Source organism: Lathyrus oleraceus, chromosome 6 (genome assembly GCF_024323335.1).
Source record: "Lathyrus oleraceus cultivar Zhongwan6 chromosome 6, CAAS_Psat_ZW6_1.0, whole genome shotgun sequence".
Taxonomy (NCBI): domain Eukaryota; kingdom Viridiplantae; phylum Streptophyta; class Magnoliopsida; order Fabales; family Fabaceae; genus Lathyrus; species Lathyrus oleraceus.
Genome location: NC_066584.1, coordinates 85,928,799 through 86,000,887, shown reverse-complemented (window position 1 = coordinate 86,000,887; position 72,089 = coordinate 85,928,799). Strand labels below are relative to the sequence as shown.

Sequence of the window (72,089 nt, the reverse complement as noted above, 5' to 3'; positions counted from 1 at the left end):
GAAGTGGTAGCACCGAAACCAGTAATAAAGAAACATTCATTGAGCCTAAGCCAGTTTTTAAGCTTCCTTTTCCCACCAGAAACAAGAAAAAGGGACAACATGAGAAAAACTTTGAAAAGTTCCTAGAGTTGTTGAAGAAGCTTGAGATTAACATTCCGCTGTTGGAGGCACTTGAATAAATGCCTACGTATGCCAAGTTTATGAAATACATCATTTCGAAGAGGCGTACCACCGACACCAACCCAATTATTCTAACTGAAACTTGTAGTGCTATTTTGCAGGGTATAAAGATTCCAATAAAGAAGAAAGATCGAGGAGTTGTCACCATCCCTTGTACTATTGGAGATAGGTCATTCAACAAAGTTCTTATTGATCTAGGAGCTAGTGTGAGTCTCATGCCGTTATCCATTTACAAGAAGCTTGGTATAGGGGTTGTGCAAGATACCAGAATGATACTCCAATTCGTCGATCATTCGGTCAAGAAACCGTATGGTATTATTGAAGATGTTATGGTGTGTCATACGGTGAACTGACTTGGGGTGTTTTGCTTTTTATCGCAATGTCGCGGATAGCAAGAGTCGCCACCGACTTTTCTTTTATCCAATAAGGAAAGGTGGAAAAGAACAGGAAAGACCTCAATAGATTTTGGGTTCGGGAGGTACATTATACAAAGGGAAGGTGTTAGCACCCTTTGTATCCATGGTTATCCATGGGCTCTTAATTGCTGGATCACTTATCTTTTTGTCTGAAAAAGTGTCGGTGAATTGCTTGAAAAATGTTTGAAAAGAGAATTTAACTTTGTAATGATTCTTGTATGAATATATACAAAGTGGTTATCTCGTTTAGTTTTGAAAATTGTTTAAAAAAATAGTTTAGAAATGTGTGAGGTGTAAAAAGTATTTTAGGTTATGATCCAGTAATTGAGAGTTATACCTTCCTAAGGTCGTTATGGGCATTTCCTATCCTTATGAGGGTAAAACTGTCCTTACTATTGAGGAGTAAGTAATTTTACCCTTTGGATGTTTAAGGGTCATCGTAGGGTCATCGATAGGTCATTGAAGGCAACAGTTGTAAGGATACCTTAGCATTCGAAGGGACGATCATCATTTAACCGTAGGCTACACCGAAGGGTCATCGAGGGACAAAATCGTATTTTCGAAGGCAACATCCGAGGGACCAGGATTTATTTTATGATGATTTAATCGAAGGGTCTTTGCTAAGTGTATCCCTACATTCGCGGGACATGACCGTTATACCGTAATATCGTAAGGCAAAAGAGAGGTCCAAGATCACATATTTAAAGGCCACATTTTAAAGTTAATTAGGTGATTATGATGAATCTCCACATTAAAATCAATACATTAAAAATGATACATTAAAAATAATACATTAAAATTAATACATTAAAATTAATTATTAAAATTAACACATTAAAATTAATTAAGCGATTTAGGGTGAGTCTCCACAAGGGTATCCCACAAATAAAGTGGAAGACCTAACGGCGGTCTTTTTTCTTGGAAACATGTAAACCTTTACACAATTCAACACACGGATTAGAGCATCGAGATAAAATATAATTGAAAGTTGCACCATAAAATAAACACAACAATCATGAACTCAAATCAAATGATGCAGAATTATAATAACATAATATAGAACCGCCAAAAAAATTGAAACAGCCACTGTCCCATTCGCCCCTGCTTCGCCTAGCGAAGGCCTAGCGAGTATTCGCTACTGGCTCGCTTAGCGATGTGCTAGCGAGCGCTGCTGGTTTTTGAATATGATATCAGTACAATCTCAACCAATTTTATGCCTTATGGATCTCATTACTGCAATTATACAATTAATCATTTAAAGTATGCATGGTATATACTAAAGTTCACATGCCAAGCTTAAGGTATTTCATAAATCTAATCATAAAGTCATATGCAAATTAAGAATATAAAAACAATGATAGCAATGTAAACCTGTTAACAGCTGAGTTGTGACTTCGAATCGGAAAATCGGATTGAATTGGGCGGCGGTAGAACTTGGTGCCGTCGGCTTTTCCTTCAGGGTTTCCTTCTGTGAGCACTAGGGTTTGCTTGCTAGGGTTCTCCTCTCTCCTTTTTTCGTCCTCTTTTCATTACTGAAGTGCTGGTATTTATAATGCCCTTTTTCATGACCTAATGGGCTCAGAACGAAGCCCGAAATTTTTTTGTTGTCTGTCAGCCTCGCTAGGCGAGATGGTAGCGAACGCGTAGCGAACGTTCGCTAGGCGAGCTGGTAGCGAACGTAACGTTCGCTAGGCGAGCTGGTAGCGAACAGGCCAGTTTGGGCCATTTTCTGGATTGGGCCATTCGTGAGCTGGGCCTTTGTTCCTTTAAGATCAGTGTCATAAAAATGAGTCAGAATGCCTTGAAAAATGTCTTGAAATATTAATGGGCAAATTTTGGGGTATGACAGCTGCCCCTGTTCAATATTCTTGAACCGAGAGAGTTAGAATGGTGTGTACGCCATTCGTGGTCTGGAGGTGGAAGATTATTGAACACTAGAATGCCCCAAAAATTTGCTCTTGCTAATCACAGGTTAGTCTTGATGAAGATGGGCTTAAAGGTACCATCCAGGAAGTTTGATGACGAGAGCTTCAGATTGTGTCGTACGTTAGACGATATCTGAAGACATGGGTGTCATACCGGGTCGTACGTTAGACCATATAATGAGTCATCCATCATGCTGTTGACTTCACTGGGGAGTCTGAGTATGCTATATGCTGCTGGGGATAAGGGATCAGAATGGATCATACACTGGACCATATCTGAGTATCAGAGTGAGCTGTTCGTTAGGCAGATGACTTTGCTGAGGATGAAAAATCAGAATGGATCGTACGCCAGATCGTCTCTGAGTTGAAGATCCAAATGGGTCTTATGATAGACTGTATTGGAGTTGCCGGATGAGCCGTCCATTAGGCTGAATCTGATGATAAAAGGGGGTAGTCGTACACTAGACTACACTTCAGAAATGTACCGTACACTAGGTAGCATCTGAGGAGACGAAGGTCAAATTGGGTCGTACATTAGACCGTATCTGAGCAGACTGAGCCGTCCATTAGGCTGAATCTGGTGATAAAAGGGGGTAGTCGTACACTAGACTACACTTCAGAAATGTACCGTACACTAGGTAGCATCTGAGGAGACGAAGGTCAAATTGGGTCGTACATTAGACCGTATTTGAGCAGACTGAGCCGTCCATTAGGCTGAATCTGGTGATAAAAGGGGGTAGTCGTACACTAGACTACACTTCAGAAATGTACCGTACACTAGGTAGCATCTGAGGAGACGAAGGTCAAATTGGGTCGTACATTAGACCGCATTGGAGTTGCTGGAGTTCAGAATGGATCGTACATTAGATCGAATCTGAGTTGCAGAATGAGCCATCCATCAGGCTGAATCTGATGATAAAAAGGGGGTAGTCGTACACTAGACTACACTTCAGAAATGTACCGTACACTAGGTAGCATCTGAGGGATATAGTTGCATCTTGAATGTAATTGATAAAGATGTCTGTTTGAATAGACCTTTGTTTTGACTATGTCAGGAGGATAATTGACCTGAAAAATAAAATTAGCTTCATGCCATGTCATGATGCATGAGATGTTTCGTGTTATGCCAAGAAATAAATGCGAATGTTGTATGCATGCGTATGCTGTGAAATGATGTAATGAATGAGTTATGCGTATGAGAAGTTCTGCTTGGAGACTCTACTGGGGAAAATAAATCCCCATCTACTGATTGGAGATACTTGTAATGATGACCCTTTCTCGGCAGGGGTTGTTGATTTCGGTCTGATGGTGGAAATATTCAACAGAGCCTGGCTAGGGATGAAAGAGAGGATCAATCTGTCTGATGATATCGACTTCTTCTGGGAAATAGCTGGCTTTGCCCGGGGAATAATGCCAATTTCTCCTGAGAAAAAACAAGCTTGCTGGGGAGAATAAGATTGGTAGCGGATTCATTGGAAGCATGGTTAGACCTTCTCCTTGATCCTGAATTCGGGTAGTAATTGCTATTGCCATTCCATGCATGTATTTTGATAAACATTGATCATATTCAAATGCATATATTAATTCAAATCAAATCAATGGACATTTATGCAAACAAAACAGAAGAGTAAAAGTGAAATAAAATTGCATTGATTTTTTGAAAGAGGGCCTATGAACAGGCAATCTGTGTACAAGGAGACAAAAATCCTAGTAAGAGGAAATTGTCAAGAACACAAAGAGAAAGCTATGCAGAGAAAGTCCTATTGATTTTAATTCCACTACTGTCATCATGTCTTCGAGCATCTCATCTCCTGCTGGCGGATAGAAGTGATTGGCTTGTTCGGTTCCTTGAACTTGGTTGAAGCTGACAGAGAACGGGACATAGTCATACGCGTTAATCCCTAATTTTTGCCTGGACCGCCTTTTCAGGTTTTCAGTCCACCGGGATACCCTTTTTTGCCCAAGCCGCCTTTTCAGGTTTTCGACTTGCCGGGTGTACATTTTTATATGTTTATCCCTAATTTTTGCCCGAACCCTTTTGGTTCGCCGGGATGCCCTTACTTTTGCCTAGGTACATCGACCTAGCGGGTCTCTGCTATGCGTAGTATTTTTTAACTATGTCCGCGTTCACGGGATGCGGGAAGTCTTCGCCATCCATTGTAGCAAGTATCATGGCTCCACCAGAGAATACCTTCTTAACTACAAATGGCCCTTCGTATGTGGGAGTCCATTTGCCTCTGGGATCACCTTGGGGTAGAATGATACGCTTGATCACCAAGTCACCAATTTGATACACCTGTCTCTTGACTCTTTTGTTAAATGCCTGGGTCATGCGCTTCTGATATATCTGCCCATGACAAACAACCGCAAGTCTCTTTTCATCAATCAAATTTATCTGATCGAGTCGTGTCTGAATCCATTCCTCTTCGCTTAAACCCGCCTCTTTCATGATCCTTAGAGAGGGAATCTGAACTTCCATTGGCAAAACAGCTTCCGTTCCATAGACTAAAGAGAAAGGAGTTGCCCCTGTCGAAGTGCGTACTGAAGTGCGATAACCGTGGAGAGCAAACGGTAGCATCTCATGCCAGTCTTTGTACGTTACTGTCATCTTTTGTATGATCTTCTTGATGTTCTTATTAGCAGCCTCTACGGCGCCATTCATCTTTGGCCGGTACGGAGAGGAGTTATGGTGTTTAATTTTGAACTGCGTGCAGAGTTCAGTAATCATCTTGTTGTTCAAATTAGTACCATTGTCAGTGATAATTCTTTCAGGGATGCCATATCGACAAATAAGGCTATTCTTGATGAACCGTGCCACCACATTCCTGGTGACAGAAGCAAATGAGGCTGCCTCTACCCACTTTGTGAAGTAATCAATAGCGACGAGAATGAAGCGATGTCCATTAGAAGCCGTAGGTTTAATCTCTCCGATCATATCGATGCCCCACATTGCAAAGGGCCAAGGAGCTGTTAACACGTTCAATGGAGCAGGAGGCACATGTACTTTATCCGCATAGATCTGACACTTGTGACAGGTTCTGGAGTGATGGTGGCAATCAGCTTCCATGGTAGACCAATAATACCCTGATCTCAGAATCTTCTTGGCCATTGTATGTCCATTAGAATGAGTCCCAAAAATACCGTCATGCATGTCTTCCATAATCCTTTCTGCTTCCTTTTTATCCACACAGCGAAGCAAAGTTGAATCATGATTACGTTTGTATAATACTCCATTACTCAGAAAGAATTTAGCGGAGAACTTCCTCAGGAATTTTCTGTCATTGACGGATGCCCCTTCAGGGTATTCCTGATCTTCTAAGTATCTTTTTATGTCGTGGAACCAAGGTTTCTCCTGTACCCTCTCAGTGCTAAGTTCATAACAGTATGCCGGTTCATCTAACCGTCCAATGGTAATCATGGGAGCTTCGCTGCCCCATCTGACTCTGAACATAGATGACATGGTAGCTAATGCGTCCGCCAACTGATTCTCCTCTCGTGGAATATGTTCAAATGTAATCTCTTCAAAGTATGGGATTAATGTCATCACCCGCTCCCGATAAGGGATGAGATTTGGATGTTTAGTATCCCATTCTCCTTTGATCTGACTGATTACCAAGGCTGAATCTCCGTACACGCTCAAAAACTTGATTCGCCGATCTATAGCAGCTTTGAGTCCCAAAATACATGCTTCATACTCAGCCATATTATTGGTACAGTGAAAACATAGTCTAGCAGTGAGAGGTGTATGGTAACCTCCGGGAGAAATAAGTACAACCCCAACACCATGGCCCAACGCATTAGAAGATCCATCAAAAACCATAGTCCATCGGGATCCCAGCTCGGGTCCTTCATCCGGTTCAGGTTTTTCATTATCAGTAACAAACGTGACGTCCTCATCTGGAAACTCAAAATTCATAGATTGATAATCGTCCACCGCTTGATGAGCCAAATGATCAGCTAGCACGCTTCCTTTGATTGCTTTCTGGGTAGTATACTGGATGTCGTACTCTGTTAAGATCATCTGCCATCTCGCTATTCTTCCGGAGAGGGCAGGCTTCTCGAACATGTATTTGATGGGATCCATCCTAGAAATCAACAAAGTGGTATGATGCAACATATACTGTCTTAGTCGGCGAGCAGCCCAGGCCAAAGCACAGCAAGTTCTCTCGAGCAGTGAGTATCTTGTTTCACAGTCGGTAAACTTTTTGCTCAGGTAGTATATGGCATGCTCTTTTCGACCAGACTCGTCATGTTGCCCCAATACGCACCCCATTGAATTTTCTAACACGGTCAAATACATGATTAAAGGTCTTCCTTCAACTGGTGGCATCAGAGTCGGAGGTTCCTGGAGGTAGTTCTTGATTTTATCAAAAGCTTCTTGGCATTCGTCATTCCATATCATTTCTTGATTTTTCCTCAGTAATTTGAAGATGGGTTTGCAGGTAGCGGTCAAATGGGAGATAAATCGAGCAATGTAGTTCAAGCGTCCCAAGAAACCTCTGACTTCTTTCTCCGTACGGGGAACTGGCATTTCTTGAATAGCTCTCACTTTAGCCGGGTCAACCTCAATTCCTTTACCACTGACAATAAAGCCCAAGAGCTTACCGGATCTTACTCCAAAAGTGCATTTGTTCGGGTTCAACCTCAACTTGTATTTCTTCAACCTCTCGAACAGTTTGTATAAATGATCGAGATGTTCCTCCTCAGTATGAGATCTGGCTATCATGTCATCCACATATACTTCTATTTCATGATGGATCATATCATGGAACAAAACCACCATAGCACGCTGGTACGTTGCCCCGGCGTTTTTTAGACCGAATGGCATTACTTTGTAACAGAAAGTGCCCCATTGCGTCACAAACGTAGTTTTCTCCATGTCCTCAGGTGCCATCTTAATCTGATTATAACCCGAGAATCCATCCATGAATGAGAATACTTTGTGTTAAGCGGTGTTATCTACCAGAACATCAATGTGCGGGAGTGGAAAGTCATCCTTGGGACTTGCTTTATTCAAATCTCTGTAATCTACGCACATTCGTACCTTACCATCCTTCTTTGGCACTGGCACCACATTAGCAACCCATTGAGGATAAGAAGTAACGGCTAGGAAACCGGCATTGAACTGTTTCATAACCTCGGCTTTGATTTTCTCGGACATTTCAGGACGCATGGGGCGAACCTTTTGCTTGACAGGACGGCAGTCTTCCTTCGTAGGCAGCCGATGCACCACTATATCAGTATCCAACCCGGGCATGTCTTCATAAGACCAAGCGAAAACCTCTACATAGTCATGTAACATCCGAATCAATCTTTCCTTGACACTGCTTTCCAATCCTGCTCCTATTTTGACTTCTTTTCTGTCTACCTCAGTACCCAGATTTACAATTTCGAGGGACTCTTCATGTGGCTGTATAGTCCTTTCCTCTTGCAGTAATAGTCTGGCAAGCTCTCCAGGGACTTCACAATCTTCCTCACTTCCATCTTCGGCTTGGTAGATCGGATTTTCAAAGTCATAATGAACAGTAGCGGAATTATTATCAATAGGATCCAGAGTGGATACGGATCTGCAATTTGTTATGTGAGTGTGTGTAAGAAAGCATAGCTTGTTTGAAAGACGACAGAAAAAATAAAGAGCGCAATATTTGAATGCGAAAAAAGTCCATTGATTTATTGAATATGAATATGCTTATGAAATGACAAAACCCTTAACAAATTAGCTATTGTGCCCCGGGCGTAGACACAATGCTTTAAAAATTAAAGATTTGCAATACTAAATGGACAATAACAATTACTCCTGACTAAAGGAGATCGGGATAGTGTCTTCAGCCTTCCAATTATTGAGTCCGTCGCCAATTGTTGGGTAGATCCAGCTATCCAGGTCACAATCACTGTCAGCATCTTCTACAGCATTAATTTGACTCTTGTCAGGGCTGAACCCCAGGCCAAATTTGTCAAACTTGTATGGTACTTCGATCAATTGACCCCAGCCAGTACGACCACCATCCTCAACCACGGCTTGAGCGTCCTTCAGAGAAATCATAGCAGGAGGAGCACGAATAACCTTGGGTACACAGGTAGTTGGCTTAAGGACAGGAACGGTCGGGGGAACTACTTCAAATGACTGACAAGGAGTCTCAATGAATTCACCATCCATCTCGACGTATCTGAAGGTATGCACACTACTGACAATGTACTCTTCTTCTCCACACACGGTGACAATCTTACCCTCTATCGGATATCTCAACTTTTGATGGAGAGACGAAGCTACAGCACCTGCCCCATGAATCCAAGGGCGCCCCAGTAAGCAGGAGTAGGCAGGACGAATGTTCATTACATGGAAGGTAGTATTGAAGACTTGAGGTCCTATCTTGATAGGGAGGACTACTTCGCCATGGACAACACTCTTCGCACCATCGTAAGCACGTACCACAATGTCACTAGGTTTCAGCTCAATGCTTTTACAATCCAGCTTATCCAGCACAGCTGTCGGCAGCACATTCAAGGAAGAGCCATTATCGATCAACACATGGGACAAAGTGATTCCCCTACACTCAATGGAGATATGCAGGGCTTTATTGTGATTCTTTCCTGCTGGTGTCAGATCAGCGTCGGAAAAGCCTAGGCCATTGTCAACAGCCAAGTGAGCAACATAATTTTCGAACTGATCAACAGATGTTCCCTGAGGCACGTGAGCAGTCTTCAAGAATTTTACCAATGCATTGGCATGAGATTCAGAAGATAACAACAAGGATAACATTGAGATCTTAGACGGGGTATGCCCCAACTGTTCTACAACATCAAAATCACTCTTGCGAATGATTTTCAGCACTTCTTCCATTTCTTGTTTGGCAACATCTTCGGGAGTAACTTCAACCGGTGTCTCTGACTGGGAAGGGTTGACTGGTTCCTTTCCCCGAGTTTCAAGGACAGGAGGTGAGATTTCTGGAGAGAAGATCCTTCCGCTTCGAGTAATTTTACTGGTCCCCACAATGCCACTAGTATTAGCAGCATCATCCACTTGCTTCACGCCATGGACGTAAACATCACCGCCATAATTCCACGGAATAGCTTTGCTTGAGGAATACGGGATCGGGCCAGGTGCAGTGATGATTAGGGGAGCAACCCTGGGCTCAGCAGTAATCCTCACAGGCGCCCTGGTAGCGGTAATCTTCACTGGAACTTTGGACCTAGAAACCACAGATATTTCTTCAATAGAGTTTTCCGCCTTAGGAATCCCTTCGAAGAGAACTGTACGATCGTCCATCAGCCGTTGAATACCATTCTTCAATTTCAAACAGTCCTCGGGCCGGAGTATGCAGAGATTGCAATCTTCAGCACAACCTGGAAATAAACCAGCTTGCAATAAATTCCTCTTTATGATCGGGAGGGGAGATATTAAGTCCGCCACATTGGAAATGAGAGAACCGTCATCTACAGCATTAACAGTCTTGTCATGGTTAGGCATAGGAGCAGTGATGACATTAGGAGTCTCCGGAGGCTCAAACTCAATTTCTCCAGCTTCGATCATATCCTGAATCTTGTTCTTCAATGGCCAGCAATCGTTTGTATCGTGCCCGGGGCTATCGGAGTGATATGCACACCTGGCATTGGGATTATAACGAGAAGAGGAAGTGTTGGGATTTGTAGGAGGATCTCTGAGGGTGATCAAATTTGCCTTTAGCATTCCCTGCAGTGCCTGTGCCAAGGTCATATTGATCCTGGTGAACTGCCTTCTTGGCCTGTCTTGTTTGGGCTGGAAGTTTTGAGATGGTGGTGCTGCAATCGTAACTGCTCCAATGTCGTGGTCACGGTTTTTCTTGTTACGACCCTTTTGACCGTACACAGCATTTGATTCGTTCTTCCCCTGGTAGGACTTTTTGCTGCTTGTAGAGGCAGCTGCCTGTATCTTTCCACTTCGAAGGCCGCTCTCCACCCGTTCACCTGTCAGTATAAGTTCAGTGAAACCTGATGAAGAACTCCCCAGTAGATGGCTGTAGAATGGGCCAGTCAGGGTACCCATGAACAGGTCTACTAATTCTCGGTCAGTCATAGGGGGTTTGACTCTGCCAGCCAAATCTCTCCATTTCTGAGCATACTCTTTGAAGCTTTCTTTAGATCCCATAGCCATGTTCTGCAACTGTAGCCGAGTAGGCGCTAATTCAGAATTGTACTGGTACTGCTTGTAGAAAGTCGTTGCTAAATCAGTCCAGGTGCGGATGTCAGAGCTCTCGAGCTGATAATACCATTCCAACTGAGTGCCAGACAGACTTTCTTGGAAGAAGTGGATCCACAGTTTCTTATCAGTGGTATGCGGCTGAATCTTTCTCACATAAGCCCTTAAATGCATCTGAGGACAGGATGCACCATCGTACTTAGTAAAAGTGGGGATTTTGAATTTGCGAGGAATGGTCACATCGGAGACCAGACCCAAACTTTCGAAATCCAGACCGGGCGTCTTCTGACCCTCCATGGCTAGCATGCGCTCTTCCAGCAATTTGTACTTATCATCTCTCGGAGAGTACTGTTCATTTTCATACTTCTCATCATCATCATCAGGGTTGGAGAAATCAGCATCCTCTTCCTCTGAATCATTCTCCGCCTCATCTTCTGGACCATTCGGGATTCCAAATTTGATTCCCGTAGCCTGTCCTTTACGCCTTTTCCTGGGTTAATGAAACTCACAGCCTTCTTGTCTTTCTTCTTTTCGACCAAAAGAGCCTTCAGTTCCTCCTGCCCCTTGGATAAGCTTAGCATCATCTCCTTGAACTGAGCATTTTGAGTCTGGAGATCTTTGACAGTTTGTTCGAGATCCATTTTTCTGTTTAAGAGGCAGACCGTAAGAATATGGTCCTTTAGAATACCTGTTATGCAATGTTATGTTATGCGATGCAATGCATGAAATGTTTTCAAGGACTTTTGGAATTTAACTTTGCATAAATCACCAACAAGAGAGAAATGTTTATTGCTACTTTTTTGATCAATGTTCATTACAAAAGGAATAATAGTAAAATACAATGAAAGCTCAAGTCTCCCAGGGGCGACTTCTTTTTGGGCGAAGATATGCATTGAGTCTTCGTTCCTCATTAAGCTGACTGGTGAGCTCTAATACTTTCTTCCTTTCTGCATTGAACTGAGTTTCGAAAGTATCCCTCTCCTCTCTCAACTGGGTCCAGGATCTCTTTAGTTCCTCAACCTCAGTAGGTATATCTGGATAAGAAATGATCTGGGTAGTACCTCCTTCGACACTTGATTCAACAATCAATGGTCCGACTGCAAGATATGGCATGACAAACTCACGAGCTCTGGCTCGTACCCATCGGAGATAAGGCTCCATAGGAATGGAGTTTTTCTTTCCTGAATTGCTTCTTTTCACCATGCCCCAAGCTCGTACAAACGTTTGGCGGAGACCTTGAGAGTCATTGTCATAGTCAAACACTATACCTTGAATGATCATTTCATGTGGACCATCTCTTCGAGCATGCCCAAACTGACGTAGGGCTAAGGCGGGATTATAAGTAATACCTCCTCTTATCCCCATGAGTGGTACATTAGGGAATTCTCCACATCGGTCGATGATGATAACATTTTCTCTGAAGTTAGAACACCATCGGATGTCTGAATGGGAGAGTGCCATTATCCTTTGAGACCATTTCAGATTCTGATCATTCTTCAAGACTGATTGAGGGAGGTGCGAAATAAACCACCTAGACAACAAAGGTACGCAGCACATGAGAGTCCCTTGCCTTTTCATAGTACGGGTGTGAAGGGAATGCAAAATATCTCCGAGCAAGGTAGGCACAGGGTTACGAGTGAGGAATATCTTAATAGCATTCACATCTATGAATTGGTCCGGATTAGGGAATAGCACCAAACCATAGATTAGCAATGCTAGAACATCTTCAAAAGCATGGACCTTCATAACTTTCAGGAATTCTCGGGCCTTACCTACCAGAAATTTGGCGAGTAAACCCTTAACTCCACTTCTTGTTACCCAATTAGTCTCAATGTCAGACTTTGTCATATGTAAAGCTGCGGCAACTTCTTCAGACTTCGGAATCTTTTCCAGACCACTGAAAGGTATTTGATCAAGGATAGGTATCTCAAGCAGCTTGGAGAATTCTTCTAGTGTGGGTACCAACTGATAATCTGGGAAAGTGAAGCAATGATGCTTAGGATCGAAGAACTGGAATAGGACTCTCATCATATCTTCTTTGAAACCAGTGGTAACCAAATTGAGGAGAGAACCGTGTTTCTTGATGAACTGAGCCTGATCAGGAAGTTCTGACACTAAATCCTTGAGTTGAGGAGAGATTGCTACAAAATTGATCCGGATGGTCTTCCTGGGAGCCATAGCCTTACAAAACAGAGCAAAGTTAAATCCCTAAGTCCTTGAAATGGTTAGTACAATGTTATGATGTCATGATGTTATGATGTTATGATGTTATGAGGTTAAATAAATAACAAGCACAAGCAAGTCACACAACCATCATTCCTAGGTTTTAAGGCTTGCATGAGTTCCATAGGTAAGTACCCTCCCCACTGAAGTTTAGTTGGTTCAACCTGTCCTAGAATAGTAACCGGGTTCTAGAAGGATCTCAGATCATCGACCTTCCTTTAAGTCCACTTCAGTGCAACACCAAGCGGTTGACCGAAGCTTCCCTAAAGTCCAATCTCAAAGAGTGTAGTATCGAGTATCAACCAACCCCAGTCGGAACCGAAGTCAGTTATCTCACTACTTTCTAATGGCCAGGATGAGTCAATTAGGGTTCTAAAGGTCTGGTTAATGCTTTGGTGACACCACGCGGAAGCCAAATTTTTCCTCAAGTAACATGAGGAACATCAGGACAACCAAAGTGTCACATTAACCGTAGCCATCATTTTAACCATTCCAGTATACGCCGGATAGTCGCGATGATCTATTGCTACTTACCTAAGGTACACTAGATCCGGGTGTAGGATCTTTCACTCAAGAATACCCAAGCAATCCCTTAAAAGTAAATCAGACAATTTTAAATAAGTGATCTTGTTTTTAAGGTAACCTCTCTTTTTAAAGAATTCCCCAGCAGAGTCGCCAGTTCTGTCATACGGTGAACTGACTTGGGGTGTTTTGCTTTTTATCGCAATGTCGCGGATAGCAAGAGTCGCCACCGACTTTTCTTTTATCCAATAAGGAAAGGTGGAAAAGAACAGGAAAGACCTCAATAGATTTTGGGTTCGGGAGGTACATTATACAAAGGGAAGGTGTTAGCACCCTTTGTATCCATGGTTATCCATGGGCTCTTAATTGCTGGATCACTTATCTTTTTGTCTGAAAAATTGTCGGTGAATTGCTTGAAAAATGTTTGAAAAGAGAATTTAACTTTGTAATGATTCTTGTATGAATATATACAAAGTGGTTATCTCGTTTAGTTTTGAAAATTGTTTAAAAAAATAGTTTAGAAATGTGTGAGGTGTAAAAAGTATTTTAGGTTATGATCTAGTAATTGAGAGTTATACCTTCCTAAGGTCGTTATGGGCATTTCCTATCCTTATGAGGGTAAAACTGTCCTTACTATTGAGGAGTAAGTAATTTTACCCTTTGGATGTTTAAGGGTCATCGTAGGGTCATCGATAGGTCATTGAAGGCAACAGTTGTAAGGATACCTTAGCATTCGAAGGGACGATCATCATTTAACCGTAGGCTACACCGAAGGGTCATCGAGGGACAAAATCGTATTTTCGAAGGCAACATCCGAGGGACCAGGATTTATTTTATGATGATTTAATCGAAGGGTCTTTGCTAAGTGTATCCCTACATTCGCGGGACATGACCGTTATACCGTAATATCGTAAGGCAAAAGAGAGGTCCAAGATCACATATTTAAAGGCCACATTTTAAAGTTAATTAGGTGATTATGATGAATCTCCACATTAAAATCAATACATTAAAAATGATACATTAAAAATAATACATTAAAATTAATACATTAAAATTAATTATTAAAATTAACACATTAAAATTAATTAAGCGATTTAGGGTGAGTCTCCACAAGGGTATCCCACAAATAAAGTGGAAGACCTAACGGCGGTCTTTTTTCTTGGAAACATGTAAACCTTTACACAATTCAACACACGGATTAGAGCATCGAGATAAAATATAATTGAAAGTTGCACCATAAAATAAACACAACAATCATGAACTCAAATCAAATGATGCAGAATTATAATAACATAATATAGAACCGCCAAAAAAATTGAAACAGCCACTGTCCCATTCGCCCCTGCTTCGCCTAGCGAAGGCCTAGCGAGTATTCGCTACTGGCTCGCTTAGCGATGTGCTAGCGAGCGCTGCTGGTTTTTGAATATGATATCAGTACAATCTCAACCAATTTTATGCCTTATGGATCTCATTACTGCAATTATACAATTAATCATTTAAAGTATGCATGGTATATACTAAAGTTCACATGCCAAGCTTAAGGTATTTCATAAATCTAATCATAAAGTCATATGCAAATTAAGAATATAAAACAATGATAGCAATGTAACCTGTTAACAGCTGAGTTGTGACTTCGAATCGGAAAATCGGATTGAATTGGGCGGCGGTAGAACTTGGTGCCGCCGGCTTTTCCTTCAGGGTTTCCTTCTGTGAGCACTAGGGTTTGCTTGCTAGGGTTCTCCTCTCTCCTTTTTTCGTCCTCTTTTCATTACTGAAGTGCTGGTATTTATAATGCCCTTTTTCATGACCTAATGGGCTCAGAACGAAGCCCGAAATTTTTTTGTTGTCTGTCAGCCTCGCTAGGCGAGATGGTAGCGAACGCGTAGCGAACGTTCGCTAGGCGAGCTGGTAGCGAACAGGCCAGTTTGGGCCATTTTCTGGATTGGGTCATTCGTGAGCTGGGCCTTTGTTCCTTTAAGATCAGTGTCATAAAAATGAGTCAGAATGCCTTGAAAAATGTCTTGAAATATTAATGGGCAAATTTTGGGGTATGACATGGTGAAAATTGACAAGTTTGTATTTCCGGTGGATTTTGTAATTCTAGAAATGTCGGAAGACGAAGAGATCTCTCTCGTTCTTGGGAGACCCTTTTTAGAGACGGGGAGGTGCTTGATCAACATAGAAGAAGGGACCATGATGTTGAAGGTTTATTATGAGGAACTGAAGATCGATGTTCGAAACACCATGAGGTACAAGGATGATTTTAATACCAGTCATACTATAGAAGTTCTGGATCAGGTGATGACGTATGGTAGTCCTTTGAATGCACCACAGTCACCTTTAGAAAGAGTGTTGAGTTTGTCCATTTTCGATAGTGATAAAGAAGTGGACAACGGGGAATCCAAAGTGCTAGCCTTGTTGGATGTACAACCCCCGTGGAAAGGATCTCGACCACACCGGTGGCAGGATTTACGACTACCTCAAACTAGTGAGGAGGATGAAGAGCCAAAGAAGGGAACATAGTTGAAACAACTTCCTAAGAATCTCAAATATGTCTTTCTCGATTCTGAAGGAAATTGTCCTACTATCATAAACTCGAGCCTAAAGAATATCCAAGAAGAAAAGCTCATCCAAGTCCTGAAAAAAATACAAAAATGCTATTAGATGGGCAATTGAGGATTTGAAAGGTATTAGCCATACTGTGTGCATGCATAAAATTCTCATGGAAGAAGACCACAAACCGGTAGTCCAACCGCAAAGAAGACTCAACCCAGCAGTGAAAGAAGTAGTTCAGAAAGAGGTGGTGAAATTGGTGGACGCATGTCTTATATATATCCTATTTCTGACAACCCTTGGGTGAGCCCGATGCATGTTGTCCCTAAGAAAGGGGGGACCACAGTAATAAGGAATGAAAAAATGAGTTAATCCCTACTCGGACAATTATCGGGTGACGCGTTTGCATTGACTAAAGAAGGTTGAACATAACAACTATGAAGGACCACTTCCCATTGCCATTTATTGGCCAAATGTTAGAAAGGTTAGCTGGACATGATTACTACTATTTTCTAGATGAATACTTCAGGTATAATCAGATTGCAGTTGCTCCAAAAGACCAAGAAAAGACAGCATTCACATGCTCGTATGGTGTGTTTGCATATCGAAGAATATCATTCGGGTTGTGTAATGCTCCAACCACATTCCAACGCTGCATGACTTCCATCTTCGCCAACATGCTCGAAAAGCCTATGAAAGTCTTCATGGATGACTTTTCAGTCTTTGGATCCTCATTTGATAACTGTTTAACTAATCTCTCTCTTGTTTTAGACAGGTGCAAGAAAACAAACTTAATTCTGAACTCGGAGAAATGTCACTTCATAGTCACAAATTTTCCTACAAGGGAATTGAAGTTGACCAAGCAAAGGTGGAAGTGATATCTAAGCTCTCACCTCCTGTTAATGAGAAGGCTATCAAGAGTTTCTTAGGACATGCAGGTTTTTACCGCAGGTTCATAAGATATTTCTCAAAAATCACAAAACCGATAACCACTTTATTGGTTAAGGATAAGGCGTTTATGTTCGACAAAGAATGCACCACGACCTTTGAGACATTGAAGAACAAGTTGATTTCAGCACCAATTATTATTGCCCCAAATTGGTCTCTTCCATTTGAGATCATGTGTGATGTTAGTGATATTGTTGTAGAGGCAGTCCTAGGACAACGAAGAGAGAAGTTACTACATGTCATTTACTATGCTAGTCATGTGTTGAACCCTACACATATGAACTATGCAACTACTGAGAAAGAGTTGTTGGTCATGGTTTATGCATTTGAATAATTCAGGCAATACTTGTTAGGATCAAAGGTTGTCGTTTATACTGATCATGCCGCTTTGAAATATTTGTTTGCTAAACAAGACTCTAAGCCGAGGCTTATCCGGTGGATCTTACTCCTCCAAGAATTTGATGTAAAGATTAGGGAAAAAAAAGGATTATGAAAACACAGTGGTAGATCATTTATCCCAAATGTCACCAATTGAAGAAACATAAGAAAAGAGACCGATAAAGGATGAGTTCGCTAATGAACACATCCTCGTTGTTATCGGTATCCCTTGGTTCACAGACTACGCGAATTATTTGGTGGGGGGTGTTATCCATAACGATTTTGATTCTAACAAAAAGAAAAAGTTTGTTCATGATTGCAGGTTCTACTTGTGGGATGACCCATTCCTATACAAGAGAGGAGTGGATGGGTTGTTCAGAAGATGTGTTCCGGAGGAGGAAAAAAGGGATGTACTTAGAGCCTGTCATGACTCGGACTATGGAGGGAACTTTAGTGGTGACAAAACAACGGCTAAAGTCCTTCAGTCAGGTTTATATTGGCCCACACTGTTCAAAGATGCCCAAGACATCGTCAAAGAATGCGACAAATGTCAAAGAACGGGGAATATTTCTAAGAGAAATCAAATGTCGCAAAATGCTATGCTGGAAGTTGAATTGTTTGATGTCTGGGGAATAGACTTCATGGGTCCGTTTCCACCGTCATTTGTGAAGAATTACATCTTGGTAGCAGTAGACTACGTATCAAAGTGGGTGGAAGCGGTGGCATTGCCCACCAATGATTCTTAAGTGGTTGTGACCTTTCTGAAGAATAATATCTTTTCGAGATTTGGGGTGCCAATAGCACTTATCAGTGATGAAGGTAGTCACTTTTTGAACAAACTTATGGAGAATTTGATGAAGAAATATAATGTTAAACACAAGATCGTCACTCCGTATCACCCACAAACGAGTGGTCAGGTCGAAGTGTCCAACAGGCAGATAAAGCAAATATTGGAAAAGACTGTTTGCGCATCTCGGAAATACTGGGCAGTAAAGTTAGAAGATGCATTATGGGTGTACAGAACAACATTCAAAACTCCCATAGTTATGTCTCCCTATCAGTTAGTTTATGGTAAAGCTTGTCACTTGCCACTAGAGTTAGAGCACAAATCGTTTTGGGCATCCAAATTCTTACATTATGATCTTGCCAAAGTGGGTGAATCCCGAATCCTTCAGCTCCACGAGTTGGAGGAGTTTAGGAATCAAGCCTATGAGAATGCCAAACTCTACAAGGAGAAGACAAAAAAATGGAACGATCGGAAGCTACAGAGAAAGGAGTTTGTCGAGGGACAACTGGTGCTCTTGTTCAACTCCAGCTTTTCCAGGAAAGTTGGAATCCAAGTGGTCGGGTCTGTTTTTGGTTCATAAAGTGTTTCCCCATGGAGAAATAGAACTTAAAAATCCAATTAATGGGAATACATTTAAGGTAAACGGAAAAAGGTTGAAACACTACTACAAAAGGCAGGAAAGTGATCTGATCGATAATGTTCGTCTTAGAGGATAAGAGAGACGATTGTCGAGCTATGCGTCGTTAAACGCAGCGCTTCGTGGGAGGCAACCCACACGGTTTTATTCTAATTATTTTAGTGTTTGGTGTGTTTCCAATTGTTATTTGTAGGTTTGCAGGTAAATCGCATAGTGTAGAAGACAAGGTTTGAGCCAAACTCATAGAAGACAGTTGACAAACAGGGCAAGGGAAAATAGAGAAAAAAATCATTTTTTTAAAAAAAACAGAGCCCTGACACGGGTGCCCGTGTCACTTGACATGACCCGTGTCAGGCAAGGTACATAAGAGGGTGATTTTTCCAATAGGCCGACACGGCCGTCTGTGTCACGGGACACGGTCCGTGTCAGGCTCAACGGTTATATTTTTCAAATTTTCAATTTTTGGCTTGTGTGGACCCCACCCAGATTTTCCACCACTTAAACTCATTTTATCCTCAATTAACCCATTAAATCTTATTTTCTCACCTTCTCTCTCTCCCATTTTCACCAAACCTTTCTCCTTCCTCCATTGTTTTTCAAAGTTCTCCATAACCTCACCAACAAAAAGCTCACTACTTTGCCGCATCACTACGTCCAAATCGCCGACACCCTTCACAAAAGTTGCTCTACTCTCCATCCTCTACAAGGCCACGATAATAATTTTTCCTTTTTCCATACTTTATTTTTAGGTCATAAATTTTGGTTGTAGGAATCAATCATGCTGCCAAAGCGAATTTCTAAAGGGAAACAAACTGAAGTTGAATCATCGAGGCCTCGAAAAAGGACCATCCGTCATCTGAATTTGCAGGATATAATCTTCAATAACCCGGAGCACGAACGAAGGTACCTATGCTCTGACAAGGTACCTATGCTCTGATACTTTATTTCAATTGGGTATGTCGAAAGAATTAGATAGGATGTTCCATGTCCTCGACATGCTTGAATTTGTGCATTGTGAAGCGCCTACCTATTAGCGCATCACTTTAGAATTCTTGAGCACCATTGAGTTCAAGTTAAAAAAAAGGATGGACAACTACAACGATGTACTTTGGGGGAACGATGAATTTAAGGTTATACAATGTCGACCATGAGTTGACAGTGAAGCAGCTGGGTGGGATTCTCCGCATACCCCTTTATGGCCCCAGAGTCGTACTAGATAGTTTTGATGCTAAGACTTTATGGTTGGCCATCACAGGACGATCATATTATGTTTCTAAAAGGGCGAAAGCATCTAGCATTCAGAACCCTTGTTTCAGGTATGCTCAAAAGGTATTGGCTTTCACGCTTTTCGGTAGGGGTGATATCACAGGTGTGGCTACCCAGAGGGAGCTCTTCTTTCTGTTTGTCATGGCAAACCGAGTTGATGTGAGCGTTGCAACATTTGCAGTGGATTACTTGGGTCGAGTGGGAAGAACAACCCAAGGGGGAATTTCCATCGGGGGCATAATCACACAGATTGCCCACCATTTCGGCAATGACCCTACTGCACTAAATGAAACGGCAGTGGCAGGTAAGCATAAACTGGACATGAACACATTGGTTCAGCAAGGTATAATATCACAAATTTTTGATTATTATGTTTTAATGAGTTCTAGTCAGTTTATTATGACCCTTTTCTGACCCTGCACGAATTAGCATTACCAACACGACCAATTTGCTATATGAGAGTGTCATCCAAGATGATATGGACGAGCACACTGTTGACCCATTTGTTGTAGGTGACCAACAAGAGGAAGAGGTGCAGGAACATGAGCAGTTTGTTGCTCCTCCAGAGGACACCACGCACCTAGGTGTCGGGTCATCATATGTGACACCAGACCAATGGTCGTGGATACAGACAGAGATCGACGATCTTCGAGCGAAGCAAACACGCCAAGACATAGAGCAAGCCCGTCAAGGGACTCTTATGGATGAGATGCATGCGATGATGCAATGGTTGATGTTGCAATTTCCTCCACCGCAGTGAGCTTGTGTGAGTCCCTCTCTATCTTGGATTAAACATTGCGGACAATGTTTGGTTCAAGTGTGTCTGTGTGGGGGGGTAGTATTTATTGTTTTTGTTCTTAGTATTTTTAGAATTTTTATATGTTTGTTTAAAGTAATTAGTTGTGTGGTATTCTGTGTGTTACAGATAGAGGACATTCATGCAGGATGAATAATGAGGCTTAAAGCGATTGGATGAAGGACACATTCCTCTACTTGTTCTTCTAGAAACCCCTAAAAGTTGATGATGCTGATTTGAATAATTGGATGCGACTCTTTGTCACTGGACTACTCAGGAATACTCTGTAACTGAAGCGAAGACGAAGCTACATCACACTGAGAGGTATCTTGGAAGCCTGCAAGCTATACCAAACATGGTGAGAACCACAAAAAGGCCAAACACTTGTCATCATGAGAGATTTTTAGGTATGTCTTTGTCTCTCTGGGTTTGCATAAGAGATGCTGGAATTTCATAACACACATGTACACACTGAGGGATATTTTTTATTTTAACCCTGAGCCTTTCCAGCCAACCCATCATTATTACCATTCATTCACCCAATTCGAGCCATATTTCCTTTTGTTTGTTGTTTAACCACTGTAAATAACCGTAAGCCTAAACACTACCATACCTTATTTAGATAAGTGTTGTTTACCCTGGATTTGTGGAAAATCCTAAGTTTGGGGTTTCATCAAATTTTTGGGACACCGATGAAAAGTAGATAAGTGTAGAAAAAAATAGAAAAGTACGAAACTTCAAAAGAAAAAAAAGAGAAATGAAAAATTATGAGAAGTATCCTGAAGCACTTATCTAGAAGAATTGAGGTTGGCAAAAAGCGTGCTCAAAAGAGCAATAAAAAGAGAAAAAAAACAAGAAATAATGAATCCCAACAAGAACGACGCCTAAAAGAAAAACCTCCTGATTAAAAGATTGAACACAGTTACGAGGGTAGCAACACAGACTCTGAGCCTGAATCCCTAGTTTTTCCCTTTTTGTTTTATTAAGTTTCCTCACCTTGCACCTCAGCGCCACTATAACCCAAAAAGCCCTCGAATAGTGTGTGTTGTGTGTTTTTGTTATGAAGGTATTTGTGATTCAAACCTAAGAGTTGACTTTGCATACTCTGTTCTTGAGTGAAAACACTTTCATCCCGAGAGATTTGGTGAAAGTGTGAAAAGCTACACGCCAACAGGTACATCAATGTGAAAGTGCAACGGAAGTCGGAAGTTAGGAAAGAGTAAAACAATGAATGAAAAGTGAACAGGGAATCGCGAAAGATCACAGTAGCATTGTGGATGCAGAATTTGGGGGTGATCGTCCTGATGTCTCGGGCATCACTTGAGGACAAGCAATGAGATAAGTTTGGGGTTGTGATTAGTCTCCAATTCTACTTGTTTTTTGACACTCATTTGGCACAATATCATGAAGTCGGTAACACATTAGTCTACCTGTTTTGTCGTTCTATTTAGTAAATTAGATATTTTGCATTGTTATTTCAATTTGTTAATTATATTTGGTTTGCACCGTTATACTTAGTTTATGTCTCTTTGTGGTAGTTTTACTGGTTTCAGGTGTAAGCAAGAATACCGGAGGGATCGCCAAGGGAATCAGACGTTCCGGGCCCGTCGAAAGAAGAAATTGGATGACACAGTAGCCCTGACACGGCCACCCGTTTTTCCCAACACGGCCACCCGTGTTTCCCAACACGACCCGTGTCAGCTGACACGACCCGTGTCAGCCTCCCTGGAAGGGGCGTGTCAAGCCTTGGTTGCCAGACAGCTAACACGGCCTATCGTGTTACCTGACACGGCCAGTGTTGGCTTGGACACCTCATTTTCCAATTTTTGTTGTATTTTGACACGACTGGTCCCGGAGGGCATTTTGGACTTTTGCTACATCAAATTAGTGATCAAGAATTATTTAGCGGATTTTTGAATACAGAGAAGAGGACTTTTTTCACGATTACAGATTTGGTACGATAAAGATTGAATCAGTCAAAAGCGGCGAAGAACAGAGATCCTTCAAGAGCGGATGCGATTGAAGATCAACGGGATTCCCTTACTTTTGTAATGTATAAAATTTATTTTATATCTTATTTGAATAATATGAGAGAATAAACCCCTCAATGTCAGGGGGGTGTCCCTGAATTGATCGTGTAATGACTCTGAATTGATAATTTCCTTAATATATGATGTTTGTTGTTAATTTCACTGTGCAATGTTCGTAATGCTTTCTTTATCAGAAAAATTAGGATTGTTATATAGTTAACAATTAGCAGAATTGCAATTGTTAAGGTTTTTGTACAGTGAAACCATAGTAGATATCACCTAGTACTAGGGATACCTTATGGTTACCGGTTTATTCTTGTTAATTTGTAATTGCTTGGTTTCATCGTAATCGTCTAAGGACTTAGAGATTAGATTCAATGACCAAAGTTTCCCCCCTGAGGTCTTAGGGGGAAATATTATTAAGATCCGATAATTGAAACATTTTCCATTATTAAGGAGATATACACTCAAGGATCATTGCAGGAGATATCCATACACCATCCTTGTCATATTATTATAAACGGTGAAAATATTTATTCTATTTTACTTTCTCTTACAGTGACTTTTTACAAAACTCCAACTATTTGTTTTGTTCAATTGAGTAACAATTTACACTTATATTGCTACGCAATCCTCAAGATCGATCTTTGGGAAACATCCCTATTATTACTACATTGGCAAAATAGTACACTTGTTATTTTCCCGATCAGCAAGTCACTAAAAAATGCTCCAAATGCCATGATCATAGACTCTTTGGAAAGATAACATGAAGGGGAGAAACTTTATTATTGAAACGTTTTCCATTTGGAGCTTGGATCATGATGAATTTTAAGGTGGAAGTTAGAGGAATCAAACATAATTGATTTTTTTTAAGTTAAAAGTCAAATGACCATTTTTTCCACCTTGAGTAACTTTTGCTATGAGCTTCAAATGAAAATGGTTCCTTCTTAAAAGTTGTATATCTTTCATTCCTCTTAAATTTAGTCACAAATATGACACCATTTGAATCTTGTATGAGGGAGTTATGGATTTTAGAAGTTGAGGACAATTGTTTATTCAATGATGATGACCCAAAATGACCTATAATGTTTTCTCTTGGTACATACCCTTGGAAGTAGAATTTGATATTCCTAAAAGAATCAAAACTGGAGAATACATCTTGATATTAATCATGAAACTTGGATGACCTTCATATCATAAAAATTGAGCAGGTTATGGTTCTTGGAAGTTGACCTTCCATCTAGGACACATACAAAATGACATATAATCTTTCACCATAAAAATGTCTTTTCAAGCAAAATTAGCTATTGATGTCAACATGAAAGTTGTTTGGAATGTCATAAAGAGTAACTTTTCTCTTGGAATAATTTTCATATGATAAAAATTGTAGGAGATAGGGTCTAGGGAACCCCATATTTGACTAGTTTATTTTTCTGGTCAACCTCCTTGAACCAACTTGCAAACTTGAAGTTCCTTTGATCTTTGGGTCTCATGGAGGATCATATATGCTTGAGATGATGTATAATGAAGTATCCCTTGAGATCCTTGACCAATCATTGAAGAGACTTGTTGAGGAAGTCACACAAGATACCAAGATGAATTAGGGCTTCCAAGACAAACAAACTTCAAAATCTTGATGAATTCTTGATCAAAATGACAAATAAAGACCATTGGGATCCATATATGATACTTAGGACCAATGTAAATCTTTCCTTGATTAAATCTCTTGCATTGAGGGTCTCAAACCCTAGATATAAGTTTGATGAGACACAAATGAACATAGACACTACCTACAAAGGAAACAAAGCTACACTAGACACATTTTTGATATTTTGATTAGTAAACAAAGGAAAATAAAGTATGATACAATTAAATGTGTTTGGTGATCTCTCCCAATGTAAATCCAATGAATGAGGGGTGAGGAGGATATCAGGATGTGATCCCAAAATCAATACAAATGTATTATTAATTGTGACTGTTATTATATTTAATTAAAAAAAACCTAATAAACATATATTATTTTAGTTAGATACGTGACCGTGGTAAGAGAATGTCAAGAGAATATGTGAGTGATTATTGCAGATTAGCTTTATGATAAACTTCATTTCTATTTTTAAGTCATATTATTCTAGTCGTTGTATTCTTTCTACACCCTTCATATAATCAAAAGAACCATATTTTACTCCTTGTTGTGTGTGGAAATGAAGCCGAAGTGCCGAACCATAAAGGAAGTTTCTGACTTCAGGACGAGGTAATATGTCTCTTATAAGTATTATCTCCATTCGTATGATCTATCCTTCCTAATCCAATGTACCTTTTATTTTGGCATATAGTTCTTTCCACAGTGCTTGTTATTTTTTGGGGTCATGATTTGTATCTTCTAAAATTCCCCTTTCTTTTTTAATTCTATAAGTTTGTCCCTTTTAGGAAGTGCAACTTCATAAGGGTTGTGAATAGTACATATCAGTGGATCTTCACTTTTAATTTACTTATAACCTCTCACTGTAATGAAATGTCAATGACTTTTAATGTGTATTGATCATTCACTAATTTACTTGTTTTATATAAATATTTATATTTTAGTGCAAATGCTCACTTGTAAAGAGAGTAACACAAAGCTTTTTACCTCTTTATAATCATTTCATCTTTTTTGTTAGTTCATAATATATTATCAACACTAAACTCTAAGATTTTGAGAATATTATTGTACCTTTTTTCTTTATAATTAGGAACAATTCTATATTTTTAGATTTTTTGAATTTAAAAAGTATTAATGATGATTTTCATGCATTTGAGAAAGATTGCATGAATATTGTTAAAGCATCCAAGAATTGCAAGAATAATATTAAAGTATAACTAAGTTGAAAGACTCATAAATAAATTTTTATATTGATTTATTTTTAGGTTTATTTAAAGTATATTTTAGCATAATAATAAAATAAAATAACACATTTTATTTGCATGATTAATACATATTTTGCCATTTATCATGTGAACGAATTTTGAGAATCCCCTATAAAAAGTTTAGATTTCCTCCTTATGAAAATTTTCATTTTTTGATCCCTTAATATTTTGATCCCTTAAAAATCCTCAATAGGAGAAGTTGAACCCAAGATCCCTCTAACCCTCAGAGGTATGGTGCCCTTATCAATGAGACAATCACTTTCAATTATTAAACTCCTCCATAAAATATATATATTACATCATTTGACTACCACTCTTTCAACTACCCCTCTTTCTCTCACTTATACTTTTTATTTTAATTACTTTATATTTCATGTTTAATAATATCAATTTATTATATAAATATTTATTTTAATATAAAATTTATTTATTATTTTATAATACATATATAAATTTTTAGAAATAAGTATATTTAGGTATATCATATTAATTTCTAAATATTTATTTAGGTAGGGAGAAAATCCGGGTTCAACTCCTTCTAAATGTAAAATTTTGATTTTTTAGATACTAAATTTTTCAAACTTAAAAAAATCAAAACTAGAAACTACGTGGATTTTTAAAAAATTAAAAAAAATTGTCAACTTGACAATCCTCGTTATTAAAAAAATAAAAATAAAAAGATCAGTCATGTCATTGATTCTGATGATTGAGTTTCTTGAGGGGTCAAAACATGAGAATCTTCATAAGACAAAGAGGGAATCTAAACTATTGTTTTCAAGGGGAATTTTTCAAAAATCCCTCATATGACAGGAGGCAAAATAAGTATTAACCTTTTACAATACTCTTGATTTAAAATATATATTTAAGATCATTTAATGCATTAATTATTTGCATTATTATCTATAGTGATATATTTGTAAAGGACCTACAAAGGTGAGAGAACCGTAGCCCTCAGAGTGGGAGAGTACCGTATGTCACTTTCCAATAGGAACCGCCCTGCCCTAAGTGGTTCTCACTTGCCCCGTTATGGAAAATATGGGAAAAGACCTTTCTTGGTTAGAGGGACGCTAGAGTAATAACTGTTCCATGTTCTCCTATGTAGTAGGGATTCAACGATTCATCATTGCTTCAACGAGGGATTATCATTTCTCAAGGAAACCCTAGGCCCAAGGGCCTTTATAAATATTTCTCCTCTAAAGGAATAATATGATATCAGAACTTAACTGATATATCACATAGTACAAAGTCTCTCACCTCATGTGAGTCAACCTCTCTTATCACTAAAAATACCCTAACACTGCCATATAGGGCATCTCACTGTCGCATGCAAGTCCTAATCGTTATAAACCTATTTAGGCCTCTATATATCCTAACCCTTGTAGGGATACCACATACATTTGTACTTTTTGACAAGTAAAATGGTGCCCACTGTGGTACCTTGGTAAAACTAACTTGGGACATACCTTCTTTTACAATGGACATATTCGTTGTCACCCCCGTTCCTTTACCCATACATTCTTGGTCATGGGGGCACTCTACCAAAGAAAGGGAAGTCACTACTTCGAATTAGAATAATTAGTCTTATAAGAACATTAAAACCATATGAATTTTTATGCCTCTCCATAATCCTAACGACTTTCTATTTAGGTATCTCCCTAAGTATGAGAACCCACTCACTTTCTTCAATCACAACCCCTAGTAATCAAACTCAATAACAAGTCTATTGATTGTTGACTTTATAAGTCAACAAAGACAAACTAGCAACTATGTCAAGTTACTGAAACATAAAGTGGTGTACAACAGTAGATTCAACACTAATCCTTATGAGGGCATTAACGTGGAATACAAGAAAGAAAAAATTCACAAACCCTTGGCACATATAACTTAATCTTGTGTACAAAACTTTTCACTAAAACACGAGGATAAAGTCTCATAATATAGCAATGTCTTATGGGTTTTTTCCTTATGGATCTCAGATTTAAATTCGTCAAGAATAATAGAGAATCATGTTGGAATTGATTGATCCATAAAACTCTCTAAATTATATGATTTATTACATTCAAATTCAAATTTAAATCTCCATTTAATTTTGATTTAATCTTCAACATCAGTCAAATAAATCAATCATACATTGCTAAAAAAATCTGATTGAAAACCAATCAGAAAATTCGCACAAGATAATATCCCTTATGGCCTGCTAACAAGGCCAGATGTTGCACTGCACATGCTGGAACATCGTATTCCACATGTTGCACCAGTACATCCAAATTAACTATTTTCTATGACTTGTAGATCTTCTTTGTTGATAAAATCTTGGATAGAATTATTTTGAACCAATTCATCTGGCACAACTTCAAGGCATCTTAGAAAATATTTTCTTGAGAAAATCATTTTGGAAATATATTTTGGTGTGTGTGCGTATTTTAGCCATGAACTTTTATGAGAATACCCTTTTGCTTTTACAAAACATTCACTCAGGCTAAGGTAGGGATTTCTTGCACTTCAAGACTTTGTTAAATGCTTTCTTTTGTATACACTTGTGTGATACGGTGAACTGACTTTGTGTTTTTGCTTTGAAAAGCAATGTTGCGGATAACAAGAGTCGCCACTGACTTTTCTTTTATCCAATAAGGAAAGGCGGAAAAGAACAGGAAAGACCTTGATTAGATTTTGAGTTCGGGAGGTACATTATACAAAGGGAAGGTGTTAGCACCCTTTGTATCCATGGTTATCCATGGGCTTTTAATTGCTTAACTCACTTATGTTTTCCTTGTTTGAGAAAGTGTTTGGGAAATATGGTGAGTTTAGAAAATATTTTGAAAGGAGAGTTTAACTTTGTAATGATTCTTGTACGAATGTATACAAAGTGTTTATCTCGTTTGATTTTGAAAGAGGTTTAGAAAAATATAACTCGACGATGATTCTGGTGCGAATGTATACCAAGTGGTGATTTTCTAAAAGATGTTATGAAAAATGTGAGGTGTGAAAAGTATTTTAAGCTGTGAGCAAGCATTTAAGAGTTATACATAACCAAGGTCTTTATAGGTATTTCCTATCCTTAGGAGGGTAAAACTGTCCTTACTATTGAGAAGTAAGTAGTCTTATCCTTTGGATATAAAGGGACATCGTGGGGTCATCGATTGGTCATTGAAGGCAACATTTCTAAGGATACCTTAGCATTCGAAGGGACGATCATCATTTAATCGTAGGCTACAACGAAGGGTCATCGAGGGACAAAGTCATATATTCGAAGGCAACGTTCGAGGGACAAGGTTTATCTCGTAGGGACATTGACCTTTTGATCGAAGGGACTATGACTTATCTGTTTAGGGACGATGATGATTTAATCGAACGAGTCTTTACTAAGGGTATCCCCACATTCGCGGGACATGACCGTAATATCGTAAGGCAACAAAGAGAGGGATAAGATCACATATTCGAAGGCAATATAATTAACCAAGTAATCAGAATAAATCTCCACGATGATATCCCACAAATAAAGTGGGATGCCGAGCTATCTCTTCCAGAATCATGGGAGCCCTTACAAAACTCAGCAAACATGTTAGAATAACGGGATGGGGTGCAATCAAGAGTTGCATCGAACAAAAGAATCATAACAATAATAGTGTCAGGCAAACAGCGTGTAAACGCAATAGGAAACATGTCAAACAAATACGGAACAGGTCAGAATGCAAACAGAAAAAATTAACTACTGTCATGTTCGCTACTGCCTCGCCTAGCGAGGGCCTAGCGAACCTCCGCTACATGTTCGCTTAGCGAGGTGCTAGCGAATGAATGCGGGTTCTGGGTTCTTCTTTGATACTGGTGCGATTTCGGAAACCCCAAACCCTATGGCATCCATTACAGAAATTACATGATCGAATATTCAAAGTATTGTTTTACACATTTATGCACATATAAACCCGCATGCAAAACCTAACGATATTTGCCTTTCCAAATTCAACCATAATGCCTCATACATTTAGAAATTTCAAATTGGGAACATAGAGTAGTGGGGATAGGGCAAACCTGATTGGAGGGATCGAATGAAATTGAGTTTGCACCGTTGGGTTTTGCAGGGCAATCTTAGGGTTTATGCCTGATAGGGTTGGTGGAGGTAACCTTTGTGCAGATGAGTTCTCTGAATTAGCTTCTAGGGTTTTCTCCCCTGTTTTTCTGATCTCTCGTTGTCCCCTTCTCTCAAATGAAGTTCTGGAATTTATAGCTGATTTTTTGTGTCTTGGTGGGCTCAGACTGAAGGCAATTCAGGCTTAGAATTTTTGTATATCCGCAAGCTTCACTAGGCGAGTGAGCCAGCGAAGGGTTCGCTAGGCGAACACTCAGCGAGTGTTCCAGCGAATGCTCCCAGACTTGGATAAAAACATAGCTAGTACTTACTCGCTAGGCGAGCAGCTAGCGAGCATTCCAGTAGCAAAATCAACAAGGTTCGTTGGAGCGAAGGAGAAAGCGTGGGCTTTGCCTAGCGAAGGTTTTGCTCGCCTAGCGAGCATGACAGTTCAGGTCATCTTCTGGATTTGGTAGCCTGTGCGCTGGATCTTTGTTCCTTTGAAAAATGAATAGACCTCTGTTGAAAGTATAAAAATTAACAGGCGAATTTTGGGGTATGACAACTTGCTTGAGTTCACTTGAGGTAAGGCTTGAGCTTATATTCCATTTAGATTTCCATCATCAGATAGTCAATTCCATATCTTTATCTGCTTAATTACTTATGCTTGACTTGTTAGAAGATATTGGAGCCATCACAATTAGTTGTCATCATCAAAAGTTCAACAAAAGTTTATTGTCCTTCTTAAAAGCATATCACATATAAAACAAGGTTCCACAGAATACCATTATCGTTATAGAATTTTTCAAATTCCTCATTTTAAAATTCTCCATCATGGTATCTTCTAATAGATGCAATGCTTACTCCTTTTTCGTTTTGGATAACCTTGGCTAGTTTTTGAAAGGCATCAAACACATCTCTTTTATGAGATAAGAATAATGTTTAGGTATAGCGAGAATAGTCATCTACAATTATAAGAGAATCAACTTTTACATCTAAACTTACGCTTCTAGATGAGCCAAAAAGGTCCATGTGATGCATGACCGATCAGTAGAAACGATATTTTTATATTTAAAAGAGGTCCTTACTTGCTTGCCTTTTTGGCACTCATCGCATAACATTATTTTCAAAATGTAAGTATGGCTGACCGTCTACAAGATCTTTACAAACTAACTTGTTTAAGTGATCCATGTGAATGTGAGCTATTCTCATATGCCATAGCCAATATTTATCCTTGTTACTTAAGATACATACATCATTTGAAATAATTTTATTTAAATTCACCATATATGTATTTCCACTTCTTGAACTCATAAATAGAATTTCATTTGATTTAGATTTTATAACCCTGCAACCAGAAGAATCAAAAGTTACACAATCACCTTTGTCCCATAATTGATGTATACTAAGTAAATTATGCTTTAGCCCTTAAACAAGATTTTTCCACATTCATCGGACTGAGGGACTTACCAACGGTGCCAAAACATATGAATTTCCCTTATTATTATCTCAATAAGACACAATACCTCATTTTTTAGGAAATGGGGAGAATATAGTTTTGTCACCTGCCATATGCCTTGAACAACCGCTATTAAGATACCATTTAACGTTCGAGATTGTAAACCATTCCTCATAATCTTGATGATTTTCCATGAGATAAATGTTGGTTTATTCTTCATCACTTGAGGATTCAATATCATTGTCTTCCCATGCATCATAAGTTTTCTTGCCTTTTTTTTTTCCCGGAGGTTTCTTATATTTCTTTTTATGTGCCTTTTTAGCTAAGGGATAACTTGTCCTGATGTGCCTTTTCTTTTTCACATGTGTAGCATGTTGGGATTAATGGTATCTTCTCCTTATCCATTTCTTGTTCCTCTTTTTGTTTCTTCTCATGCATTAGAAATCTTTTGAAGTTCTTTACTATAAGACAGTATCACAGTGAGGTTCATATTTCTCAGCTTTGAATGTTAGACTTTTGTTGTTTTTCTCCTTCCTCTCATCTATGGAAAGCCTTTTAAGTTTTATTTTGTGTTCTTGCAATTTTCCAGAGAGTGTGTGTGTGTTTTTGTGTGTGTCCATAGTCGCTAAATCTTTAGATTCACAAATCACAATGAATATGGGTTTCCAGCTACAGTTTAGGCGTTTAAGAATTTTTACAACCAGTTCCTTATTTGAAAATATTTTCCCATAGTTCTCATATGAATCACGATATGAGTAAATCATGTTTGTATTTGATTAACACTCTCTTTAGATTTCATTATGAATATTTCATAATCATGGATTAATATACACATCCCTGTCCCCTTTACCTTAATAGTTGCTTCATGGGTAATTTGGAGGATGTCCCACATTTTTTTTGCACTTTTATAGTGAGAAACTCGCAAAAATTCATCAATATCAAGAGCGACATTGATGACAGATCTTTATCATCTTTAGTCCAATCCTTTCTAGGTTTGTTTACTACAACACCATTGAAATTGTGTGTATGAACAAATGAGACTTCCTTCACACCTTCCAAATACCACGATTCATCCCTTTTATGTAAAATTTTATTTTCTCTTTCCACAAACTATACTCGTATTCATTAAATGATAGGGGTTTGTTTAGTGAATAACTTGAAGATATTTTTCCTCTTGGGACGATTAATTTTTAACTGGAGTTAGACTCCGATGACACCTGTTAGACAAGTAACTTCAAGTACAAGAGAGGGGGGAAGGGATATGGTATTTAAAACTCGCGATTAAATTTAAGGTATTTTTATACTTAAAAGATGAATTTTGTTAGTATTCTTTAATATTAGAGTAAACTGAACAACGGAAAATAAAACCGGTAAAGTAATTATATAAATTAAGAAATAAGGGTTTAGAGAGATGACACCGATGATTTATCCAGGTTCGCCTGAATGTTAGCATATTCCTGTCCCTAAGAGATCTTCTTTAGATTTTGATTATGAACTTGAGCTTTTAGATGTTATGCCCATGAACCTTAAATATAAACGAATCTAGAGATTTTACAATGGCTTATCCCCAACTAAAAAGAAAGCTTTTACCTAGGATGACTTAACGAATCAAATAGAGATTTTCCAGGGCAATCTCAATAACCAACAAAACTTTTCTCGACTAAGTTCTAGAACTAAATAGATATTTTAAGAATAGTTAATCTCAAGAACCAAAGGTTTTGTAAATATATCACTAAGCTGTATTTGGTGTCCACATATTCAAAAATCATATCACATTTTTCCGACATGATCCCAAAGAAAATGATTCATAATTTCAATGTGTTTAATATGCGGATGTAAAATTCGATTCTTGGTGAGACTAATCACACTAGTGTTATCACACTTAATTGGAATGCAACTGAATTTTAAATAATAATCTAACCGTTGTTGCTTTATCCAAAGGACTTGTGCACAATAGTTCATAGCAACTACATCCAAGGGAAAATGTTATGAATAATATATTATGGATGTTCAATACCTTATCTTCTAATAAATTTTCACTACTAAATGTTGATTAATTCTCTTAATGTATATCATTTGTGTTGTAGTCTATTTATATCTTATAAATATGACCTATATTATATATAATATTACCATTATATAAATATCCCGTTTTCTCTCTTTAATTTATTGGGTAAACATGTTTGAGAGCTTATTCACAATCCTAACAAGTTGTGGGTTCGATTATTATCAGTTAGATATAATTTTATAGTTCATATTTTAGAGGCAAATAATTACCATAGAACATCATACACATGACATTCTATTTCTAAATTAGGTGAGACTCTCAATCCAAGTTTTATCACCAAAGTAGGGAGAGGAGACATTTCCATTTGGTATGATAAATAACTACCAAATGGTAGAACTTCTGACACACTTTCTTCCATGGATAAGAAGGATACACACATACATATCATGAATCTAAGCAATTATAATACTTGGAATTTTGACATCATTCCACTCATCTTCCTTAGAACATAAAAATGAAGATGGCTAGTGTCGTTGCTAATTATGACTACGATGATATTCTTATTTGAGAATCTTTCGTATCAAGTAATTAATCTACCAAATCAACTTATTTCGTATCAAGTAATTAATCTCCCAAATCAACTTATTCTTGTTAGCTTGGGTGTCTAATCCACCTCAAATTCAAACACTAACTTGGTCTTGGATTTTGAATCTTAAGTTACTTGAAAATATTCTTCATTTTGTTTGGATCATCATGCATGGGAAGATACCTACCAATTATACAAGGGTCACTTATTACATTTCAATAAATGTCTCTTGTTATAGTTGTGGTACATCTAATTAAACCATCTTATACACTTTTATAGAGCCATGCAAGTTTTGAACAATTTAAAATTTTCATCTCACATTCATTTTTGTGAAACATTTTGTAAAACTGAGGGATCAAATTGATCTCTTTGAAAATTAAGGAATCAAAATAGATTTTGAAATAAAATTAAAAGATTAAAAATGGTTATTTGAGAATAATATAAGCAGCATATCCATATTACTTAAATGAATTTTATAAAATGTCACCCAAAAGCAATCAAATTAGGGGTTTTAGGGGTTTTTAACAACACATTCTTCCTCCACATTGCTCTGTTCCTCCGGTGAAGACATGTTCTCCAAAACCAAAATCAACACTCTCTTCCACTACTACCTCAACAACAATCTCAACATTCACATTCACACTCACACAAGATCAATATCCAGTCTCAAAGTAGTATGGCGCAAAGACCCATCCCTAGACCAAGCCATAGAACACGATAAACGCTACAAACAATGCGCACGCGTCGTCAAAGAAGTCCTCAACGAACCAGGTCAAGTAATCCCTCTCCGCTACCTCGAAAAACGCCGCCAAAGGATGCGACTCAAGGTAAAAATCGATACTTTTTTGAACCAAAACCCTTTTCTATTCGATGTCTACTACGATCGCATTAAACCCAAAACAGAACCTGTGAAATTCATTCGGGTCAGCGATCGTCTTCTTCGGTTTATCGAGGAAGAAAAACGGATTTTTAAGGAGAATGAACCGTTAATTGTTGCTAAGTTGTGTAAATTGTTGATGATGTCGAAGAATAAGGTTGTTAGTGCTGATAAATTGCTTCATGTGAAGAGGGAATTTGGTTTCCCTAATGATTTTTTGGTTGATTTGGTTCCGAGGTATCCGGAGTATTTTAGGTTAACTGGTTTACCTGGGGAGGGAAAATCGTTTCTTGAATTGGTTGATTGGAATCCGGAGTTTGCGAAATCTGTTATTGAGGAAAGGGCTGAAGAGGAAAGTAGGGTTACTGGGATTAGGGTTAGGCCTAATTTCAATGTAAAGCTTCCTCCGGGGTTTGTGTTGAAGAAAGAGATGAGGGAGTGGATTAGGGATTGGATGGAGCTTGATTATGTTTCGCCTTATGAGGATGTCTCGAATTTGGAGCAAGCTTCTAGAGAGATGGAGAAGAGGTCTGTTGGGATTTTCCATGAATTGCTTTCTCTTTCGTTGTATAAGAGGATTCCGGTGCCGATTCTTGGAAAGTTTTGTGAGGAGTATAGGTTTTCGAATGCGTTTTCAAGTGCTTTTACGAGGCATTCGGGTATATTCTATATGTCGTTGAAAGGTGGGATTGAGACTGCAATGTTGAGAGAAGCATATGAAGGGGATAAGTTGATTGACATTGATCCATTGCTTCAGATAAAAGATAGATTTGCTGAGGTGTTGGAGGAGGGTTGGCGCGAAAGAGTGGAGCAGTTGAGGTTGAAACAAGAGAAAATTAAGCAAGATATGGAACTTGTGGCCACAAGAGTTTCTGAATAATAATAATATAAAACCAGCGTGTGGTTATATGAAGAGCTTTCAATTTGGAAGCAGGTTATGAATGGACTTAAATTTGCATTTGTCTAACTTATTGTGTTTTTGAATTCAGGAATTTAACGACACGGTGCTCTAAAATCCAAATAATCCTTTTGACATCAGACCAATCCTGCATGAAGTTCAAATGTGAAAAATGTTGGATTTCCTCTGACAATTTGAACTGAAAGAAACACACATACATCTGCAAATCTTGGAAGAAAAGAACTCCATTGTTGGCTGATGACCAAGTTCCGCATCCAAATCATCTTAGAGCAGCAATGAAGTATTTACTTTAAGAAACACCGGAAACAGGCGAACAAACGTGTAAAACAAATACCTTAAATTTTCCTTATCACCCATGAATATTAATTTAAGAAAACTGTTGTACCCATCTGGTATCTTTCTCCCATTTAAAAGCTCTAATTTTTTTTTTTTACAAATTTTGTTATAATGATCTGGTATGTATTATCAAATTTGTTTTACAATTGAATGAAGTTAGAAATCTTTTTTCCTGTCCTTTTAGTCAATCTTTGTTGAGGTTATTTGAAGTTGAAGTACTCTGCACTTTGACAGACAAAGTGAAAGCCATCTAGAATCAACATAAAGTTTTGTATCATCAAAACTTTGTTTATGTAACTTTTGAGTAAAGGCAGAAATAAAGACATGTTTTTTTATGGTTCCTAAGTTTGTTTGTTTGTTTCATTGTATTTTTGTGTTTCTTTCTCTCACTCTATATGGTCTAATATATAGACCTTTTGCTTCAAAAGTCCTCCATTTGATTACCTCGCATGTAAAATTTACATGTCATTAATTTACACAAATCTGATACATCCTTGGCCACACTTTTCAACACTGTTGGAAGAGTTGTTCAAAACATTGTTCAGGAATAGTTTGTGCTTACCTACAAAGTCATCACACCAGATGGATGAGAAATGCAACCACACAGTGCCTAACCTCATTCTCTTGGTAGGTACATTTTATATATTAGTAATTCCCCTCATAAACCATGAACTGGAAATAAGCTAATGAATTTGCAAGTATTTAAGCAATTCTACTTCTTAGTACATTCATGTTCAGATATATTAGCACAAGAGGAATAAACTAGAAAGAGAAACAATATGAAGATAATCAATATTTTTAATTCAGTAACTCTGGTTCTCACATTTCTTACATTTGTGCAGAAAATGGAGAGTCATATCGGGTCACCGGTTATTCACCTGCCACCGCCGTCTCTTCGCCCGCTCTGTGCACCTCAGCTAGCACTAGTAAGCTATGCTTGCGGAATGTTACCTTTCACTCCAGGATCACATCCTTCTCCAATGCTGCCTCCACCCTCTCCTTCACCCCCGGCCGAGGACGAAGGTCACCATGACGAGGGACACCAGAGTCACCACCATAGACATGGACACAGACACGGACATCACAGAACCTCGCAAGAAGATAACTGTTGCCGGTGGGCTAGAGAGATAGACAGCCGATGTGTGTGTGAGGTTCTAGTTAAGTTGCCTGTTTTCCTCACAAGACCTTTGCATGAATACACAGTGGTGATTGGAGAATCTTGTACGGTCACTTACTCATGTGGGGGACCAATATGATGGGACAAAACAAAATTACAAAATGGTGATGCCACCAAAAAAGTGTAGTAGTGGAAAAGAATTGTGTGTTTGATGTTATTGGGTGAAGTCGTGGTTATCTTTTCTTATTCCTAGCCTTGTTATTAGCTAGCTGTGTTGTTCATTGTTTGACTTTCCAATTTTTTTTATATAAAAACTATGTTTAGTGTATTAGACGCCAGAATGACCCGAACCGGATTAGTTGGTTCAGTGAAAACAAACAAACTATGTACTCTTTGAAATTCATATTTATTATGGAGTAAGGTTTTTCTGCAATGAAAACAAACAAACTATGTACTCTTTGAAATTCATATTTATTATGGAGTAAGGTTTTTCTGAAAAATTCTAAATAGGACTATGATATAAAGGGAAAGCTATTGGAGGCATTTATTTCACATTTTTCTTGTGAACAAATCAGTATAATAAAGTTGTGAATATATCTCTATCTTGAAAGAATAAGAAACACAAACAAAACGACCCTTGGTAATAGTGGAAAGGAGAGAATAAAAAGAGTGTCCTTATCTTCTTTCCTATATAGATGCGTGGCACAGCATTGAGTGGTAGTATACATCATCATTCTTTAGAAAGGCTTATAGGGGACATATGCGGAGAAATGATGCAAGTGCTAACAAAATTACAACAGACAATTTGTATACTTAGTATACTGTTACATAGACTAAGACTGGGTTGTATTGGGAAAGCAGAAAAAAAAACTCCACACGAAAGTATGGCAAAATAAAAGAAGCATAACTTTTTTTTTTAAAATACAACTCATAAAATTATGATTCTATACTTTATATTTAGGAAAATGCCAATTACATCCTTATATGTGCATCTCACATTTTAAAAAATTTAAAAATGTATTTTATGCGTTCGGAGATGCATTAGAAATCACTCTAAGAAAAGTTTTTCTGAGATATATCCCATTTTAAATAAAGTATGGTTTGAAGATACATCTTTGTATGATTTTTAGATGTTTTTGGATATGTATCTTCGAAATATCACCTGAACTCCTTCAAAAGTTATTGGAAGCGTTTTAATTGCAAAGGGAAATTATTTCGGAGATACATCTCCTGAATCACCCCAAATAATTTTAGAGCAACACCATTGTCACAATATTGTAATTTTTTGATGTCAAGTTATATTAAAGTAAAATCAATATATATTAAAGTTAAATAAAAGTAAAAAGTCATACATTAATTCAAAAAGTCAAGGCTATACCTAACATTTGTCCGAAAATACAAAAAAAAAAGAGAATATCATAAACTACTGGGTATGTCTAACCCCCTGCCTTCTCCTCCGTATGTACTACACAACATTATGCAACTCGGCAATCAGGTTCTCCACGAGGGCGAACTAGGGACTGTCATCTTTAAAGAGTCCTGCCTGTATGTACACTCTACCCATCTCAACAACACACCAACAGATCGCCGACACGCTCTCGACATGGTCATCCCTAGACTCAAGTACCTTTTGATTAGCTGAAGTAGGTGGTCTTTCAGGAGCGCCTAGTGTCATGATAAAGTGTGACACCTTATTGAACCATGTCATGTAGCCATTTGCATATGCCTAGTGTACAAGAGCTGACACCCTACGATACTCCTATGATAACAAATATATCTCGAAATCATCCAGTATCACACCAAGATCTTTGCGGCGAACGCCACGAGGAATAGACTCATAGGGAGGTCTCAGAATAATCTACAAATAGCCAAACTGACTCGCTCGGGTAGATAAGGATACATAAGAGATGACCCACATGCCAGCCATCCGAAGTATAAGAAAATGATGTCAAACTAACACGTCTCACAGTGACCCTGATATGGGCAGAAGCAAACACCATCTGGTACATGACAGTTAAGATACACTCTAAATGGCTCGACCACACTATTCCCATTGTGAACAAATTCGGGAACACATGATCAGTCCTCAGTGTGGCTAGACACAACTTTTCACCCAATGATGCAAGGGAAGTGGGGGATGATCCATATCTGAAAATGGTTCAGATACAATATTGATAACAAGTGTAACAGATGAATAATGGAAATCTTAGTAACATTAAATTTCTGTAAGCAGCGTGCAACTCTCTGTCATATGCTTTGTCTTTCAAAGACAACCCTCTCCCAACTTCGAGTAGAGGTAGACAAAACAAGCGACCCCCAGTTGTACTAATGAATTACAGTCAGGTCGATGAAGTACTTAAGGTAAACCACATTGGCATAGGTTGCACTTTTGTTCACAAACATGGATGTGTCAACCAGGAACAAGAGGTAACACCTCAATGCACACTGCCAGTGGTATTCAACTTGCACATCATCACCTTCGACATCCAAAGCCCCTTGCAAATGGTCTTTATAAAGCTTTTCCAAAAAACTAAATCTTACATTAGTGTCATATCCCAATTTTGTCTTACCACCCATTCACTTTTAACCTATTACATTGCATGGTACTAGTCACTTTCATTTGTATTCATATAGCCATAGTTATTCATGTCTAGGCCTTGTGTTTGGTTCTATTTAATAAGCTCTCATTTTATTGCCCTTGCACTTGGTCATGCTTTGAACTTAGTTTAGGGTCTCATTTGAACTAACGTATTATTTCCATTTGGAGCACTTGCGTTCATTATGGCATTCTACTTTTCATTAATACATGAGCCTGTTTTAATATACTCTTAGGAGTTTTGCCATATAATCTTATTTTTGGTTTGATTTGTTAAAAGGTATAAGTGATGTTTTCTTCGGATAAAAGAAATGGCAAAAGAGATTTTTATTATTTTCACAAAGTCACCTATATTTTTTATTAACTCATACTACAAAAGATTTTAAAAAAAAGGGTTCTAACAGGTTGAGAGAGCTTCTAATTGGTGAATCGAAGTGAGAATTTAAAATCATGGAAAATGCGGGAATCAAATTTTGTTTCCCACATACGACACCACTATTTTGTTATGGAACCAAAATTAATTAGAGAACAAAGGTTGTAGTGTGCAACAGTAGATCTCGACTTCTGTTGCAGTGGATGAGGGGCTGGACTACATGGTTAGAACTCCAACACTCAGGTCATTATATGAATGAGACGTGTGAATAAAGTTTCAATTTAAAATTATGTACTTGAAATTGGCGCATGCTCTATTTGTTGGACATGTGATTTCACACACAAGAGGGGGAGAGTTAATTGTGTGTTTCTGAAAAACAAGCTTTTATCACAAGATAAACTTTAACCTTGACTTGGTTTTATAACTGGCTAACTAAGAACCACATGCTGAACTTATGAACCTAATCAAGGGTTTGATAGAACAATCCCCAAACCAAAGCTTTTACGGGTTTAACTTATGACCCAAACAAACAATCCCTGATTGGATAAAATGTTCAACAAAGGTATAAAGAAAATTTCCTTAGTGAACTTAGAAATCTACCCTTCCAGAATTACAACTACTCATTCACAAAAAGGAATTTTTCAAAAACCACTATGGCTAAAACTTAGTGAGAGAAAGTAAAAGAAAGGTTGAGAGAGAGAGAGAGAGAAAGAGAGAGATATATAGAGAGAGAGATAAAGGAATGAATATCTATTTATAGGCTCGGTTGGATCAAAAGGAAACCGTTTTAAGTTCATTTTAAGACTTGTCAAACGACTGACAACATGTCCCAATTGATTGGTTGGCTCCTATAAAATCGATTACCAAGTTAAAAATGGAAAGAAAATATATCTAGCTATTATGCATTATTAAGATGTTGTGCTAATTGATTAGGGTGAATTTTTGAAACCTCCCAATCAATTGGGATAAAGTTCCAATCGATTGTCAAAGACAAAACTTTGCCCAAATCATTTCAACCAACTCCTAACTCACCTGGCACGACTTTAAGACATTTTTGAAAGTATATCTTTTAGAAAAATCAGTTTTAAAAATGTTTTCGTGTGCGTATGAGTTAGCCAAGCACTTTTACGAAAATTCCATTTATGTATTACATAGTTTTCACATAGGCTAATCAAGGCATGTATTTCTTGTCACTTCAAGACTTTGTCAAATACTTTCCTTCTTGTAGACACTTTTTTGAATTTACTTGAGATGCGACTTGAGTTAAATTCCATTTTGTTACCATCATCGAATAGTCAAGTCCAACAAACCCTAATTCCTTTGTTTGCATCTTTAACCGCTTAACCGTTTATGATTGACTTGTGATCATCAGTTTTCATCATTAAACAAAGGTTGCCATCATCAAAAGTAAAAAACTTATCATTGTTAAAAGCATATTACCTGTAATATAATGTTCCACATTTTTTTTTATGATGACAACACATCTCTCAGGGGAGGTGGTACAAAAAATACATATGTGCTAAGAGTAATTAAACCTCCATGAGTTAAATAGAGAGTATACTCCACTCCCCCTGAGACTATACTCCCCCCCTTTGTCGAAATAAAAAAGGCGGGTAAAGATGCATTGCAAAATAAAAATAGAAATGCATACAAATTGACAAATTAACATTTAAGAGAGGAAAACCATTGTTTTATTCATTACTTAAACTTGGTAGTACATAAAGGATTTTTTACGAAAATAAAAATACGTAAATGGAAATTGCGAGATAAAAAACAAGATTGTTAAACTAAACATATAAGTGAGATCATACAATGCCATAAGTGTCGTGGTGCAAAAAATACCACGGGTGTTTGCATGCTCAAAATAATAACAGAGTCGTCACGAAAGTTTATTTATTCCAAAAGAAAAGATAAAATATCGATAAAACCCTTAAATGAAAATAAAATGGTCATCGCAACCAAATTCGGGTTCGGGAGTCAGTTATGTGAGGGGAAAGTATTAGCACCCCTCACATCTGTTGTACTCAACGAGAACCATATAGTTAGATTTACGAATGGAATTTTAGCTTACGTTTGTTCACTAAAAATTTGAAAAGAGAAAAAGGACTAAAAATAAGTTTTTTTATTAAGGTGCTTGACAATATTGCGAGTCTTGATCCTATGTATCCTTCGGTGCGGCGAGGAATTCAAAGCTACGTAGTTTTGGTCCAAGACAAAGGTATATTTAGGTTTTTTTATTGTAGTGTTTGACGAGATATTGAATCTCGCTCCTACGTATCCTCAGGTACAATGATGAATTCAAAGCTACATAGTGTCATACCCCAACTTTGTCTGGGCATTTTTAATCTTCGTAAATTTGATTTCATTGTAATTTTGCGTCATATGCACAACGTGACATGCATTTCATCATAAATAATACCTAGAATATCAGTCAGGATAAATTTATTGAGAATATAGACAAATTGGCTAAATTGTTTCTCATGAATGTGAAAAATCAGCGGGTAAAATTGCAGACGCCAGTATCATTAATCTATGTTTCATGTAGTTTAACCTGGTGTACTCGTTGTATTTTTCAGCGGCTGTTTCGGTTGCAATTGGACCCGCCTGAGCCTTTTAACCGGTGCAAATTTATTTCAGAATTTCAAGAAACGCAATATATTTTCAATAAGTATATTTTGTGCTGATCATTTTAGTGTGCCCGATTTAATTTTTTGAGCAAATTTATATCTGGCGTCTATTTATAATAGATCACTATTTTTTAGGTTAATTATTCAACTAAAGTAATTAAAATTTATTTAAATCAAGATATTTATTAAGGATTTTTAATAAGATTATTTCTTTTAATAATAATAGTAATTGTGTGAGATTTAGCATTGGATTCCTTTTTTGACAGCTATCACACCTCCAACGATACTAAAATCCAGCTCACTCTCTCTCCAATTTCTCACACGTTACAGAAATAAAAATAAAATAAAGCAATCTCTCCTCACACTGCACGTTTCTGCTTCACACGCATCCCTCACCTCACACATCTCTCTTACCTACCTACTTTCACTCTCTGCTCTCACCTCACTTTCTCTCCTCTCACACGCCTCCTCCACATGCGACAAAAAGAAAAAAAAAGAGAATTAAATTGACTTCACTCACTCAATAATTGGGAATCCTCACAAAATCACTCCTCTCTCTTCTCTCACCATTGGCTCGCTGAAAATAAAAAAAGAAAGAAAAGAAAAATTAACAAAACCTTTTTATCTTCTCCTTCCACATTCACCCCTTCATCCATCCTCTACGACCCTTCCACCGCGAACCTCCACCGTTTCCGCCTCTATAGCTCTCCACCTCATGCCTTCCTCCGCAACTCCAACCTCACTCACACCACCGTTAAATAGTTCAACTCATCGCCACCACACCATCCCTCAACCAAGGCGACATCGGCGAGAGTCGTCGTTCACATCGCGATGCCTCAACCGCTCAATCACCCTTTGTTTTCTACCGCGGTCCGTTTTTCCGACAACTGACTCACCATTGATTCACCGCCCTGAACAACCCAACGCCTTCAACAACACAGCCGCCGTCGCCCTCTCCTTTCGCGATTCACCATCCGCATCTTCACCAGCGACCTGTTTCAATCATCGCCACCGTCCAAACGCCGCGACACCCATCTTCATCCTTCAACGCTCCCTCATCCGTTCACCATCTAAACCGCAGCAACCCACGACAAGTACTCGAGGTGAGTTTGGTAACTCTGTTTACCCGGTGCTACGTCAATTCGAGTATTCACGCTATTGATTCTGGTTGTGTTGTCCTGTTTGAGTTCAGCAAGTTCGGCACCCCAGGCCGACGTCGGTAAACTTTCGATACTGAAACCTATATTATTTCCGCTATTCTACCATATCAGTTATACATTTTGTTGTTTTAGTTAATTTAATTTGTATCAGTAGGGATATCATGTTGGGTTTTATTTTGTTATGGTGAAACATTTGGCCATCTTTGGACTGTTATATGATTGACTTCAATGACAATGAAAAGTATAGTTATTTGTGTGGCAGGTACATTGGGTGAACGTAGGAAAATACTACTGGGGTTTTAAGTTGTTTTTTTTTCTACTGATATTCGACCCACAATCCTTACTTTCATTTTCCTATTATAATATTCTAAATACATGGATCTTTGGATGTTGATTAAGTAGCATGAATCTGAGGCATAGTGGAATTCTTAAATAATGAAGCTTGTCATGTAAATAATTTTTTTTAGTTAATATCTGTGACGTAAGATTTTCGCTACAATACATTTTTGTTGGCTTGAATGTGTCGTGCATGTTCCAGTTTAGGGATGGAATTTTATTTTTCATATATTTTCCATATTTCTAGCTATCTAGTTAATTGTTATTGACATTTGCTATAGTTGATACAAATACTACTGAAAATATATTTTGATTTAAATTATAGGGATATAATTATATTCTTAATTAATGGTCAAACATCTGCTTGATTTGGATTTTGATATCGTGATATTAACGCAATAAGCTGATGGTCGTAAAGAAGTAAATAGGATATCGGGTTTTTTTTCAATTGATTTTCATTGTGATAAAATTATGATTAAATATATGGATTCAGGAATTCATGCAGTTATGCCGCCAAGTTTCAATAAAGTAATGGAATATTTCACCGCGTTTCGATCTCACATACGACATTCCAATTTCATTGTCGCTATGTACAAACCGGTTTATGAGCACATGGTTCCCGATTCAAATTTGATTATTTTGGGTTCAATATTGTCACCTATTAAATTGATTAATTAAGATTCTAATTAAATCAGATAATTTCGTTAATTAATTTTAGTTAACCTAATCCTTATATTATGTCAATATTTAATCTAATGATTCGGATAATTACAATTAATTACCTTGATTAGATAGATTAACTGAATTTTAATCAATTAATTTTGTTATCACAATTTCACGTTATTTCAAGACCAAAACTATTTCATTTCAAACGAAATTCAATTTCATTCGATTTCATCGTCAATCTAAACCAATTCCAAAAAAACAAAAATCACACAATTCTTGATTTAACCTCAAGCCCGTTTTCAAACACCTTGTAAGTCGATTGCTTTTATGCATCGCCATCAACCCCACATAGCTTACTCTTGGGCTTTCTTATAATGAGACCTATTCGGTTATCCAATAATCAATTAGATGATTGATTCACCAAATAATCCAATTCATTCATAAACACAAATTTAAAACCTCGATCCAATGTCGAGTATTTTTATCCAAATCAAATTAAAATACCCGATCACAATCAAATACCATTTCATTTGGAAATGAAAAGGGGGATGGCTTTGAGTTTTCAACTCCTCCCCTCGATTATTTGAATACGAGTTCCCTTACTCGGTTAGTCAAATAGTCATCACTTCCATCCACCTAAGTACAATCAAATCAAATCATTTTATAATAAGAAACGAAAAGGGAGATGACTTTGAGTCTTCAATTTTTCTCCTCGATTATTTGAATACAAGTTCTCTTATTGGTTAGTCAAATAATTGTCGTTCCTCCACAAACTTCTAAACCCAATTAAATCAAATTATTTTCATAATAAGCTAAATGAAAAGGGAGATGACTTTGAGTTTTCAAACTTCTCTCCTCAATTGTTTGAATACGAGTTCTCTTACTCGGTCAGTCGAACAATTGTCATTTTTCCGCAAATTAATAAATCAATCAAAGCTATACGAAAAGGGAGATGGTCTTGAGTTTTCAATTCCTCTTCTCAAATGCTTGGATATAAGTTGTCTTACTTAGCCACTCGAGCACTTGTTGTTTATTCTAAAAACGTTAACCATACATAACCTATTTTCGTAATTACTCAAATGAAACAAAAAGTGGTTTAGAGTCTTCTATTCCCTTTCCCGATTATTAGGATACAAGTTGTCTTACTCGGCCATCTGAGTAATCATCATCCAACCAAAAACGTCTCAAACACATTAAACCTAACTTCTCGCCCCCGCGCAATCGAAACCAATCAAACATCAATTCAACTTGTCACCCCCGCGTGACCAAAACCCTTTTCAACATTGTTAACCCTTTCTAATGCGCGCGACAAACTAGTGCTAGAGCCTCCACCGAGAGTAGACAAGCCAACATTTATCCTTTAGAACGTCGACCTACACAGTCGTTCATCAAACTAAACACACCAAATATTCGTAGTAGCCCGAACTACGAATGCTCTGATTTCCTTATTGCACCATAAGGATACGTAGGCAAGAGATTGTTGTATCTTCGCGAGCACACTAATAAAAAACCTCCCTTTTCCCCTCCTGAGGTCTTCATCCATATCTATTATCAACTCTAATTACTCGAAGATAACAAAAAAACATAAATTAACACTCGAAACGCAAATTAGAACTAAAAGGTTCTCGTTGAGTACAACGGACGTGAGGGGTGCTAATACATTCCCCTTGCGTAATCCACTCCCGAACCCGAATATGGTTGCGACGACCATTATTCTATTTTCTTAAAGGTTTTCTCGATATTTTACTATTCCTTCATTGGAATGAATAAAGTTCGGTGGCGACTCTGTTCGAACTAACATTTTTCCGCGTCCATCGCGAGGGATCACATTTTTTCGAGGTGCGACAGCTGGCGACTCTGCTGGGGACTCTTGCTCAAAGCAAGAGAGAGTGAAGCCTAGTTTAGTTCAATATCTGTATTGAATGTTAATCTTGTTTATTGTCTGTTATTTTTATTCTATTATTATTTTGTTGTAATTATTGTATTGTGGTTTGTTTCCTGTGACACTATTGGGTTTTCTCTGATTGTTGGTACTTTGTGAGATAGACTCTCTACCCGAGTTTGAGAAAAACCCTAAGATTAAGTTGGTGGTTGCATAGTGGACGCCCACAAGGAGTCTTCCTTGTTGGGAAGATACAAAGACCCCGCCTAGAGGAGATTCTCTTGAGATATTATTGTCCGATGAGCCTTCGTCACAACGATGGTGTTTCAAGTTGGATCAATGACTCTTGGGACCTTTAACCCACTATATCCGGCAGTTATGTAGTATTAACCTACGAAGTTTCATACTTGTTGGGTTAATACGAAAACCCCAATCAGATAAGATCCCTTGGACGTATTATTATCTTACAGTAATATTTCCAACCTCGATTAATGACTCTGAGAACCTTGTTAGAACCTTGGACTCGAGAGTCGCGTAGTAGAATCCCCATGGAGTCTTCCTTGTTGGGATAATACAAAGACCTCGCCTATGATGAGATTATCTTAGGGGTATTACTGTCCGACGAGCCTTCGTCACGACAGTGACGCTCTCAAAGAGAATCGGTGACTCTGGGAACCTATTAACTTTAAAGCCTACCATTGGGAATTTCAGTAATCAGAGAAACCTATACTTCCTCCTGTTATCCTGATGTACACGATGCGTTATTGATCTTGAGTATTTATATCCCTTCGCGAAAAACATGACAAAATTCATGCATTTGCATATCATCAGCATGCATTGTATACCATCTTCCAGAAACAAAATCTTACACCATATTCTACCCTTTGTCCAGTAAACGCTGACTACTCGACACCGGTACGAGACACGCCACAACTATAAGATGACACTCGAACAGCTTGAAGCCAACCAAGTTTCGATGAGGACAAACATTGACTCCATGCAGGCGAAGATGGATCATTTGCTTGAGACCATGTTGCTCTTAGCCCATAAGGAGAAGGATGCTGAGACTAGCGCCGAAGCCAGAAGAGTTGCTGCTCAGTTTGGATCACCATCACTTAGCATCCCTGGAGAGACTGACCTTAATGGTAATCCTACCCAGCCTAGAGGAGGACCGATCCTTATTCTGATCCCAATGGACAATGTGAAACCCCACGAGCATTCTGCTACATCTGCTCGACACGGATCTGTGATGGGCGATGAAGATCCATATGACATCTTCTTCATGCCACAACCAGCCAAACCTATTGTTGGAGATCTCCCGGACCCAGTTGTTGAGAGACTCCATGCTCTGGAAGAGAAATTCAAGTCCTTGGAGGTTCACGCTACTCCCGGTTTGAACGCTGTTGACATGTGCTTGGTACCAGGTTTGGTGATTCCGCAAAAGTTCAAAGTCCCATACTTTGACAAGTACAAAGGGATCAACTGCCCGAGAACTCACCTCAGAGCTTACTGCCGCAAGATAGCTTCCCACATCAGTAATGATCAACTCATGATTCATTACTTCCAAGATAGACTCAGTGGGGCATCTTTGGAGTGGTATATGCAACTAGAGAGAGGTCAGGTCCAATCTTGGAGAGATCTCGCTGAAGCCTTCCTTAGGCATTACCAGTACAATACTGACCTAGCACCCAATCGCACACAGCTGCAAGACATGACTCAACGCAATAATGAGTCATTCAAGGAGTACGCCCAACGGTGGAGAGAGCTAGCAGCTCGTGTCCAACCTCATCTCCTTGACAAGGAGCTAATTGATATGTTTATGGGAACTCTGCATACCCAATACATGGAAAAGATGGTGGGCTTCAGCTTCCCAACTTTTGCTGAGGTTGTCTCTGTGGGAGAACGAATTAAAAGTCAGATAAGGAAAGGAAAGCTAACTTGCACCGCCAATGCTTCAGGTGGGATGAAGAAACCATATCCTAATCTCCCAAAGAAGCCAGAAGGGCAGACCAATGCCATGATGGGTGGAGGAGGATATAAGGCACGTCCGTATGTTCCTATGTCTTACCATCAGGTTTCCGCTGTCATCCCAACACCATATCAACCACCATATCAGCAACAATATCAACAGCCGTATCAACAACCGACTTATCAGCGACCACATCAGAATCAACAGCAACGTGTTCCACCACAACAGCGTCAACCTAATCAGCAGAGGGCAAGGAGGCTAGAAATACATTTCGATCCTTTACCAGTGCCATACAACAAGATCCTTCCTTACCTGCTAAAGGATGGATCAATTGTTTTGAAGGAGCTAACACCTGCAACTCTACCTTATCCACCAGGCTATGACACCAATGCTCACTACGACTATCACATGGGGGCCCTAGGGTACACAGTGGAGAATTGCAAGGCTTTCAAACACAAAGTCCAGAACCTGATTGACAGTAAGGCAGTTGCCTTCACACCAGTTAGGCCAAATGTTGCAACAAATCCCATGTCGACGCATGCAGAGTCGAGTGAAGCTCGAAGATAAAAGTTCCCACCGGCATGGACAAACAGAGCAATTCCGCCAGTGAATCAAGAAATTAAGTCCCGTTGCTTTGAATGAAGGCGATCATTATGCCATTTTTACCATTTCGCATTTTTGTAATTTATTATTGTTTGTCTAAGTACTGTATGCTTTAAACATTGTTATTTGTATTTGGTTTTATTAATGGGATGATTATGCATGCTTTGAATCAATCTTTCATATTCACTCATCTATCACACTTGCAACTCACAAACACATACACTTCCACTTCACTTTCTCTATCATACTATCGTTAGTAAATGTTGGAAGGAGGATGACGAAAACAAAATACTCATAATTGCTGATTATAAGCTTTCGGATAAAACCTTGTTGATGATGTACATGCATTGTTTCAAAATCCCAAATACTGGAGAGATAAGGAGTTAATCCCTAGTCAACCACTTTGAGCCTAGAAGTAGGAGTTTCTTTCAGATCTACAAACCCTTACGCTTAACCTGGGGCTGGGTAGTGTTCAGTTGATTTGACTACGCATTTAAATTATAAGATGAAACATCCCATACAAGGATCAATCACATGATATTCTTCGCACATATCTTGAGGTATCGAGGGAACCATACAAATCCAAATTTTTATGTCGGTTGTTCTTCAAAGACCAGTGATTTGGTAGTCACAATTTTTCAAAAGAAAACTCGAAAAAAGAGCCTGCTAAGTCCAACACCCTAAAAGGAGACTTAGGTAAAAAACTGGGGCAATCCCGATGGATTACAGCTTCAACAAACGGTCCATGCAAAAATTAGGGATCAAAACAAAAATCGAAAGAGACCATGGAAGTCTTCAACAAAACAAGATTCAGTGACCACCATACCAGAATCAAAGGGTCACCAACATCTATGAAGAGCAAGATAAAATGACTGTCACTTCAAGGGGTATTGCAATGCTGAACTCTCACAAAAGCAAGTGTGTGTCGAATTAACTGAATGTAGGATTGGAGATCATCATGAAGGAGGGATGTGTTAAAATAAACTTTGAGCCTTATATCCTTTTCTTTCAATAACCATGAACCAAGCCACGTTACAACCTTCAAAAGACCTAATTGAAATAAGGTTTATTCTGAAAGCATATAAACAGCAAGGTTGCGTAAACTGACTCCTAGAGATTTGTTAACATTCTATTCTCCCTACATCACTCACACGCTAGCTAAAATCAACACCGTGTTTGGACACATGGTCCACTCGTCATACATTACCATGACACTTCCAAAATGAATGATTGTTTTTCTCAAAACTTGCATAACTATTGCATTAAAATCACCATTTCTTGGATAACAATTCTTAATTGTTAGTCAGTACTTTACATCGAGAAGATTCCAACAAGGGGGATTTCGAGAGGAATTTGATCGTTGGTGCTAACACGAATCAAGACCATCCTATGAATCAGGGGCATGGCATCATTTTGATTATATTGACCTAAGAAGTAGTCAGTATAAGACAAATCTCCAAGCATCAGTTGATAAGGGAGGAAAAACACTTCAATAGTCAGTCAGTCAGGGGCAAGTCCCTCAAAGGCTAATCAGGGGCAGACCGTGGCCAGATTTAGACACTGAAAAAACAGACTCAAACCATGGCATGGGATAATTACTCCTAAGGTTTCCCTGCAAAGAGAATTCCTTTGAATTGGGGCGAGACAAGTTGCAAGGGGCAAATTCCCTTCATGTCTTCAAGAAAGTCAAGCAGACTGTGTCAGACGCTGGAAACTGGTTGAATTCATAACAAAAAATCAAAAGTTCATGTTAGTGCAACATCTAGTATTGACCAGAATCCTTGAGGCACATAAAAGGCATAATCATCGTGCGTTGATCAAGTCGCTATGCTCAGTTACAGGCTGACCAAACATCTCAGAAGAAGAATCGAGATCTTCTCAAAGACAAATACACAACGTATCAGCACGAGATCAAACTTGGGGCACCAAGAGTATCCGCATCTATTGCGTATCATTAACTACCGAGTGTCAGGAAGTCATATACTTTCATCCACTAACAATCTTATCCACATTGACAATTTCCAGAAGAAAAAAAAAACAAAGTCCACCTTGCTAGCATCTGCATAAAAAACAAATACAACCAGCATTGGTATCCAAAAAATACATCGCCTTTGAAAAGGGGCCCCATCCCAAGCAAACCAATCATCCTTCGCATTCAAACATGCATCACATGCATCACCTCATACATAACGCATACATGACATTTATGCATATAACACGAATCAAAATCCAAGGTTTAGTCGTAGGCATCCAGGCCAACCCTCAGTTGAGTCGTTGTTCTTCTCTGAGTGAGTTCCTACCCTACTATTGGGCGTTCCCCATTGAGATACATCCTTCAACCTTTTGTTGATAAGATGTTATCCTCAGCTAAATAAAACATTGTATCTTTAAAACACTTACCTTATTTCGCGCCGAGCATCCCTCAATAAGTCGTTTCCTGTAACCTTTTGTTGATGGAAATTACATCTTTCCAAAGAATATCCTTCTGCAACCTTTAGTTGTCGATACCTCAAGCAAGTCTTACCCAGTAATGTTCCAATATTACCCAGCAAATCAGGTTTACTGAACTTTGATAGTTGCCTTATCTTCTCCAAATATTATTCTCACTATCATCCTTTTGGTGAAAGTCCATTGAAGAATAATATTAATCATCACCCTGTTTACGATAACCGTTATCCTTTTGGTAATGGTAAGTCCTTGACAATCGTGATCTTACTGTCATCCTTTTGGTGTCAAAGATCCTTGAAGTTTTGGTCTAACCTTCATCCTTTTGGTGAATGGCGACCTCTCATTATTAAAGCTTATTGTCATCTTTTTGGTGGTAACAAGTGTTGCCGTTTGATCTTACCTTCATCCTTTTGGTGAATGGCGACCTTTGCAATTATCATATCTTACCGTCATCCTTTTGGTGTCGGTAGTCCTTGTGGTGACAAGGATCCTTGTCATTTTGGTTCAACCATCATCCTTTTGGTGATGACGTCCAGTATCATCCTTTTGGTGATGGGGATTATGGAGTTTGGTTTAAGTTATCATCCTTTTGGTGATTGTGACATTTGGAAAGTCCAACCTCACTGTCATCCTTTTGGTGTCAGCAATATTTGAAGTTATTATGACTTATTATCATCCTTTTGGTGGTAACAAGTTTCGAAGCTATGATCTCACCTTCATCCTTTTGGTGATGGTGATTGTTGATTCATTATCATCCTTTTGGTGATAACGAGTCTTGTTGTTTGTAGTACCTTCATCCTTTTGGTGATGGTGACTGTCGACTTATTATCATCCTTTTGGTGATAACAAGTTTTGTTGTTCGATCCTACCTTCATCCTTTTGGTGACGTTGATCAGTAAAAGTTATCGACTTATTATCATCCTTTTGGTGATAACGAGTTTTGTTGCTGATCCTACCTTCATCCTTTTGATGACGGTGACCATTTAAAGTTACTAACTTATTATCACCCTTTTGGTGGTAACAAGTTTTGTTTTTGATCTTACCTTCATCCTTTTGGTGATGGTCATCATTTGAGTTGTTGACTTATTATCATCCTTTTGGTGGTAACAAGTTTTGTTTTTGATCTTACCTTCATCCTTTTAGTGATGGTGATCATTTGGGTTGTGTGCTTATAATCATCCTTTTGGTGGTAACAAGCTTTATCGTTTGATAAATACCTTCATCCTTTTGGTGATGGTGATTGCTGTGACTTATTATCATCCTTTTGGTGGTAGCAAGTTTTGTTGTTTGATCTTATCTTCATCCTTTTGGTGATGGTGATCGTTGAGTTTTGACTTATTATCATCCTTTTGGTGATAACAAGTTTGTTGTGTGACTTTACCTTCATCCTTTTGGTGACGGTGATCATTGATTATCGTTGACTTAATGTCATCCTTTTGGTGATAACAAGTTTTGTTGTTGAATCTTACCCTCATCCTTTTGGTGACGGCGATTTTTGAAGTTGATGAGTTGAATGTCATCCTTTTGGTGGTAGCCTGGATATTATACCCTCGGTAATGGGAAACTTTATCAGAATAACCATCATCCTTTTGGGTGACGGACATCATCCTTTTGGTGATGGAAATCTTTGAATTGTGTCTAACTTTCATCCCTTTGGTGATAGCGAGATTTGTTGTTGATTTTACCATTATCCTTTTGGTGATAGAGATCTTTGTTGAAGCTCAACTTATCTATTATCCTTTTGGTGATGATGATCCTGGAAATCATGTTGAATTCCTATCATCCTTTTGGTGGTGGCAATTTCTACTGTCGTCCTTTTGATGCCAGAAAACCTGTTCAGTTTTCCCTTACACCAAATAACGACCTTTGCAAGATTTGAATGTCGACTCGAGGGTTGGCATTGATTTGGAATTCTACCCCTATTACCTTGGTGCACTTAGAATCCATTGCATTTTCTTTCTGCATTTCTCCATTGAATTTTCTTTCTGCATTTCTCCATTGCATTTCAAAAGGACAAAATTCAGGTCTTTTCGTATTTAATTATCTTCCACCACGAATGTATGAAGACCGTTGTCATTCTTACCTTCTAGTTCAAGTTAATAAAATAGGGGCAGCTGTCATACCCCAATTTTGTCCGGGCATTTTTAATCTTCGTAAATTTGATTTCATTGTAATTTTGCGTCATATGCATAACATGACATGCATTTCATCATAAATAATACCTAGCATATCAGTCAGGATAAATTTATTGAGAATACAGACAAATCGGCTAAATTGTTTCTCATGAATGTGAAAAATCAGCGGGTAAAAACTTTCAAAACTAAAATTGCAGACGCCAGTATCATTAATCTACGTTTCATGTAGTTTAACCTGGTGTGCTCGTTGTATTTTTCAGTGGTTGTTTCGGTTGCGTTTGGACTCGCCTGAGCCTTTTAATCGGTGCAAATTTATTTCAGAATTTGAAGAAACGCTGTATTTTTTCAATAAGTATATTTTGTGTTGATCATTTTAGTGCGCCCAATTTAATTTTTCGAACAAATTTATATCCGGCTTCTATTTATAATCAATCACTATTTTTTAGGTTAATTATTCAACTAAAGTAATTAAAATTTATTTAAATCAAGATATTTATTAAGGATTTTTAATAAGATTATTTCTTTTAATAATAATAGTAATTGTGTGAGATTTAGCATTGGATTCCTTTTTTGACAGCTAGCACACCTCCAACGGTACTAAAATCCAGCTCACTCTCTCTTCAATTTCTCACACGTTACAGAAAGAAAAGTAAAATAAAGCAATCTCTCCTCACACTGCACGTTTCCGCTTCCCACGCGTCCCTCACCTCCCACATCTCTCTTACCTACCTACTTTCACACTCTGCTCTCACCTCACTTTCTCTCCTCTTACACGCCTCCTCCACATGCTACAAAAAGAAAAAAAAGAGAAGTAAATTAACTTCACTCTCTCAATAATTGGGAATCCTCACAAAATCACTCCTATCTCTTCTCTCACCATTGGCTCGCTGAAAATAAAAAAAGAAAGAAAAGAAAAATTAACAAAACTTTTTCATCTTCTCCTTCCACATTCACCCCTTCATCCACCCTCTATGACCCTTCCACCGCGAACCTCCATCGTCTCTGCCTCTATAGCTCTCCACCTCACGTCTTCCTCCTCAAATCCAACCTTACTCACACCACCGTTAAATAGTTCAACTCATCGCCACCACACCATCCCTCAACCAAGGCGACATCGGCGAGAGTCACCGTTCACATCGCGACACCTCAACCACTCAACCACCCTCTGTTTTCTGCCGCGATCCGTTTTTCCGGCAACAGACTCACCATCGATTCACCGTCCTCAACAACCCAACGCCTTCAACAACACATCCGCGATTCACCATCCGCACCTTCACCGGCGACCTGTTTCAATCATCGCCACCGTCCAAACGCTGCGACACCCATCTTCATCCTTCAACGCTCCCTCCGCCGTTCACCATCTAAACCGCAGCAACCCACGACAAGTACTCGAGGTGAGTTTGGTAACTCTGTTTACCCGGTGCTACGTCAATTCGAGTATTCACGCTATTGATTCTGGTTGTGTTGTCCTGTTTGAGTTCAGCAAGTTCGGCACCCCAGGCCGACGTCGGTAAACTTTCGATACTGAAACCTATATTATTTCCGCTATTCTACCATATCAGTTATACATTTTGTTGTTTTAGCTAATTTAATTTGTATCAGTAGGGATATCATGTTGGGTTTTATTTTGTTCTGGTGAAACATTTGGCCATGTTTGGACTGTTATATGATTGGTTTCAATGACAATGAAAAGTATAGTTATTTGTGTGGCAGGTACATTGGGTGAACGTAGGAAAATACTACTGGGGTTTTAACTTGTTTTTTTTTTCTACTGATATTCGACCCACAATCCTTACTTTCATTTTCCTATTATAATATTCTAAATACATGGATCTTTGGATGTTGATTAAGTAGCATGAACCTGAGACATAGTGGAATTCTTAAATAATGAAGCTTGTCATGTAAATAATTTTTTTTAGTTAATATCTGTGACGTAAGATTTTCGCTACAATACATTTTTGTTGGCTTGAATGTGTCGTGCATGTTCCAGTTTAGGGATGAAATTTTATTTTTTTGGCCATATATTTTTGCTCACAAACTCTAAAAACTCGAGTATCCTTCTTGTTTTCATCATCTAGTCAACATGTGAGCTCACTTCCAGCATGAAATTACCAACTGTAATGGCTCATCTCGTTCTTTTTCCCAAGCTCCTTCCATGGCAATCTCGAATGGAGCCCTTCTAGAGATTGTTGAGCTAAAACTCAGTGATCATTCATCAAGGCAAACTCCATTGAACATCTGTTGCACCTTTCGAGACAAACAACATCGGTAGCATCACTGTCTACAGGTTGAGTAGTTTTTCGATTTACGACTATTCTCTAAACCATGCCATGATTTATGAAGATCTTGTTTCGCTGATTTTAATGAGCCTTGAATCCATAAAAATGGTCGAGTGATGAATGAATATGTTGAATGGAAGTTTCATGTTCAATGTGTTTTTTGCTCGTCTCTTATGTTAGCCCTAAATCATGAAATAAAATGATGGAATGTTGTTGATGAGGCTTGACTGGTTCGAATATTGTATGCATTTGTGTTTCTGGGAAATTTGTGGAATCGAGTTTGATGAGAATATTGACCAATCAGGACATTTCTGATCTCCCTTTAAGCGCAGTCATTTTAATTAGTGGGGCGCGTATTTACAGCATTGCCACTGGTCAACCCTTGTTTGACCATTCCTTCATACTATGTGTTCATGTTTTGTTCCATTATGTCTCAACTTCCATAATTCTTATTAATTCATTTAATCCAAAAATTGTGGGATTTTTTGCGTCAAACTCATGAAAGTGTCTAGTTTTTTATCATTATTTTTACAGATTTTTTGGATCATTGGATTTTAATTGGCTCTAGGTTTGTGTTATGTGACAAAAATTGATACCTCTTTCCAAAACAATTGTGAATACTCATGTTTCATCCTTTGGTTCTGAAATTTTTGTGAAGAAACTAGACACATTCCCTTCGTTTTGGTATAAAGTTTGTGCATTTATCATATGTGGTTTGCTGGATATGAATTTTTGAACTAGGGTTGACACTTGTGTCACACCAATGATGTGCATTTTCAGAATTTTGTTAACTTGCTTCCTGACCTCCAAGTGACCCCAAATTTTGCATGAATGATCTCACTTACATGTCTCTGGGTGGTATGAATTTCTTGGAATTAATTGTGCAATCTTCCATTTGATTGTGAATTTTCTTCCCTGCCTGTCAAATGTTGACTTTTTGTGCTACACATTGCCATTTCATTTGGTGAAATTCTCATACCATATTGTATGATCTGAAATTTCATATGTGATAACTAGACATCTCAAAGCTTTGCATGGTGTTAATCTCATTCATTTCTATCTTTTTCAATCTCATCCAATGCCATGAATTTTACATGCCTACCATGCTAGATGTTAGGATTGAGTGTGATTTTATTTTGATGATTTTGAAAATGCTTGGGTTGCTTTTGATGCAAGTCATTCTGTTACTTCTTTGAGCTTCTGTTTGCTATAACCTTGACCTAATTTGGTTCATGAAATAATGATGATGATTGATTATGAACATGAACCCAATTGGTTCATGAAAAAAAGTTAACTCGCATACGCATATCCTTTATCAGGATCATTCATGACAAAATAGTACCCATATCATGCACATCATGCATATCATGCACATCCTTGGAATTGAATTGAAGGGGATCAGAATCAGTGAACAACCTCTTGCTGTAGAGACTATTAGTGTCAAGAGCAACCCGCGCTCCGGTTCGCCATCCTAGTTCTTCAAGTTCTTCCGTTCTAAGAAGACATACTCTGGGGCACCCAAAAGGGGAGAGATTGAAACAAATGCTGTGCACCGACGGAGGAGTGCGAACAGAGGACCGTGTCGTCAGGCTGTTGGGTGTGACTATTCCAGCAACTCAACCTCAACAACAGCAGAGAAGGCCGACTCAGCAATATCAGCATCCACAACATCTTCCTCAGCAACAGGCTTCCCAGCCCCCAATGGATAACCAAGCCAGTACGAGTAATGAGAGGAAGAAGATCATTTTTGATCCAATCCCCATGTCCTACGCCGAACTGTATCCCTCTCTGTTAGAGCAGAACTTGATTACTCCCAGAAACCGCCGGCTATACCCGTCAACCCTCGATGGTGGTATAGGCCTGATCAGCATTGTGTGTATCACTCAGGTGCTCCTGGTCACGGGTGGAAAGCTGCTTTCAGTTTAAGAATAAGGTGCAGGACCTTGTCAGATCAGGAATTCTGAGCTTTGAGGACTTGGGTCCCCATGTTAATCAAGCTTGAAGATAACAAGTCCCGGGCTGGCGTTGACTTGTCTTCTGAGATCTTCAACAAAGAGGGTTGTTCAAAAACAGAAGCTGCTGGTGCAAAGGATTCTGACATTTGTCATCCCTGGAGGGATCTATCACAATTGGGTCACTGTGGGCGTTCCTACAGTTGTTCATAAGTCAGAGTAATATTCACTTTGTTTAAAAAACCCTTCTCCCATGCCAAAAGGAGAAGTGATGACATTGTTGGCAACATTTTGTGCAATGATATTTTCATTCAAATAAATTCATGTTATAAAAAAAAACAAAGAAAGAGAGATTGATTTGAGCTTTTATCCAATTATTTGCATTCTTATTTGTTTCAACACTCAACAAAAGTTTTGCATGTTTTAATTGGCTGTAGCACCTCAAATTTGCACCTATCATTGTACATACATTTTCATATTAGGTCATAGCATATCATGGTCCATTGCATAGCATTGCATTGCCTCTTTTGCCTCAAGTGCAAGCCAATCAAGAAATTAGGTCAAACTGATCAGGAGATCAGTCAGTCAAGCAAGCAAGCACAATTTTCATTGAGCTAAGGCCTCAGGGTTGGTCCAACATGTTCACATGACTTGGAGGTCCATTTGAAGTGTTTGAGTCAAGGGTTGAAGGCTTGGAGATCATCAGTTCATACACAGACAGTCAAAAACCCTAAAAAGTCAACTGTCAGTCAAAGCAGTGGATGGTGGCCATTCTTGTGGAATTTGGGCACCATGATCAATAATCAAGAGTTCATATGTCTTGGTACATCATTTGAAGTCAAGTTCTCAAGGAATTAGGGTTTGGAATTCATCAGAAGAGGCTCAATCAGTCAGAAACCCTAAAAGTCAACTGTTGGTCAACTGTCCATTTAATCAGTGATTTGATGTTTGGATTTGGTTTGTGAGAGCTCATTCATATCCATATAGTCTTCATATATCATGTCAAACACCATCATGGAAGAATTTGAAGCCAAATCAGAAATTTCCAAAAATGGAAACTGGACCTGTAATTGAAACTTACCAAAAATGGAAAGTCTTGATCCTCAAACTTACATCATGATGCAAGCTTCAAATGAATTTTTTCCCAACATGAAAGTTGAAGATCTTGTTCTCCCATTTCCAAAAAGTCCAAGAACTCTCAATTCCCATGTGTGGTTGGCAAGTTATGATCGAATCGATTTCAGAAAATCTTGAACTTCAAAGGGCCATATCTCTCAAACCATTTGGCCAATTTCGGTGGGGTTTTTTCCTACAAGTCACATTTGATCCCCTCTTTCCAAAAATATAAATTTCATGAGCCAAAACTTCACCAATCAAAATGGCATTTTTTGACTTTTCTCATTTAAATGCAAGTTTGACCAATGTTTGACTTTTTGATATAAACATTTTTCTAACATTTGGCCAATTGGAACAGCTCAGAAATATCATTTAAAACTTGTTTGCAAAGTCAAATTATGCAGTACATGAAGCCATTACTTAGTTGCTTGAAATTTGAAACAAAAGGACAATTTCACTCATGCTAAACCATGCTACTCCATACCATGCCTTGTACCTCAAAAGAACAGCAGCATTATGCATCATTTGCTGTCATTAGAACCACAATTTGCAGCCAAAAAACCAGCAAAAAAACCAAGGCCATGCTTGTTTGCTTGAAATTGGGAAGAAAGGACCAAAACCATGCCATGCCTTGTACTGTCCAGCAGGGCCTTGATCATCATGTTTCTGTCATGAGGAACCAACAGAAGCAGCCATTTGACAGCAGAAAAAAGCCATGGCTCACTCACCCTAAAAAGGGCATTCACTTTGTTTTTGCTTTTTCTGTCCAAAACCTCCAAAGTCACCAAGCCTAGCCTTGCTTTGTTTTTTCAACATCCATTCATCATGTGCTGTCAAAGATGAAACCTAGCAGCAGCCAAGATTGCACACAAAACACTTCACTCTTGCATTTTTAAAAGGCTGTCCAAAGACTTCCCAAAAAAGACCAAACCTTGCCTGGCTGGATACACTATTTTCTCAGCATTTTCTGTCACTTACAGGCACAACTAGCCACCATCTAACACAGCAACAAACCATTTTCATTCATTCTCTAAAACATCATCTTGGCATTTGTCCAAAAAGCTGTCTAAACACCAAAGAACCAAGACATTGCCTTGCCACAAAAACAACACATCAGGACATGATTTCCTGCTACTGTAAACAGAAGTAGCAGCTGCAGACCACAAAAAAATCTCATTCTCTCCTCTCTTGCATTTTGGCCATATTGCATTTTTTGCTCACAAACTCTAAAAACTCGAGTATCCTTTCTTGTTTTCATCATCTAGTCAACATTGTGAGCTCACTTCCAGCATGAAATACCAACTGTAATGGCTCATCTCGTTCTGTTTTCCCAAAGCTCCTTCCATGGCATATCTCGAATGGAGCCCTTCTAGAGATTGTTGAGCTAAAACTCAGTGATCATTCATCAAGGCAAACTCCATTGAACATCTGTTGCAGCCTTTCGAGACCAAACAACATCGGTAGCATCACTGTCTTGCAGGTTGAGTAAGTTTTCGATTTACACTATTCTCTAAACCATGCCATGAGTTATGAAGATCTTGTTTCGCTGATTTTAATGAGCCTTGAATCCATAAAAATGGTCGAGTGATGAATGAATAATGTTGAATGGAAGTTTCATGTTCAATGTGTTTTTTGCTCGTTTCTCTTATGTTAGCCTAAATCATTGAAAATAAATGATGGAATGTTGTTGATGATGCTTGACTGGTTCGAATATTGTATGCAATTTGTGTTTCTGGGAAATTTGTGGAATCGAGTTTGATGAGAGGGATGAAGTTATGTTGCTGTGCCACAAACCCTAAATTTCCAGAAAGTTTGAACTATTCACGTATGCTTGTTGTATGTTTACTGTGCCGTGCCATATTGACCAATCAGGACATTTCCTGATCTCCCTTTAAGCGCAGTCGTTTTAATTAGTGGGGCGCGTATTTACAGCATTGCCACTGGTCAACCCTTGTTTGACCATTCCTTCATACTATGTGTTCATGTTTTGTTCCAATTATGTCTCAACTTCCATAATTCTTATTTAATTCATTTTAATTCCAAAAATTGTGGGATTTTTTGCGTCAAACTCATGAAAGTGTCTAGTTTTTTATCATTATTTTTACAGATTTTTTGGATCATTGGATTTTAATTGGCTCTAGGGTTTGTGTTATGTGACAAAAATTGATACCTCTTTCCAAAACAATTGTGAAATACTCATGTTGCATCCTTTGGTTCTGAAATTTTTTGTGAAGAAACTAGACACATTCACCTTCGTTTTGGTATAAAGTTTGTGCATTTATCATATGTGGTTTGCTGGATATGAATTTTTGAACTAGGGTGTGACAACTTGTGTCACACCAATGATGTGCATTTTCATGAATTTTGTTAACTTGCTTCCTGACCTCCAATTGACCCCAAATTTTGCATGAATGATCTCTTACATGTCTAGTTGGTGTATGAATTTTCTTGGAATTAATTGTGCAATCTTCCATTTGATTGTGAATTTTCTTCCCTGCCTAGTCAAATGTTGACTTTTTGTGCTACACATTGCCATTTCATTTGGGAAATTCTCATACCATATTGTATGATCATGAAATTTCATATGTGATAACTAGACATCTCAAGCTTTGCATTGGTGTTAATCTCATTCATTTCTAATCTGTTTTCAATTTGATATGATTTTTTGAAGTTGACCCATGCTTGTTGACTTTCTTTGTGCATGCTTGAATTTGGTTTGACTTCATGATTTTCATTGACTGCCTTCCTCTCATCCAAATGCCATGAAATTTTACATGCCTACCATGCTAGATGTTAGGATTGAGTGTGATTTATTTGATGATTTTTGAAAATGCTTGGGTTGACTTTTGATGCAAGTCATTCTGTTGACTTCTTTGAGCTTCTGTTTGCTATACCTTGACCTAATTTGTTCATGAAATGATGATGATGATTGATATGAACATGAACCCAATTGGTTTTGCTTCTTGAATGTTTGAACATGACTTTGGATACTCATCCTTTGCTGTTTTGACTTGTTCATTCTCTTTTTACCCTAGGCTTGTCCTAGTGGTCCTGTTACTCACTTTTGAGCTTGTGATTTCAGGTTGACCAACGAATGACCAATGAGACCAACTCTTTTTTGATTGAGTTTGTTTGTTTATCATGACTAACATACTTGTTTTGTAGGTGGCTTGGCTCACATGCCTTAAGCCTTATGCCTTGCACATTCACTTGCTTGTGTTAACTGGTTGACATCTGTTTCATTTTGATTTAACTTTGACTTGTATACTAACTGTGCTTGACTGATTTCAGGTACTTTAGTTGCTTTTAGTTCCTTGTGAACTTTGCTTTGCTTTGCTTAAGAGCAATTTGCTTGAGGTATAATTTCTCATCTCCATGTAGTCTGGAAGACCTGGTCTGTTACTTGGCCAGGCAACTGTCTGAAGTCCTCCTTAAGAGGCAATGTTTGTGGATGTTTAATTTTGTCCTTGCATAGAGTCAAAGTCCTCCTAAGTGAAGAGGCAATTGGCAGAACCCAAGGGATATGCAACCTATCCCCTGCTATTCAGTGTGTCATCTGTTTTGCTCACACCACTGTGTTGATGCATTGCAGATACAAACCCAAGATCTTGTACAATTGTACAGTTGAGTCTGTTTTAAATGTGTAGAAGGGTTCCCACTTTCTGAACCCACACATTCTTGTCTTAAGCTCTCCCAGGCCAGGGATAAGAGCTGTGAAGTCTTATCTTCACTCACCTTTCATCTGCTTCACCTTAGCCCCTCAATGGCAAGGTTAAGAGCACCATTTACCCAATTCCAGAGGTTTGTTTGTTGAGGTTGATATGACCCCTCGACTAAAACCTAACCCTTGTTTGAGCCACTTGCTTGTGTATAGTGTGTGCTATCTGTGCCTGTAGGATTGTTTGACTTGCTTCCTGTGCAAGTTAGGATTGTTTGACTTGCTTCCTGTGCAAGTTAGGATTGTTTGACTTGCTTCCTGTGCAAGTTAGGTTTAGTTTAGACTTGCTTCCTGTGCAAGTAGGTTTTGCTTGGCTTGCTTCCTGTGCAAGTTAAGCGTGTGTGTGGCTTGCTTCCTGTGCAAGTCATGTTTAGGATAGGCTTGCTTCCTGTGCAAGTTAGCTGGAAACCTTAACTTAGGGACGACTTTGCATGACAACATCTAGGCTCGAGTCGTAGTCTCCCTAGTGTTGTGTCTCCCTCTGTTATCTGGTTAGGCTAGTCCTTTATCCCTCCGTAGGGGAACTACGTCGCCCTGATCCTCATACCAGATGAGGTACGTAGGCAGGAGATGAGCAGATCTCTCCGGGCGCCTGTGTCTTTGTTTTGTCTTGTTGTGTGCTTGGAAGCTGATGTAAGTCCATCGAGTGGCATTTGGGTTCCAGTGTGGGTTTGTTGGTTCGGATGCTGATGTAAGCCCAGTGATTGGCATTCAGGCTCCATGTTTGCCTTCTTGAGTGCGTTTTGGTTCGGATGCTGATGTAAGTCCAGTGATTGGCATTCAGGCTCCACGTTTGCCTTCGCCAATGTTTGTTTGTGTGCGTGTCAGCCGAGCTACGAATGCTCTGATTCTTCTCTCGTCCGAGAAGATACGTATGCATAGGATGCGATGTCCTAGCGAGCATGTGTCGTTTCCCCAGTCCGAACTACTTCGACTCTGATGTCTATGCCTGATAGACTAAGTAGGCCCAGGATGCGACATCCTGCCGAGTCAGTTACAGTCTGTTTTCTTGTGTCTCTTTCAGCCAGTGTGTGTGTGTGTTTGAGCAGTGTTTAGCAACCAATTTTCCTTCCTTTTGTGCGTGGATCCCGTAGAGTACTACGGATGCGTAGGGGTGCTAATACCTTCCCTTCGCATAACCGACTCCCGAACCCATTCTCTTTGGTCGCGAGACCATGTTCTTTCCTAGGTTTACTTCGAGCGTTTCCTTTCCCTCTTTTGGGATAAATAACGCACGGTGGCGGCTCTGTTGTTCTTGTTTTCCCGCCGGTTTTTCGCGTGATGCGACAGCTGGCGACTTTGCTGGGGACATAGAGAAGTTGACCTATGCTGGTCCATCTTCCCTAAGCGAGTCTCTCCTAGCGCTCTCTAGATTAGGATTTGGTTGCTTTGTGCTGTGTTTATTTATTGCATTCATTTGTATATATTTGCATTTACTGTTTGCATTTATTGATTGCATTAATGTTTGCATTTATTCATATTCATCTGCTGGTTGTGCTGTGTTTCTCTGTTTGGGGTGGGAGTTACTCGAGGTAAAAGGCCCAATACCCAGGCTATGAGTGAAATCTAGGAAACCTAGGAATAGAGTGATTCATGGGAAGCGGGTGGTATGGCGCCACTTAGCGGAACATTGATATCACGAGCAGTTCAGACCCTGGTGGGATATTATCGGTGCATACATCGGGTGTGCACAGGATGATATTCTGCGAAAGGTTATTTATGCTGCGTTTCTCTCGACCTTACCCTGGCCTAGATGACACCCGTGAGTGGGGAAGGGTTTGTTCATTATTACAGGTACAGTTGGTGACTCCCAGTACTGATGGTGACTATGAATTCTGGACATATGTTTCTGGACGCCGGAGGTTTGACCCTGGTATTGATCAGAGGGTTCCGTTTATTTCGGATCCCTGGGCTGAATTTGAGGGTACTCGTTCAGATGATGATTTGGTTTCTAAGAATGGGTTCAGATGACAGTTCCTCAGATGACTTTGGGTTTCAGATGGATTGTGACTCCGGATTCCAGCCGAAGCTTTGACCCTGTGCCTTGAGATGCACAGCCTGACCAGTCATGTTCCCATCATTTGCATCATAGCATGTTTATTTTCCAAAAAATAGTAATACATGAAAAAAAGTTAACTCGCATACGCATATCCTTTATCAGGATCATTCATGACAAAATAGTACCCATATCATGCACATCATGCATATCATGCACATCCTTGCATTGCAGACATGTTTGGAAAGACTCCTCGCTTTGGTTCCTGACTGAGAGAGGATTGCTGATTGTCGTCCACACCGCTGCTCAACCAGACTCAATCATCAGAGGATTATGGACCAGGTTCAGACAGAGTTGGCTGAGATGAGGGCAAACATGGCCCAGTTTATGACGATGATACAAGGAGTTGTTCAGGGGCAAGAGGAGCTGCGTGCCTTAGCCCAGAGACTGGAAGCCGTGATTCCACCAGTCCACCATGCTCCACCAGTGGGTGTACCCGTTCATGAGAATGTTGTTGTCACTATTCTCGTCAATGATTATGCTGTGGGTGATGAATTGAAGGGGATCAGAATCAGTGAACAACCTCTTGCTGTAGAGACTATTAGTGTCAAGAGCAACCCGCGCTCCGGTTCGCCATCCTAGTTCTTCAAGTTCTTCCGGTTCTAAGAAGACATACTCTGGGGCACCCAAAAGGGGAGAGATTGAAACAAATGCTGTGCACCGACGGAGGAGTGCGAACAGAGGACCGTGTCGTCAGGCTGTTGGTGTGACTATTCCAGCAACTCAACCTCAACAACAGCAGAGAAGGCCGACTCAGCAATATCAGCATCCACAACATCTTCCTCAGCAACAGGCTTCCCAGCCCCCAATGGATAACCAAGCCAGTACGAGTAATGAGAGGAAGAAGATCATTTTTGATCCAATCCCCATGTCCTACGCCGAACTGTATCCCTCTCTGTTAGAGCAGAACTTGATTACTCCCAGAAACCCGCCGGCTATACCCGTCAACCCTCGATGGTGGTATAGGCCTGATCAGCATTGTGTGTATCACTCAGGTGCTCCTGGTCACGGTGTGGAAAGCTGCTTTCAGTTTAAGAATAAGGTGCAGGACCTTGTCAGATCAGGAATTCTGAGCTTTGAGGACTTGGGTCCCCATGTTAATCAAGCTTGAAGATAACAAGTCCCGGGCTGGCGTTGACTTGTCTTCTGAGATCTTCAACAAAGAGGGTTGTTCAAAAACAGAAGCTGCTGGTGCAAAGGATTCTGACATTTGTCATCCCTGGAGGGATCTATCACAATTGGGTCACTGTGGGCGTTCCTACAGTTGTTCATAAGTCAGAGTAATATTCACTTTGTTTAAAAAACCCTTCTCCCATGCCAAAAGGAGAAGTGATGACATTGTTGGCAACATTTTGTGCAATGATATTTTCATTCAAATAAATTCATGTTAAACATTTGTTTTTCCGTTTGTTTTCCCTTTTCGCTTTTTGCATGAAATTGGTGATCACAAAAGACCCTAAAAAACAAGAATAAAAGCAATCTTTTCATCTGCATGACGATTGTCTTGTTTGATTTTCAAAGAGCTTTTCATCTCTAAAATCATTATGCAGGTTGTTTCTCAAACCCATTGAACGTAATGATCAGACGTCATCTCCCAATTTTGAATTCCCTGTATTCGAAGCGGAAGAAGATGATGTTGAAGGGATTCCTGACGAGATTTCCCGACTTTTGAGCAAGAAAAGAAGATCACTCAGCTGCATCTCGAGAATCAGCAGAACAGCCAACTGGGGCATTAATCGAAAAAGAGAAAAAAAAATCAATAAAAAAAAAACAAAGAAAGAGAGGGTGCAAAATCAAAAGAAATCAAAAGAAATCAAAAGAAAGAAAAAGAAAGAAGAAAGAAACAAAAAAAAATAGCACCCTCAAAGTCCCAAGTTGGCTGATGCTGAATTCGATCGAAAGGAAGAGATCAACTGCCATGTGTCATGGACAGTCATATCAGCAGAGAGTGAAAAAGCATTCGATAAGAAGGTCAAGCCTCGTGTGTTCCGAGAAGGTGACTCATGCTCAAAAAAGTCCTGTCTTTCGTGCCCGATTCCAGGGGCAAGTGAACCCCCAAGCTATGAATGTCCATATGTTGTCAAGAGAGCCTTTTCAGGCAGTGTTTTGACACTTACAACAATGAAGAGGTTCACTCGTCCTGTGAATTCCGATGCAGTCAAGAAATACTTCGCCTACAAACGAAAAAAAAGAACAAAAAGCTCGCTAAGTCGAACACCCCAAAGGGCGACTTAGGCAAAAAGGAGCGTCTCGGTGGATTGAAAACCCGAAAGGGCGGTCCAGGCAAAAGTTAGAGACATTGAAAAAAAACAAAAGAATTTGCATCCCGCTAGATTGAACACCTCACACTGGGGCAATCTAGGCAAAAATTAGGGATTTGGCAAGTAACTGCATCTTGACAAGACTGTGCTCTATATCTGTCATTCGTCAGGGATTCTCGATTCATCGTCGACCGAAGCTTTGAATACATCGAAAATTCAGAATGGTAGAGGAAAGGTCATTACGTTCAATGTAGCCCTCTCCAATATATATCACCGATTTCAAACTTGTACAGATCCATGGAGTCTCGCCCTTTGCAGACTACCATTCCATCACATTGATTTGAGCTTTTATCCAATTATTTGCATTCTTATTTGTTTCAACTCAACAAAAGTTTTGCATGTTTTAATTGATAAAGTATCATTGTTTTTCAAAATAAACAAATTTTTCAAAATTGTTCTTAAACTAAGTGAATGTTCACAATGATGGAAAGATACTTAGGAGACCCACAATGTTCTCCCGGGGGTGGTATGATTATCAACAGGTAAGACAATTGTTCGTATCTCAAGCGTGACTGTATCTTTGTCCTACAGAACCTCGTTTGGTCTCTCCTCAGTGAAGTTGCCCGACGCAGTGTTGTTTGAAGATGTTCATCTTCATGTCCCCAGTAGTGCAACATTTCTCCCTCCAAGTCCCTATTAGCCCTATCGTGGGGCATCCCCAGTAGAGTGCTGTTTGAGCCTTATCATGGGGCATACCTGGGGCACGTTCTTTAATCTAACGATCCCCTCAGAGTCCAACCAGGGGCAAGGGATAGATGAACCGTGAAAAGACGGTGAAGGATTACGACGACGATCCTGGAAAGTTAATCAAGAAGACTCTTCAAAGTCTGATGATTGGAAAGTATGTATGAATCCCAAGAGTTCAACCTCCGTGAAGTACGGACGAGATTTGGAATACAAGATGATGGAGCAGAAAAGTCCAGAAGAGTCTGGGAGTTCTTAAAAATGGAAAGTCAACACTATGGGTGGACGATGAATACCAGTGTTCGACGAATCGACTGGTGTTCCCTGTCAAACAAGCTGTATCTCCCCAGAGGATTGAGAGTGTGACCTCCCTGGCAGATTCGAGATCGTTGTCTCCTCAACAAGCCTGAAGGTTATCACGTCCCCAGCAGGGGCAGGGGTAGAATGTTTCTCAGGGTGGAGGACGCCTCCCCAGCCCAAGCCAGTGTTGAAGCTATCAGAGTTATTTCCCCTGCAGAGATACCTGCGGACAATACCTTCTTTCCCCAGCAGATCTAAGGATTGCTTCTCCCCAGCAGGCCTATGCTTGCAGATTTCCCCAGTTGAGAATCCCCGCTGAGCGCCTGGCAGTTATTTTCCCCGGGAGCCCCCTAGTGGAGTTTATCAGTAGACTGTTGGTGTGTTCCCCAACAATTGGTTTCGTGATGCTATTATCTCCAGTATGGCCGTGAGTGCTTATCCTAAGCAGGTTTGTGGGAATTCATCTCCAGTATGATATAACGTGTTATCATCCTCAACAGAGTTGTTACTCTCACCACTATGGTTGTTCTCTCCACCAGGATCGTTCTCCTCAGCAGAATGGTGTTGGTTTTTCCTCAGCAAGTTCCCCGAGTGGAGCGGGTCTCATGAAATACTTCTCCAGCAGTGATTCTCCTACATATGGATTGGTTGGGTCGTCCCTAGTGGAGTAGTATTTATTTCTCCAGCAGAGTTCATCCTACCAGTGGATTGGACGAGTTTCTGTAGTAGACTGATATCGGCATCCCCAGCTGAGTTGATTCTACCTATGGATCGCGTGGGTTATCCCAAGCGGAGTAACAGACATTCTCCAAAGCAGGGTTTATCCTATCTGAAGATTGGTTGAGTCTTCCTCCCAGAGAAGTCGCTTTACCATTCCCCAAGAAGAGTTCCCCGCAGAGTATTTCCTCAGTCAGAGTCTCCCCACAGAGTTGGAGTACCTGATCTTTTGGCTCCCTAGCCAGGGTTCATTTGCATTTTGCATGTAGTGATCATTGCATCCTCAAAAATCGCGTAGCATTTCCATTCATAAATGGAGCATTACGCCATAGAAAAATCAAACATATGCATTCATATGTTCGAAACCCCATTAGACCGTATCCCCTGCAGAGACGGATTTTGTTCAACCTGTACAACGCATTTGCTACAGTTACTCCAGTCAACATTTGGTGTTTATAATCCCCCACAGAGGTTTATTTCCTCACCTGTTGGTGACAGAAAGTTTGTTTCTCCCCAGTGAGACCCCCGGCAAGTGTTCAGCCTAGCCCTGTCATCTTGAGAATGTCAGTACACCCTGTCAGCACCCGTGTGTGTTTGTTTTCCTTGGTGTCGGTAAACACCATCTTTCGGTGATTCCCAGTCAAGCGTAAGTGTCTGGTTTTCTTTGATGTCCGTGAACATCATCTTTCGATGTTCGTAACATCGTTATCCCTTCCCTAGTGAAGATTCCTCCTCTCCGTTGGTGTCGATAAACGTCGAGTTTTTCCCGATCATCCGTTGATGATTTGGTTGTGTCCTTCTTCCCTAGTGAAGTATTCCTCCTCTCCGTTGGTGTCGATAAACGTCGAGTTTTTCCCGATCATCCGTTGATGATTTGGTTGTGTCCTTCTTCCCTAGTGAAGTATTCCTCCTCTCCGTTGGTGTCGATAAACGTCGAGTTTTTCCCGATCATCCGTTGATGATTTGGTTGTGTCCTTCTTCCCTAGTGAAGTATTCCTCCTCTCCGTTGGTGTCGATAAACGTCGAGTTTTTCCCGATCATCCGTTGATGATTTGGTTGTGTCCTTCTTCCCTAGTGAAGTATTCCTCCTCTCCGTTGGTGTCGATAAACGACGAGTTTTTCCCAGTCGTCCGTTGACGTCTGGTTGTGTTTCTCTTATTCCCATTCATCTGTAAATGTCTGGTCGATCTTTTTGGTGTCTGTAAACATCATCTTTCGATGTCTGTAAACGTCGAGTATTCCCATTCATCTGTAAATGTCTGGTCGATCCTTTTGGTGTCTGTAAACATCATCTTCCGATGTCTGTAAACGTCGAGTTTTCTCCCATTCATCCGTTGATGTCTGGTCGAGTCCTCCCAGTCATTCATTAATGTCTGGTTACCTCTCCGTTGGTTTCGATAAACGTCGAGTTTTTCCTAGTCATCCGGTGATGTCTAGTTGTACCCTCCCCATGTGGACTTACCTCTCCGTTGGTTTCGATAAACGACGAGTTTTTCCCATTCGTCCGTTGACGTCTGGTTGTGTTTCTCTTATTCCCATTCATCTGTAAATGTCTGGTCGATCTTTTTGGTGTCTGTAAACATCATCTTTCGATGTCTGTAAACGTCGAGTATTCCCATTCATCTGTAAATGTCTGGTCGATCCTTTTGGTGTCTGTAAACATCATCTTCCGATGTCTGTAAACGTCGAGTTTTCTCCCATTCATCCGTTGATGTCTGGTCGAGTCCTCCCAGTCATTCGTTAATGTCTGGTTACCTCTCCGTTGGTTTCGATAAACGTCGAGTTTTTCCTGGTCGTCCCCAGTTGGTTACCTCTCCGTTGGTCTTGGTAAACGTTGAGTTTTTCCCATTTCGTCCGTTGACGTATGGTTGTATCCCTTCCATTCATTCATTAATGTTTGGTTACCTCTCCGTTGGTCTTGGTAAACGTTGAGTTTTTCCCATTTCGTCCGTTGACGTATGGTTGTATCCCTTCCATTCATTCATTAATGTTTGGTTACCTCTCCGTTGGTCTTGGTAAACGTTGAGTTTTTCCCATTTCGTCCGTTGACGTATGGTTGTATCCCTCCCAGTTATTCAATAGCGTCTGGTTACCTCTTCGTTGGTCCCGATAAACGTCGAGTTTTTCCTAGTTGTCCGTTGGCATCTAGTTGTGATTTCTTTTCCCATTCATCGTCGTTGCGATGTCTGGATGTGGCCGTACCCTTTGAAAACAAAACCAAAAAATATATACCCAGTAATAAGTATCAGATCCCAGTGGACGTTTCCATTGGTGGATCCCTGTATTGTGCAAATTCTACGGTTCTTTGGTATTCAATCCCTGTTTACCCTGAAAGTCTGACAGCCGTTGCTATCATCCATTCGGGTTCCCAGCTGATTGAATAGGGGCAGCTGTAGCACCTCAAATTTGCACCTATCATTGTACATACATTTTCATATTAGGTCATAGCATATCATGGTCCATTGCATAGCATTGCATTGCCTCTTTTGCCTCAAGTGCAAGCCAATCAAGAAATTAGGTCAAACTGATCAGGAGATCAGTCAGTCAAGCAAGCAAGCACAATTTTCATTGAGCTAAGGCCTCAGGGTTGGTCCAACATGTTCACATGACTTGGAGGTCCATTTGAAGTGTTTGAGTCAAGGGTTGAAGGCTTGGAGATCATCAGTTCATACACAGACAGTCAAAAACCCTAAAAAGTCAACTGTCAGTCAAAGCAGTGGATGGTGGCCATTCTTGTGGAATTTGGGCACCATGATCAATAATCAAGAGTTCATATGTCTTGGTACATCATTTGAAGTCAAGTTCTCAAGGAATTAGGGTTTGGAATTCATCAGAAGAGGCTCAATCAGTCAGAAACCCTAAAAGTCAACTGTTGGTCAACTGTCCATTTAATCAGTGATTTGATGTTTGGATTTGGTTTGTGAGAGCTCATTCATATCCATATAGTCTTCATATATCATGTCAAACACCATCATGGAAGAATTTGAAGCCAAATCAGAAATTTCCAAAAATGGAAACTGGACCTGTAATTGAAACTTACCA

The 72,089-nt window shown here is 39.2% G+C and overlaps 2 protein-coding genes across 2 annotated transcripts; both read left to right on the top strand.

Annotated features, from left to right (window-relative positions):
- Positions 1-34,429: 34,429 nt before the first annotated feature.
- LOC127093265 (protein WHAT'S THIS FACTOR 1 homolog, chloroplastic) lies at positions 34,430-36,333 on the top strand. Its single transcript, XM_051032176.1, has one exon. The coding sequence runs from the start codon at positions 34,430-34,432 to the stop codon at positions 35,615-35,617; it is 1,188 nt and encodes a 395-aa protein (XP_050888133.1). The 3' UTR covers positions 35,618-36,333.
- Positions 36,334-36,454: 121 nt separating this feature from the next.
- On the top strand, positions 36,455-37,526 carry LOC127093266 (uncharacterized). Its single transcript, XM_051032177.1, has 2 exons — positions 36,455-36,619; positions 36,835-37,526. The coding sequence occupies exons 1-2, from the start codon at positions 36,455-36,457 to the stop codon at positions 37,246-37,248; spliced, it is 579 nt and encodes a 192-aa protein (XP_050888134.1). The 3' UTR covers positions 37,249-37,526.
- The last annotated feature ends 34,563 nt before the right edge of the window (positions 37,527-72,089 follow it).

Excerpts from the sequence above, each read along its gene's own strand:
- LOC127093266 (XM_051032177.1), top strand. The coding sequence starts at position 36,455 with ATGTCATTAATTTACACAAATCTGATACATCCTTGGCCACACTTTTCA. Across the intron at positions 36,620-36,834 it reads TGCCTAACCTCATTCTCTTG|AAAATGGAGAGTCATATCGG; the intron begins GTAGGTACATTT and ends ACATTTGTGCAG.
- LOC127093265 (XM_051032176.1), top strand. The coding sequence starts at position 34,430 with ATGTTCTCCAAAACCAAAATCAACACTCTCTTCCACTACTACCTCAAC.